Genomic DNA, 72,089 nt, shown 5'->3' with positions numbered 1-72,089 from the left:
CGGATCACACTCCGATACTTATTGATTCGGGGATAAAAGCTCATTTGGGGAATAAGCCGAAATTTTCTTTTGAGTTATTTTGGCTGAAACAGGAAGATTTTTATGATATGATAGCAAAAGAATGGAATTTGGTGTTGCATGGAGCAAATCCCATGGAGGATTGGTTGAATAAATTGAGACATATTAGAAGATTTCTAAAAGGGTGGGCGAAGAACCAAAGTGGAAAATATAAAAAAGATAAAGCAACATTGTTGTCTATTATTGATTTATTGGATGTGAAAGCGGAAACAACTCCTTTGAATTCAAACGAAAGGAAAGAGCTTAAAAAAGCAAATGATAGTTTGAATAAATTGAGAAGAGATGAGGAGTCTAAATGGACTCAACGAGCGAAGGTTAAACATATCCAAGAGGGAGGGAATAATACGAAGTACTTTCACTTAATAGCAAATGGCAAACATAGGAAAAAGAAAATCTTCCAGTTAGAACAGCAAGAGGGAACTATAGTTGGAGAAGATAATTTAAAGGTTTATATTACAGAGTTTTATAAGAAATTATTTGGGGCAGTGACACCAAGTAATTTTTCACTAGTGGAGGATATGATTCAAGATATTTCGCAAATTTCATCGGCTGAAAATGAAATCTTGACAGCTCCTTTTTCAGAAGAGGAGCTGTTCGAGGCAATCTCACAGATGGAACTTAATAAAGCTCCGGGCCTAGATGGTTTTCCAGCGGATTTTTATCAAAAAATTTGGGAAGTAATAAAGATGGACTTGATGGCGCTATTCAGTCAGTTTAGTAAAGGGGATTTGCCTCTTTACAAACTTAATTTTGGCGTAATCACATTGCTTCCCAAGAAAGAGGATGCGGTATAAATAAAACAATATAGACCTATTTGCTTGCTAAATGTATGCTTTAAAATCTTTACTAAAGTTGGCATCGAATAACGGGGATTGCCCCAAGAATTATTAAACCAACACAATCAGCTTTTATGCCCGGAAGAAATATTTTGGAGGGTGATGCGTGTAGTTGACACGTCCGTTGGGAACCCCAAGAGGAAGGTGTGATGCGCACAGCCCGGCAAGTTTCCCTCAGTAAGAAACCAAGGTTTAATCGAACCAGTAGGAGTCAAGAAGCACGTTGAAGGTTGATGGCGGCGGGATGTAGTGCGGCGCAACACCAGAGATTCCGGCGCCAACGTGGAACCTGCACAACACAACCAAAGTACTTTGCCCCAACGAAACAGTGAGGTTGTCAATCTCACCGGCTTGCTGTAACAAAGGGTTAACCGTATTGTGTGGAAGATGATTGTTTGCGAGAGAAAACAGTAAAAACAAGTATTGCAAGCAGATTTGTATTTCAGTATTAAAAGAATGGACCGGGGTCCACAGTTCACTAGAGGTGTCTCTCCCATAAGATAAAAGCATGTTGGGTGAACAAATTACAGTCGGGCAATTGACAAATAGAGAGGGCATAACAATGCACATACATGACATGATAAGTATAGTGAGATTTAATTGGGCATTACGACAAAGTACATAGACCGCCATCCAACTGCATCTATGCCTAAAAAGTCCACCTTCAGAGTTATCGTCCGAACCCCTTCCGAGTATTAAGTTGCAAAGCAACGGACAATTGCATTAAGTATGGTGCGTAATGTAATCAACAACTACATCCTCGGACATAGCGCCAATGTTTTATCCCTAGTGGCAACAACACAACACAACCTTAGAACTTTCATCACCTGTCCCGAGTGTCAATGCAGGCATGAACCCACTATCGAGCATAAATACTCCCTCTTGGAGTTAAAAGCAAAAACTTGGCCGAGCCTCTACTAGTAACGGAGAGCATGCAAGATCATAAACAACACATATGTAATAACTTGATAATTAACATAACATGGTATTCTCTATCCATCGGATCCCGACAAACACAACATAGAGTATTACGGATAGATGATCTTGATCATGTTAGGCAGCTCACAAGATCCAACAATGAAGCACAATGAGGAGAAGACAACCATCTAGCTACTGCTATGGACCCATAGTCCAGGGGTGAACTACTCACTCATCACTCCGGAGGCGACCATGGCGGTGTAGAGTCCTCCGGGAGATGAATCCCCTCTCCGGCAGGGTGCCGGAGGAGATCTCCGAGAATCCCCCGAGATGGGATCGGCGGCGGCGGCGTCTCGGTAAGGTTTTCCGTATCGTGGTTTTTTCACCTCGGGGGTTTCGCGACGGAGGCTTTAAGTAGGCGGAAGGGCAGAGTCGGGGGCCGACGAGGGCCCACACCACAGGGCGGCGCGGCCCCCCTTGGCCGCGCCGCCATGTGGTTTGGCCACCTCGTGGCCCCACTTCGTATGCTCTTCGTACTTCTGGAAGGTTCGTGGCGAAATAGGCCCCTGGGTCTTTGTTTCGTCCAATTCCGAGAATATTTTGTTACTAGGATTTATGAAACCAAAAACAGCAGAAAACAGGAACTGGCACTTCGGCATCTTGTTAATAGGTTAGTTCCAGAAAATGCACGAATATGACATAAAGTGTGCATAAAACATGTAGGTATCATCAATAATATGGCATAGAACATAAGAAATTATCGATACGTCGGAGACGTATCAAGCATCCCCAAGCTTAGTTCTGCTCGTCCCGAGCAGGTAAAACGATAACAAAGATAATTTCTGAAGTGATATGCCATCATAACCTTGATCATACTATTTGTAAACATATGTAGTGGATGCAGCGATCAAAACAATGGTGATGACATGAGTAAACAAGTGAATCATAAAGCAAAGACTTTTCATGAATAGTACTTCAAGACAAGTATTAATAAGTCTTGCATAAGAGTTAACTCATAAAGCAATAAATCAAAGTAAAGGCATTGAAGCAACACAAAGGAAGATTAAGTTTCAGCGGTTGCTTTCAACTTGTAACATGTATATCTCATGGATAATTATCAACATAGAGTAATATAACCAGTGCAATATGCAAGTATGTAGGAATCAATGCACAGTTCACACAAGTGTTTGCTTCTTGAGGTGGAGAGAGATAGGTGAACTGACTCAACATAAAAGTAAAAAGAATGGTCCTTCAAAGAGGAAAGCATCGATTGCTATATTTGTGCTAGAGCTTTTATTTTGAAAACATGAAACAATTTTGTCAACGGTAGTAATAAAGCATATGAGTTATGTACATTATATCTTACAAGTTGCAAGTCTCATGAATAGTATACTAATAGTGCCCGCACCTTGTCCTAATTAGCTTGGACTACCGGATCTTTGCAATGCACATGTTTTAACCAAGTGTCACAATGGGGTACCTCCATGCCGCCTGTACAAAGGTCTAAGGAGAAAGCTCGCATTTTGGATTTCTCGCTTTTGATTATTCTCAACTTAGACATCCATACCGGGACAATATGGACAACAGATAATGGACTCCTCTTTAATGCATAAGCATGTGGCAACAATTATTATTCTCATATGAGATTGAGGATATATGTCCAAGACTGAAACTTCCACCATGAATCATGGCTTTAGTTAGCGGCCCAAAGTTCTTCTCTAACAATATGCATGCTCCAACCATGAAGGTGGTAGATCTCTATTACTTCAGACAAGACGGACATGCATAGCAACTCACATGATATTCAACAAAGTATAGTTGATGGCGTCCCCAGAAACATGGTTATCGCACAACAAGCAACTTAATAAGAGATAAAGTGCATAAGTACATATTCAATACCACAATAGTTTTTAAACTATTTGTCCCATGAGCTATATATTGCAAAGGTGAATGATGGAATTTTAAAGGTAGCACTCAAGCAATTTACTTTGGAATGGCGGATAAATACCATGTAGTAGGTAGGTATGGTGGACACAAATGGCATAGTGGTTGGCTCAAGTATTTTGGATGCATGAGAAGTATTCCCTCTCGATACAAGGTTTAGGCTAGCAAGGTTATTTCAAACAAACACAAGGATGAACGGTACAACAAAACTCACATAAAAGACATATTGTAAACATTATAAGACTCCATACCGTCTTCCTTGTTGTTCAAAACTCAATACTAGATGTTATCTAGACTCTAGAGAAACCAAATATGCAAACCAAATTAGCAAGCTCTAAGTATTTCTTCATTAATGGGTGCAAAGTATATGATGCAAGAGCTTAAACATGAGCACAACAATTGCCAAGTATCAAATTATCCAAGACATTTTAGAATTACTACATGTAGTATTTTCCAATTCCAACCATATAACAATTTAACGAAGAAGAAACTTCGCCATGAATACTATGAGTAGAGCCTAAGGACATATTTGTCCATATGCTACAGAGGACCGTGTCTCTCTCCCATAAAGTGAATGCTAGGATCCATTTTATTCAAACAAAACAAAAAACAAAAACAAACCGACGCTCCAAGCAAAGTGCATAAGATGTGACGGAATAAAAATATAGTTTCGGGGGAGGAACTCGATAATGTTGTCGATGAAGAAGGGGATGCCTTGGGCATCCCCAAGCTTAGACGCTTGAGTCTTCTTAAAATATGCGAGGGTGAACCACCGGGGCATCCCCAAGCTTAGAGCTTTCACTCTCCTTGATCATATTGCATCATACTCCTCTCTTGATCCTTGAAAACTTCCTCCACACCAAACTCGAAACAACTCATTAGAGGGTTAGTGCATAATAAAAATTCACATGTTCAGAGGTGACACAATCATTATTAACACTTCTGGACATTGTATAAAGCTACTGTACATTAATGGATCAAAGAAATTCATCCAACATAGCAAAAGAGGCAATGCGAAATAAAAGACAGAATCTGTCAAAACAGAACAGTCCGTAAAGATGGATTTTATTAGGCCACCAGACTTGCTCAAATGAAAATTCTCAAATTGAATGAAAGTTGCGTACATATCTGAGGATAATGCTCGTAGAATTGGCTTAATTTTCTGAGCTACCTACAGGGAGGTAGACCCAGATTCGTGACAGCAAAGAAATCTGTAACTCGCGCAGTAATCCAAATCTAGTACTTACTTTACTATCAAAGACTTTACTTGGCACAACAAAATATAAAACTAAGATAAGGAGAGGTTGCTACAGTAGTAAACAACTTCCAAGACACAAATATAAAACAAAAATACTGGAGTAAAAACATGGGTTGTCTCCCATAAGCGCTTTCTTTAACGCCTTTCGGCTAGGCGCGAAAGTGTAAATCAAGTAACATCAAAAGATGAGGCATCAACATCATAATTTGTTCTAATAATAGAATCATAAGGTACCTTCATTCTCTTTCTAGGGAAGTGTTCCATACCTTTCTTGAGAGGAAATTGATATTTAATATTACCTTCCTTCATATCAATAGTAGCACCAACGGTTCGAAGAAAAGGTCTTCCCAATATAATGGGGCAAGATGCATTGCATTCAATATCCAAGACAACAAAATCAACGGGGACAAGGTTATTGTTAACCATAATATGAACATTATCAACTCTCCCCAAAGGTTTCTTTTTAGCATTATCAGCGAGATTAACATCCAGATAACAGTTTTTCAATGGTGGCAAGTCAAGCATATCATAGACTTTCTTAGGCATAACAGAAATACTTGCACCAAAATCACATAAAGCATTACAATCAAAATCTTTGACTCTCATTTTAATGATGGGCTCCCAACCATCCTCTAGCTTTCTAGGAATAGAAGTTTCAAGTTTTAGTTTCTCTTCTCTAGCTTTTATGAGAGCATTTGTAATATGTTTTGTGAAAGCCAAGTTTACAGCGCTAGCATTGGGACTCTTAGCAAGTTTTTGTAAGAACTTTATAACTTCAGAGATGTGGCAATCATCAAAATCTAAATCATTACAATCTAAAGCAATGGGATTATCATCCCCAAGGTTGGAAAAAATTTCAGCAGTTTTATCACAAGCAGTTTCAGTAGTTTTAGCAGTTTCAGGTAATTTTGCGCGCTTTGCACTAGGAGTAGAAGCATTGCCAACACCAATTATTTTACCATTGATAGTAGGAGGTGCAGCAACATATGAATCATTAGCATTGCTAGTGGTGGTAATAGTCCAAACTTTAGCTACATTTTCCTTTTTAGCTAGTTTTTCATTTTCTTATATTCTCATTAATTCTAACTTGGATGGCATTTGCTGTAGTAACAATTTTATTTTCAATATCCCTATTAGGCATAACTTTCGATTTCAAAAGATCAACATCAGAGGCAAGACTATCAACTCTAGAAACAAGAATATCAATTTTATTGAGCTTTTCCTCAACAGATTTGTTAAAGGAAGTTTGTGTACTAATAAATTCTTTAAGCATGGCTTCAAGTCCAGGGGGTGTATTCCTATTATTGTTGTAAGAATTCCCATAAGAATTAGCATAACCGTTACCATTATTATAAGGATATGGCCTATAGTTATTACTAGAATTGTTCGATAAGCATTGTTGTTGAAATTATTATTTTTAATGAAGTTTACATCAACATGTTCTTCTTGGGCAACCAATGAAGCTAATGGAACATTATTAGGATCAGCATTAGTCCTATCATTCGCAAGCATAGACATAATAGCATCAACCTTATCATTCAAGGAAGAGGATTCTTCAACAGAATTTACCTTCTTACCTTGTGGAGCTCTTTCCGTGTGCCATTCAGAGTAATTAACCATCATATTATCAAGAAGCTTTGTTGCTTCACCAAGAGTGATGGACATAAAGGTACCTCCAGCAAGCTGAATCCAATAAATTCCGCGAAGAAAAATTTAGTCCCGCATAGAAGGTTTGGATGATCATCCAAGTAGTCGATCCATGGGTTGGGCAATTTTTAACCAGAGATTTCATTCTTTCCCAAGCTTGAGCAACATGTTCATTATCTAATTGTTTAAAATTCATTATGCTACTCCTCAAAGATATAATTTTAGCAGGGGGATAATATCTACCAATAAAAGCATCCTTGCATTTAGTCCAGGAATCAATACTATTCTTAGGCAGAGATAGCAACCAATCTTTAGCTCTTCCTCTTAATGAGAAAGGGAACAATTTTAATTTTATAATGTCACCATCTACATCTTTATATTTTTGCATTTCACATAGTTCAACAAAATTATTGAGATGGGCAGCAGCATCATCGGAACTAACACCGTGAAAATTGCTCTCTCATAACAAGATTAAGTAAAGCGAGGTTTAATTTCAAAGAATTCTGCTGTAGTAGCAGGTGGAGCAATAGGTGTGCATAAGAAATCATTATTATTTGTGCTAGTGAAGTCACACAACTTAGTATTTTCAGGGTTGGCCATTTTAGCAGTAGCAAACTAGATAAAGTAAATGCAAGTAAACTAATTTTTTTTGTGTTTTTGATATAGCAAACAAGACAGTAAATAAAGTAAAGCTAGCAACTAATTTTTTTGTGTTTGGATATAAGTGCAGCAAACAAAGTAGTAAATAAAATAAAGCAAGACAAAAACAAAGTAAAGAGATTGGGAAGTGGAGACTCCCCTTGCAGCGTGTCTTGATCTCCCCGCAACGGCGCCGGAAATTTGCTTGATGCGTGTAGTTGACACGTCCGTTGGGAACCCCAAGAGGAAGGTGTGATGCGCACAGCGGCAAGTTTCCCTCGTAAGAAACCAAGGTTTAATCGAACCAGTAGGAGTCAAGAAGCACGTTGAAGGTTGATGGCGGCGGGATGTAGTGCGGCGCAACACCGGAGATTCCGGCGCCAACGTGGAACCCGCACAACACAACCAAAGTACTTTGCCCCAACGAAACACAGTGAGGTTGTCAATCTCACCGGCTTGCTGTAACAAAGGGTTAACCGTATTGTGTGGAAGATGATTGTTTGCAGAGAAAACAGTAAAAACAAGTATTGCAGCAGATTTGTATTTCAGTATTAAAAGAATGGACCGGGGTCCACAGTTCACTAGAGGTGTCTCTCCCATAAGATAAAAGCATGTTGGGTGAACAAATTACAGTCGGGCAATTGACAAATAGAGAGGGCATAACAATGCACATACATGACATGATAAGTATAGTGAGATTTAATTGGGCATTACGACAAAGTACATAGACCGCCATCCAACTCGCATCTATGCCTAAAAAGTCCACCTTCGAGGTTATCGTCCGAACCCCTTCTAGTATTAAGTTGCAAAGCAACGGACAATTGCATTAAGTATGGTGCGTAATGTAATCAACAACTACATCCTCGGACATAGCGCCAATGTTTTATCCCTAGTGGCAACAACACAACACAACCTTAGAACTTTCGTCACTTGTCCCGAGTGTCAATGCGGGCATGAACCCACTATCGAGCATAAATACTCCCTCTTGGAGTTAAAAGCAAAAACTTGGCCAGAGCCTCTACTAGTAACGGAGAGCATGCAAGATCATAAACAACACATATGTAATAACTTGATAATTAACATAACATGGTATTCTCTATCCATCGGATCCCGACAAACACAACATAGAGTATTACGGATAGATGATCTTGATCATGTTAGGCAGCTCACAAGATCCAACAATGAAGCACAATGAGGAGAAGACAACCATCTAGCTACTGCTATGGACCCATAGTCCAGGGGTGAACTACTCACTCATCACTCCGGAGGCGACCATGGCGGTGTAGAGTCCTCCTGGAGATGAATCCCTCTCCGGCGAGGGTGCCGGAGGAGATCTCCAGAATCCCCCGAGATGGGATCGGCGGCGGCGGCGTCTCAGTAAGGTTTTCCGTATCGTGGTTTTTTCACCTCAGGGGTTTCGCGATGGAGGCTTTAAGTAGGCGGAAGGGCAGAGTCGGGGGGCTGACGAGGGGCCCACACCACAGGGCGTCGCGGGCCCCCCCTTGGTCGCGCCGCCATGTGGTTTGGCCACCTCGTGGCCCCACTTCGTATGCTCTTCGGTCTTCTGGAAGGTTCGTGGCGAAATAGGCCCCTGGGTCTTTGTTTCGTCCAATTCCGAGAATATTTTGTTACTAGGATTTCGAAACCAAAAACAGCGAGAAAACAGAGACCGGCACTTCGGCATCTTGTTAATAGGTTAGTTCCGGAAAATGCACGAATATGACATAAAGTGTGCATAAAACATGTAGGTATCATCAATAATATGGCATAGAACATAAGAAATTATCGATACGTCGGAGATGTATCAAGCATCCCCAAGCTAAGTTCTGCTCGTCCCGAGCAGGTAAAACGATAACAAAGATAATTTCGAAGTGATATGCCATCATAACCTTGATCATACTATTTGTAAACATATGTAGTGGATGCAGCGATCAAAACAATGGTGATGACATGAGTAAACAAGTGAATCATAAAGCAAAGACTTTTCATGAATAGTACTTCAAGACAAGTATTAATAAGTCTTGCATAAGAGTTAACTCATAAAGCAATAAATCAAAGTAAAGGCATTGAAGCAACACAAAGGAAGATTAAGTTTCAGCGGTTGCTTTCAACTTGTAACATGTATATCTAGACCAAAAAAGGGTTGCGACAGGGGGATCCTCTATCTCCAATGCTCTTTAATATTGTAGTAGATATGCTTGCCATCCTAATTGAACGCCCTAAAGAAGATGGTCAAGTAGGAAGACTTATCCCTCATCTTTTTGAGGGCGGTATCTCCATATTACAATATGCTGATGATACGATCCCTTTTCTAGAACATGATTTACAAAAGGCGGTCAATATGAAATTAATTTTATGCCTGTTTGAGGAGCTTTCAGGACTTAAAATTAATTTTCATAAAAGTGAGATTTTTTGTTTTGGAAAAACCAATGATGAGGAGGACCAGTACAGACAGATCTTTGGATGTGATGCTGGTTCACTCCCGTTTAGATACTTGGGTATTCCAATTCATTATAGAAAGCTCAGGAATTCCGATTGGTATCCGGTGGAAACCCAATTTGAGAGCAAGTTGGGTTGTTGGAAAGGGAAATTACTATCCTATGGTGATAGGTTAGTCCTTATTAATTTAGTTCTCACTAGCTTACCAATGTTTATGCTGTCCTTCCTTCAGATACATGTTGGGGTAAGGAAACATTTGGACTTCTATAGATCAAGGTTTTTTTGGCAATCTGATGAACAAAAAAAGAAATATAGACTCACAAAATGAAACATTGTATGTAGAACTAAAGATCAAGGGGGCTTAGGTATTGAGGTTCTCGAAATCAAGAACAGATGTTTATTAAGTAAATGATTTTTTAAACTTCTTAATGATGACGGGGTGTGCCAAGAACTACTACAAGTCAAATATCTAAGACATAAGACCCTATCTGAGGTCCAAGTTAAGCCTACCGACTCTCCCTTCTGGAAGGGATTGATGGGGGTTAAAGATGATTTCATTTCTAGAGGTTTCTTTAAAGTGGGAAACGGTAAAGGCACCCAGTTTTGGAAAGATATATGGCTAGGAAAGGTTCCTTTAGCACAGCAATATCCCTCTTTATATAATATTGTGCATCACAAAAATGTAACAGTAGCTCATGTGTTAGCTCAAACCCCTCTGAATATTAGTTTTCGGCGGGTATTGAATGGTAACAAATGGACTTCTTGGCTACAATTGTGTCGCAAATTAATGGCCATAAATTTGAATGAAGAAAAAGATATTTTTTTTTGGAATCTCTCACCAAATGGCTTGTTTATGATCAACTCTATATACGAAGATCTTATGAGTGACCACACCCTTTTTTTGCGAAAGTATCTCTGGAAGGATAAAATCCCTCTTAAGATAAAGATTTTCATGTGGTTTCTGAGTAATAAAGTACTGTTAACTAAGGATAATTTAGACAAAAGACAATGGAATGGGTGCACGAAATGTGTTTTTTGTGGAGATGAGGAAACTATTCAACACCTGTTCATTCAGTGCCCTCTAGTTAAGCTTCTTTGGCGCATAGTTAATTTCACATATGATCTTCCTCCTCCAACCAATATTACTAATATGTTTGGTAATTGGCTGAATGGAGTAGATAGACAATCGAAGGCTTTTATTTGTACTGGGGTTTCTGCCTTGTGTTGGTCTATATGGAGGATCAAAAATGATATCATCTTTAACAAAAAACAATCCTTTCACTTTTTGCAGGTTATCCATTTGGTGTCTCACTGGGTCCAGCTTTGGGCTCTCCTATCGCCGAAGAAACAGTGGGATGCTATGATTTCTGGATGCACTCGGCTCCAGATGACCGCTCAGGATATTTGGTGCCAGGCTCGCTGGTGTCACACTAGGAGACTACTTTGAGTTGTCAGGGTAGTTTTATACTTTTTTTTTGTTTTCGCTTGATGATTTTTGTATCATTCTTTGGCGATGCTTGAGTTTGTAACACATTACTGAATTTGAATATTTTTAATAAATAATCGTGTGCATCATCATGATGCAGAAGCCGGGTTACTATCCCATTTCGAAAAAAAAACGCAAGACAACAAGCGGAAGAAAATCTCTTCATATAAAAGCTTAGAAAACACCGGCGCCCATCACCATCACGCCGTCGTCTCCGGCCACCACCCGCCAATCCGAGACCACCTGCAGCTTCACAGTGAGACGCTGAAGCTGGTCGACACACGCGCGCATCCAATCGGCCACGAAATCGACGTCCATATCGTCGTTCTCCTCTCCGGCCGCCACATACCGGTGAGATTTTCGACCGCCTCCGACCTCTTCCACCCCAGCCAAGGTGTTCATCAACTTCCTGGTGAGATGGCGCCCCTTTACCCTCTCTTCTCTGTTCTGTTTGCTCGCTGTTCGGCTTCGCCAAAATCTGACGAAACTGATGGCTGTTTCTGTCCGAGGTCACCTCCGCCATGAACGCCCTGCACGAGTTCGTTTACCCCTTATCCTCTTCGTCTTCGCCAAGGTCCTCGCGCCAGGATCTCCTTCAAGGTCAACTTCGTCTTCTCCCGCGCAGCACACGGAGCCAGAGCGCCGGGAACGTCGCCAACTTCCTTGGCCGCGACGCGCGCCCAGTACACGAACGCCCTGTGCTCTTCTTCCTCTTCCGGCGTTGTCTTCGTCCCAGAGCACGTATGGCTTCAACATCAAGCCTGTGGTGAGCACCACATCCGAACCCATTTTTTTCCCCGCTCGTTTCCTGTCACCACGTCGACGCCGTCGTCAAGTCCAGCTCGACCCTGCGCGCCGTTGTACTGCTGTTGCCGCCACACGCACACACGCACTTGCTCCACCACACGCGCACTCTAGTCCTTGGTCTTTGTCGCCGGCTCTATCCGCAAGATCGTTCTGAACCAGGTCGCGTGCCCGGCATACTTCAAGTGGCCGCGCGTCTGCACCTTATCACCGATCGATCTCAGCTCAGCTGGCTGGCTGCTCGCTGCACTTCATCAGGCCCATTCCCAAATCCCACGAGACGCACCCCTTTTTCCTTTTCTTTGTATCTGTTCAGTTTCAGTTAACACCTGCTCTTTTCGCCAGTTAAAAATTCAGATGACTAGGCTGTCACTTTACGCTGTCTGTTCTCTGTTCAGTTTCAAATAAACCAGCTTTAAGCTCACTTGGCTAGCCACTCGATCCACCCAGTTTCCAATCCGTTCAAACAAATAACCTGTTTTGTTGACAAATACGTTCCAGCACCATCTAGCGCGACACAGGCTATCCCACCATTCCAGTCAAGATCTCTTCTGTCTATTTCTTTCCTTATTGTAGTATACAAATCTGTTACTCCTAATTGAATACCAACTCAAATGCAAATGTTCTGTATATGAACTTTGATCAGAAAAATACAAGGGATTTGAATATGACATCCATATCCATATGCTTGTTTGCATTTCGCATCATGTCGTGCCATTGTAGTTTGCATCGCACCTAATAGTTAAACGCGGAGTATTTGAAAAATTACCGGCTACGGTTCCTTGATCCGATTAATATTGAAGTACCTCGCCCATGCCATATCAATGCTATGCTAATCAATATTTAATATTGTCGGTAGAAAAATAACTTGAATCTAATAATGTGTCGGGATTCCGATTCCGCTTAATTTGGATAAATTGTATTGCATCATCTTTGCTATGTCATGCATATCATCTTGATCATGCTGGTTCTTCTTCCGTAGTTATAAGCTTTGCATCCGATGTTTGTTATAGCATTTGCTTCTTCCCAGATAGGATCGCGAAGTGGTGCTGTGAGATACGACAAGTCCTCCGGATGTTCCTCGGCAAGCTTTAACAGACAAACATTTCCTATACTCCTGTCTATGCAGGAGTCGCTCACCTATTTTATTTTGTCTTCTCTCTTATGCTAGCCTTGAGTTGCGTTCTTGTCACGTGTCCTATCCACTTGTTACCTCAAGCAGCCATATTGCCTCCACCACCCTCCTATAGCTGTTGTTTAGTTATCGAGTCTGCCCTGCAAGTCGTAGTGCATGCCAGTGCTGTTTATATCGTGTTACCGTTATCGATATCTTATCGGGTTATCTGTTGGGAATCATGACAAATGGTTTATGGGTATATCTGTTGAGAGTATCATGGTTACTTATTAATAGTTGTTAGCGGAGGCATCGGTGGGTCAGCTGATCATTTTGTGACGGCTCACTTGTGTTTCCTAAATATCTTAGGACCTCGAGTTCTTGTTATCTGTTCCGAGACTGAGCGCTCTAAACACACGTGGGTATGTCTATGGGTCTCCCCTCGACCACTGCTGAAATCTACAGCTTTGTCCGGTGGCTACAACTAGTTTATATGTTTTCCTTTGGTTATTGCGTGCATGCCAGCTTGTTACTTATTTACTTTGGGAAGCCCCTGGGTGCCTTGTATCCCTTGTTTATGGCATGCACGTATAGGTTTGCGGCCTGCGCGTTTATCGCATGCTGAAGCGGGTCATTCGCCCTAGTGTGTGTTTTGACCCTCGGAAGCCATTCTCGCAAATAGCTAGGTCCGTCTCGGAGATTCGGCTGGACTTCGATACGGGTTCAACTTAGTTAGGTGGCTTCCTGAACATTGGTGTCGAGAAGGAGAGTGCGAGTCGAGATATCCACCTGTCGCAAGTGGGTTGATCGTGCGTGTGGGCACATTTGGGCACCCCTGCAGGGTTACATCTTATCGATAAGACGTGTCCACAGTTATGGACGACTTGGAGCTGTATGACTCGACCATAAACAACTTACACATGTTGTTTCAATACTAATAACTTGCATAGTAAGATAGAACAACTTAAATAATAACTGGTTAAAACTTGTCAACCATGTGAGTACCCTTGTAAGTACTTCCTTGCGAGGGGGAAACACATCGGCTGTGTTATGGTTGCAGAGTATAGGACTGTTAGTTTACGTGCTCTCTCATCTTCTCTGATAGACGACTGTTATAGAGTATATCTATAGATTTTTAGTGCTTGCGCACTGTCGCTTAACCCCACCATATTGCCTATGTCGTTCCTCTTGCGTCCTCTAAGTCCCCTGCGTGCCTCAAGTACAAAGGACGACTGGTTGACGAATGCTTATACGTCTTGAAGTCTTGCTAAGTACGAACCCGTACTTATTGCTGCTTCTTTGGGACATAACCGGGCAGGTATGAAGATATGTGCGATGAAGAACGATGCGCAAGGTTACCCTTCCGTCTTGGCCTGGGAAGAGTTATGGACGTCATTGTTTATCTTCAGAACTCTTAGTCCAAATTTGTATCTTGTCCGTATTCGGACGTATTCGATCTTCTGTATGATTTGGATCTTTGCATTGTATATTTGTATCTTGACTCGTTCAAGTCGTCGTTGTAATATATGTTTCTTGTGGGCTCTATTGTAATCCTGTTGTAATGTTACCGCTCGTGTTAATTTCTCTGGCATCACGTGTGTGATTCGTCGCGCACGTTGTGTTGGAGGGCGTCTCTGAATCGATATCGTGCGGATTTTGGCGGGTTCGTTCGGATCCTCATGGTACCGATTTCGGGGCGTCACATGCATCCTAGCTATGCAGAGGTCGGGTCCATTACGTTAAGTAATAAAGAGCCCATTTTCGAAAAATATGTTGATGCATCAAGATCATGTGCACGACACTCACAAGATATGTGCTTTTTCATATGTGAATCTTCAGAATTTATAGACAGTACATGCAACAGTTTAAAAAGACGGCATCCAGCTCTACTTGAGGATTTGACACTCTTGCTTGGAATCGAACCCCAAACTGACGAGCCCCCATCTCTTTGGCCTCCCACCTCCGTTATCCGGCGCTCTGTAGCGTGAGGTTGACGGTGTTGCTGTATCCAACGATCCGTGGCAGGAGCTGCAGTGGGCCATGGTCGAATATAGTGGTATGTCCAATTCCATGAGAATGAGGGTCCATCGGTAGTACTGGATGTCGAAGACGCCCATCGATGCAAGCGCCATGCATCTCCGCGATGAGTGCCTCCCCATAGCTCGATGGCACTAAGCAAGCGCAGCCAGCATGCCGAGGATCATGCGACGGAGCCTCTGGATGCATGGTGGCGACGGTGGTCTGCCGAGATGCAGGCACTGTGTGTTTGAAAAAATTCTTCCCGTGGCGACGCACGGGTATCTTTCCTAGTCAACTATTACAACAGGAAGATATGACATAAACAATCAAATGGGAAAACTCAGTACACGACAACAAAAATTGGGGGTAAATCTTTACTGGACTGATTGGAGAGTAGGCTGGATCGCCGACGCCAGCAGTGGCTCGAGATTAGTTCCTTCTAGCACGCCCATACCACACGGAGAGTGGAAATCAGACGAGAGGGGTGGGGGGGCTGCCCCTTAGGCTACGATAGAGACGACGTGCATCGCATGTGCAAAGCTTTAAGGGGAGAGAAGGTGGTCTGATTGCATCCGTTACTGCAGTTTGGAGGAGCTGAAAAGAAACGGTTGAATACACCAATGCAATGCATGAGTATTTGAAGATGAAACGTAGAGGATATGGATACAAATTTCTTAATGGAGGAGACAAACAAATAGATATTTAGATGGAGTTGGATCGGGAAAGGAGGCATGCCTGCGGAGAAGACGAAGAAGAAAAGCACAACGCAATCTGCTGCGAAACCGCTCGAAAAATAGGTAGTGGTGGCTGTTATAAAGGATGAGTGGTTTATCCTTTAATTAGAGGTGTTTTATTAAAATAAAAGTTAAGATTAAATTTAAGGATTTGGTGAGGTGGCAGGTTAGCATGCTTGCATGTTGAGAGAAATTATGTAGTGGGGTGTTCCTATCTAGATATAGAAGATTAGGTATAGTTATGACGGTCATGAATAGGAGCAAATATGAAATCTACGTTTGAAAATTTGTTTCTCTCGATGCAACGAACCTAATTTTGTTAGAATACCTTTTTTTAGGCTAGTATGGAACTTCTTTTTTACTGTAGGAGGATGATAAGGAGCTGATGAAACCGAAAGCCACTGCAGATAGGCCAAATTTACACGTTCAGGTTTGATCCGTCTCAGCGGCCGAAAGAGGTTAAGCTCATTAACGCAAGAAAGGGTCGTTCGCTTTAAAGCCTTATGCAGCCCACTTTGTTGGAGCATTTTGGGCCCATGAGTAACAAAGCCCATTCGCGAGGGAAACGAAACCATTGCCTTTTCGTCTGAAGTCCCCTGTGTGTGAGCTCGCGGGCGGCGCATGGCGATGTGGTGACCGCCGGCGAGAGAGAGAGAGGGAGAAGAGGGGTCCCAAGGTCGGCTAGATTGCCGGGAGGCGCGGCGTATCCTCCTACGCCTCGCTCTATCCGATACAAGAACCGGCGGTGCCGGCGTCCTGGGCGGTTGCCTTTACTCTCCCATCTCTCGCACCGTCGTCGTCGGGTCACAGCCGTATGCTCTGCGCCGCGAGCGTCTACGTGCCCTACTGTTGGTTAAATCTTTTAGTCCGCGTATACTTTGATTGTTGCTTATTAGCGAATTTGATGCTAGTATGTGGCCTTTTCCAGATTCCGATGCTAGCTATTCGATTATTGGAAAGAAAATCTGGCCTCCATACCCATATATAGGTTTTGATTTGAAGGGCATTGCCTTCTGGGATCTCTTCCTTCGGGGATTTTCCGGGCGGGGTTCAGATATCTGAATCAACCTGCCCCTTTTTGTGTATCGAATCGTGCATTGTAATGCACGATTCGATTTTTTTTTTTTTTTCGTTTGGAAAAAATCGAATCGTGCATTGTAATGTGAACCAGTGAGAACCGGGAACTATGAATTAGCCAAGTGCGTTTGTAAATCAGCAGATTGGCAGTTTGTTCATGCACTTCCAGTTTTCTTCCACCATGCCATAGCATATCTATAGGGAAGCCATTCAGCATGCATCGCTACACTCCAATTTGATTACAGTTTTCTAATTCAGTGATTTACAGATGGGCTGTAAACTTGCAAACTCAAAAGCTGGCTTTGTAAACAATTATTATTCGCTTAAATGGACCATGAAACCTTGTAATGATTTTTTTTCACATGCTGTAACGGGGAGAACTCCTGTCAGTAGCATACGACCTGTTATGTGGCCCTGTAAACATGTTTTTGCACTCTGTTTATTGGCCTTTGAAGCATCTCAGATACTATATATATATATATATGTATAAAATTTAAAAATAAACAATAAACAATATTTTACCTTCTCTAACTTCTGGACGAAGTTCAAACTTTTTTTTATGTGAAACTAACATAAAAGGCTGCGGGCTGTATGCTCTCAACTACTTGGTAGTGGGCATTAAGCGGAGATGTAGGTCACTCACTATGTTTTGTGATTTCGGTACTGATTCAAACTTTGGCTACAACCTTTATTGAACAAATAAATAACCTTTTAGTTTTTTTTCCTTTGGCATCCTCATGAGATCAATATCTTAGTTACCCACTGACATATTAATAATTGGTAAACATAGTGAGATTTTAGTTCCAAAAATTCTCCAACATGCCAGGTGGATAGTATTAGTATTGTACTGGTCAGAAGATGAAGACACGCATATTTGCAAGCAATAAAAATATATTCCTTGGTCTTTTGTGTCGTAAAAACCTGAGATATATCTATTCGTTCAACCATGGCGAGAAACAAGGATAATTCATGTTTACTGCGTACCTTTTTTTTGTTGACATTACATACAATACAACAACTATGGGTGGTAAGGTTGTATCATATCCCTGGTATGTGCATAATGCATGCCACTGAGAGGGAACGCTTCCATGTGTCATTTGACTTACGTTACACTGCATATATATGCAGTAATAACCTAATAGTTCAATATTTTCATCGATGTGAAAATAGTATTTTTTTGTATGTTAGTTTTATATAGAGAGAAATTAAGGAGAAGTTTATCATGAATTTATCATTGAAGTACACACATGTGTTTAAAATATTCTCAGTTCCAGGAAAACATATGCTAGTTCAGAAGAGAGATATGCTAATTAATTCCATCAAAAACACATATGCACCACACTGGCCATGGCATATATCATTCTGGATAAGGGTGGAGATAAGCCCGGGAACCCAGGGTGGCCGCCCGAGGAGTTGAGATTTTTTCTCAGAGTTTTAGTAGTTTTAAGCTTGGCCCTGGGTTTTTCTTCCCCAGTTTCACACTCCCAATCCTAGACTGCAATGACCCCAAGCTTAAATCATTGCTCAGCAACTGTTTCTGGAAGTGATCAATAATTAATAGCATGTGTATATCTTCCTTTTCAAGTAATTAGTATTATTCCTTTTTATCGAAACAATAGCATGTTACATTAGTTTTCTTGGTACATTTTCGTGAGGATATATCCATATATAGATATTTGATGCCTAAAATACGAGCAGATATGGTGATGCAATTGGGGCTAGAGTGAGTGGCTGTTGCAATATTAAAATGGTGATGCCATTGCGGCGAGCGCAAGTGTTTCTTGTCTGTTGTCATATTATTTGTACAAGGTGACAATTAGTGCGCTTGCATGCATGTATGAGTGAAAGTTTGCAAGATTGCCAGCCATGTGTCATGTACTATCGTAAGCTCAAATTCACAATCGTGCATTGATTATGTGAGATATCCCCATGACACCTGTGCACAGAATGACTCCTAGTACCAGATTTCTTGTTATGCATGACAGCATGCTGCAAACCTATAAAACTGTTGCAGGTTATAAGTGATGTAGCTGGCCAAGGATTGCCTTATTTACCTTTCAGACTTTTGCCTGAGGAATTATCTTAAAACAGCACATTGTTTCACTGATACCATTGGCATGTTTTGACATTCCATAGTTGAGACCCTCTAGGAGTAGGGAGTTCTAATGGTTGTAAGTTGTAACTAAAGTATCAATACGTTTGCCAATTAGTAGGCTAATGGCATGTTTGCTTTGTTTAGGTATCATTATGTTCGCCTGTGTGGCAAAGGAGAACTATGGTTGGTCTTAGTCTGTATTGAATGATGGATTTGTTAGTGGGCCTTTTTTTGCCTATGGTATTGGAGCCCAAAAGCATATCATAACTTTTTTCATAACTATTTTAAGTGGAAGCTATTTCAGTACGACAAGTATCCGAATCAGGTACGGAATCCGATACCGACACAGCAACACGCGAAAGTATCGAGGACCTTGGAAAACTTAGGTTAGCATACTACTCTTTTGCTAAATGTCAGTGCACATTAAAATGGTTATTACTGGAGTGTTAACCCATTTGGGTTAGCCATAGGGTGTATATTGCCTGTGAAAGTTTTTTTTTTTTGGCATAGACTGTTTGAAATGCAGGTCGAGTCACAACAAAGGGTGTGCAAAAAGCCAGTATGGTCAGAGAGAGGTTCACGTCCTTACATGTTCTTCACACCGAAACTGAAGCACAATAGGACAAAATAATGATGAGGTTCACATGTACTGCCAAAAAAGTATATCTTGTTCAACTTCCACTTTCAACTTCGAAATACAGGTCAACTTTGAATAAGGATGGACACTACTCATTAAATTCTTGTCTTTTTATAACTTTATTTGTTATACAACGCTCTATGTTTTGCCCTCGGTGAAGGTCTCACTCCAGAAGAAGGTATTAGATCCATTGTAGCCTCCTCTGCTTACCATAGGGTCACACTGACCTGCAATGGAAAATGGTTCAGTTTTAGTTCTTGATCATGATCCGGTATCTCTGTTGGCCATCTCCGACACACTTGCGAAATTCAACCTCAAAGGTGCGCATTTCAATTCCTAAGCATCTCCATTCTGTATTCTTTCCCCCTTCCATGTAAAAAAGGTGTTTTTAAAGGGAGAATGAAAGATAATAGGTACATCATTTTGGATCTAATACAAAGACAAGCAAAAGCTTTCGTGTATTTTAGAAAAATATCATTTGGATCTGGTATGGTTGGTGAATGATTACAACCAATATATACCATGCCAATCATTCAATATGAAAATATATAGGTAAGATCAACTCATACCTAAGATGTCACTACCTCAGGTTTTATGTACCACTTTCTTAACTATGCACAATTGGATCTTTGTTCTGGTTGATAGCCAATATTCAAGGTATACTCATAATGAGAAATATAACAAGCACATGTTCGAAAAGAGGCCTTTGGCGCGATGTGCTTCAGTGCCGTGTCGGATTGCTGTGGGCACACGCCTGGTGGTCTGGGGCGTGAGGCAGCTGATGTCACAGACGCATGAGATTCGATCATGCGCGATATGCCTCATGCTGTAGCGCAGCGGTACTCTCAATCCCATGGTTTTGTGAGCAATTTTCTATTTCTGGACAAATCTCTGTTGTAAATTGAGCACTCTTTTGCTTAGAACAGTGTACTTCTTAATTTACACGGTTTTTTTTTTCGTATTATCCACGAATGTGAGTGGTCAAAATCCAACTTAGGGACTAAATTGCTATTGTCTCAAGATATTCAAATTCTTTTTCAGAATTGGAGGAATTTATACACTCTATTAGTCGCTGCTACTTAATTGTTTCATTTTTTGTGTGCTTAACTTGGCTGGTTAAGTTGGCACACATTTCTCTATATTAAGTTAAAAATATATTCATGAAACTATTTAAAGGCTTTAAGCTTTGTTTCATCCCGTAAGAGGGGGAACTGTGATCCTTTCTACCTTCCAATCAATGGACACCTGATACGTGCTATTCATAGGGTACAATAAAAGACATAATTTGATGACCGTTGGCGTCTTCTATCCGCACATGCACATCTGATTTAATTTTGGACATTTCATATTTTCGTACTTCCTGTGTACGGCTGTTTGATGGGAAGTTAGGGTGTACGGCTGTTTGGCGGTAGGTTGGGGTGTACGGTCACCCAGTGGGAACTCTATGTCGGTCCATCTTGATCTCGACCAGTAACTAGTTGTTGTATGGCTTGCATGCAATGGATATAGAGCGTTTCTCATCACGCAGGGCTCAGCGAGCTATGGCCCACATGGTAGCAAATCTGTCCTCTAAATCACATATGGATCATGTACAACCATCATCATATGTGGAGCATTTCCGTTGGTATATGACATTTTTAAACAGAAAGGAAGCAGATGCAGTTCCATATAGGATATAGTGTTACTGTGTTACCCTTGGAAACTCCATTAGATTATCTTACATGTATGTGCAGAATATATTGAATGAACTTTATATGGTTTAAACAGAATGGCAGCATATAACTGCTAGAGTGGTAAACTGATCGCCCGTCCAAGTGTTGGAGTATGAGGTGAAATGAGAAAAGCATATGCCGAGATATCAAGTAGCTATATTAGGCCTTAGAACTCACTTACTGTAATAGTACAAGTGGAGGTTAGGATAGTAATGTAGCAATATTTGATCATGCTAGCATGGTTTTTTACTTTTTTACTCTCCGAAGATTTGAGTCTAACTCCACTATTCCATAGTTCTGTGCTTCCAAACAGCAGAAGAAGCCCTCGGTTCCCTCGAAAGGGGGGTTATTAAAGGTGAGGAGCTTGATTTGGTGGTAGCGGACGTTCGTACTGCCAATACAGAGAATGAAACTTTGGCGGTGTTTCACCACATCCTGGATGCACTCGGAGTGCTTTTCGTCAGTAAGTATTTAAATTCAGAGCTGCATTGTTTTAAGAAAATTTCTGCCATCTAAATTCATTAATCTAAGGGTATTGTTCCTTGGCTGCAGCAATGTGTGGTTATGATGATGTAGAGGCAGTCTCTGAACGTATGACCCTACGATCATGCTTCAATGTGCTTAAACCATTTGGCACTGAAACCCTCAACATTCTGATGCGCAAAGCACTGCAACACAAATCTAGAAGGGTGCTACCTGAGGGATCAAGCATTCCAAAGAAAACCCAAGGTAGAATGGACTCATCATCTGCTAAAAATCACGGGTCTAAAACTGATGATAAAGAATCATATGTGCTCAAAGCACATAGCTCAAAGAAGCTGTGTCGGTTCACATGGAGCAGTCAGCTCCATGAGAAGTTCCTGCGGGCAGTTGAAGTGCTTGGGGAGTGTAAGGCTATCTGCACTTGGCATAAATCAGTAATTTGTTATGTTTAACAGCTAAACATGACCTTTTTGTGTTTTTTTTTGGCTAACAGTTGCTACGCCTACAAATATTCGTCGGCACATGAATGTCGAGAATTTGAATTTGACCTTGGAGCACATAGCAAGCCATCTCCAGGTGGGTGTTTGATTTACTATATTTACAGCTGCGGTATGCAGTACTTCAGTACTTATATTTTTGTTAAGTTTGGTTTGTTAATTAGACGATCATGAGTAGTAGAAGGTGATAATCTGTGCACTTGCGCTGTTGCGCATGCTAGTTAGTTTATGCTGGTTGAACTTTTGGTATTTGATCCTTCATTTTTTCTTTCATCATATGCAGTTTCCCTAAGGAAGCTGTAACTTTTGGAAGTAACTAATATGATATGGTCATTCTGCTATTGCAATGTTGACCATTTCTGTGAGTATATGCTAGGTCAAAGCTTTTCGACTGCCTGTGAAGTGTTAGTTTCTTCCCAATAGCATCCATATACTCGCTGCCCACTGCATATGTAAGTACTTGTTGCTGCCATAGCCTTGAAGTTTGGTGGCATTGCCATTTGTCTCCCCCTTCCGTGGCCAATGAGCATAGATTGCCAATGCTAACCTGATGCCCCCTGCATGAATATTTGGTTTAGATGGAAGCTACTACCTACTTAAATTTATCGATACATATACATTTGATTAACCAACATAATGGTTGTGTCTTGGGTAACTAATCTAGCAGACCAGCTATTTTCAAGAGATTTGCTCCTGGCAGTCATCATTACACGACTCACGAAGTTGCAGCTATATGCTACCGCTCGCGCACCTTGTCACTGGTCTATATTTTACACGTTAAGTACCAGCAGCAGTCCTGCTCGGACAAACACACGGTCTCAGAATCTGGCTCGGATTCAGGTTTCTGATCCGACAAGATTTTTTGGCCATGGTAAATGACATACAGAGGCCGATACGGATGCGGACTGACCGAATAAATTGATGTTACTGCAGAATAGTCCTTTTACCAATCATGCTCTCATTAATAGACAATGATTGGGCAAAAGAAATAAGGAAAGAAAGAAAGGCACCTAATGGAATAGCGACAAAACATAGTAGTCAATTTTCTATTATTGGTTCGATCTTAGTGGGAAAATAGAACATTTTCCTTCTCTGTTGTTTATTTTGTGTTACTATATATGCTGCGTTGGTTAATCAATATGCCATTCTCTGTGGCAGCAGGTTTCCTAATCTATACTACTAAGAGCTGATACACATAAAACTGTATATAATATTGGACCTTCTAATTCACAGCCCAGTGAAAGTTCAAACAGTTGCCGACAAACTTGCACACTAAAGACAATGGTCAAGCTTTCATTTTAACTGGACAAACTTGGAAGGAAATAATGTTTACACACTGATGCTCTGCCGTGTCTCCCTTGTTGTTCTGTTAGTTTCCATATTAAACACATGTACATGGATGTCTCATGAGCGCGTCAGTACTCAGTGCTCTCCACCTCTGCATGCCATGGAGATTAAGTTTGTATGTTTTCCTAGATCAAGTTTCCAGTTTCTAACACATGCAGCTTCAGGAGTAGAGTTTCTTACAGAAATAATCACAATGGAAACCATATGTCTTTGCTTGTTAACTAGTTGTCTTAATTCCTAAATAATCAGACTATCCAAACACTATTGTAGCCTGGTTTACCGATTCGGGGGACTAATATATTCATGTTTCTGGGAATTTCTTGAACAATGTACCACTTTATTCGACTTTTCTGCTTCGCTGGTTAAATTGGGGCTTATTATTGTGACTGTAATATTAAACTGGGGTCCTATGTAATGTCATAGCAATACATATGTAGTCAACAAGTATTAAGTTTCATTTAAGTTACAACATCGTTATTGCTGAAGTGGTATTCATAATTTCTGCTTTAGTTTCACATTTCTATACTGTGATGTGTGATCCGGTCTTGATTTCTCTGTTCTGTATTGTGGTAGAAACATCGGCTGAAAGAGCAGAAGGCGAAGCAAAAAAAGGAGGAATCTAAAAAACATGCCAGCATGAAAAAATTATCTGACCTGATTATATCATCTCACAAGGAAGCCACTCCTGAACCCATTGATCATCTGACGAGCACACAGAGGCAGATCACACATGAGGTTGCCTCTGCTACCTGTGATAAGTACACTGGAAATCCGTGGGCACAAGGGGAGGAACGTTCACCCGATGAAGAAGTTTTAGAGACTAACGTGCACACAGCTGCAGTTTCTGAACGCCCTTCCATATCCGTGTGGGATAAATACGAGGAGAGCCTGCAGTGCTTTGGTGAAAGCCGGCCGAAAAGGATTTCATTGACGTACCAACCGATGTTGCTGCCTGTGAAGAGTAAAGCTGTTGACGGATATGGAGGCATTGCATATGTATCACCAACTATTGCTGGTGAAACAGGTTATGGTGCACCAGCAAGCGTACCCCTGGAGAGCTCTGGCCCGTACAGCATGATAACAAGCCTGTTTCAGCAACCGAAAGACACCAGCAATACTGACGCTGCAGGCAACAATGTCAACCTGGTGGGCGTTAACCTGCAGGGTTGTTGTTATACCATGAACCAGGTTCACACCGCGGCTAATCTGCAGAAAGATACCATTAACCAGGTGTGCCCTGCAGTTGCTCCTCTCGGAAATACCATGAATGGTCCGTACGCTGCAGCCATGGTCATTGATGGTCCGGTGGATCTAGGGATCAATGGCCTGCTTGATGGTACAGGCAGTTCCCGCTCCACTGCAGAGAAGATGGCGTGGGATTCATTCTGCAGCTGGAAAGAAGCGGAGGCATTTCTGATGAACCAGCTGGAAGGAGAGGAGCTGGAAGGCATTGGACCAGACGTTCAGCTCCAGGTAGACGATGCTTCGAAGCAGATGCTTCAGCCGATGAACATAGACGACAATGCTCCCGTGGCTCAAACAAATGATGTGCCTGCTGTTCAAGAACCTGCCACTGGTGGTGCTCTGGCGTATGATCCTGAGTTTAGCATTGATGATGTGCAGCCCTGGAGCCCTTTTAGCATTGATGATGTGCAGCCCTGGAGCCCTCAGTTTGCAGGTGACGACTATGGCATGCCGTTCTAGGGCAGGACAGGTGACAGAATACCTGAAAGTTGTATAAGAACTAATGAATACTAGTAATAATGGTCACTGGTGAGAAAACCCCGGATGAAATAAGAGAGAGCTGCAGATAACTGAGCTCAGGCAAAACATATGTTGTTGTATGCAGACATATCCAGTGCTTCGTGACACTGGTTAAACATATTTACTTGGCTGTTTTGTTTCCAATGTTTATTCTTATGCATTATGACCCGTAATTATGTATGTATGTCACTTCCTTCTAGAAGGTGTTGCTTATAGTTCTTTTTCCTAATAATGAAGGAGCGGTAACCTCCCCAGTTCATCACTACAGCGCCCATTCTACATCCCTTTATGTTTAAATAAAGGGTTAAATAAAATAATGTATCTAGAGTTTGTAGATGAAATATAGAAATTTTATGATATTTTTCTTTTTGTTGGGTTGGGATTACTTATCAAGCCTGACGTGTGACAGTTGTGGGGCTTCTTTGGTTCAAAATAATTACATTGATTTTTTGGGAGGATTATATTCCTTAGAATTTTACCTCAAATCTTCTTCACTTGACAGCATTTTCAAAAAGAATAATTCATCGAGTCTAATGTGATGAATATTTTCCTTTTGTAACAATATAACCATGATGTTCCGGAAAGGCCTAATTTGTGTGGGGCACAACCTACGATTTGATTTGTTTTACAAGAATCATGCTGACCAAAGAAAAACTTCTACGTATTTGGCAGCACTTTAGACAAAATTCCATATTGTCTTTTTTTTGCAGGGTGAATTTTCCATCGCGTCTAATGTAATGAATATTTTTCTTTGTTACAATCATAACCAACGACGTTCCAAAAAGGTCCAATGTATTAGAAAAATCCCCAATCTCTTGTGCGGCAGAACCAAACATCTGCTTTTTGCGTTGAAATGGTCATGCTGACCAAAGGGCCAACCACAAATAGAGGCCAAGCTCTTATTTCGAAAATTCAACCACATTTAAATATTTTATATTTTATGAAGAAAACCTGGAAGTACTCAACGAATGTATTCATGTATGTTACAAGCGCGTAAAATCTTGAATGTGGGAGGAATCCGTTAAGAGAGACCTGAAGGTTTGGAATATCGACAAATATTTAGCCATGGATAGGGGTGCGTGGAAGTTAGCTATCCACGTTCCGAAACCATGACTTGGCTTCGAGATCTTATGGGTTTCAACTCTAGCCTACTCCAACTTATTTGAGACCGAAAGGCTTGGTTGTTGTTGTTGTACAAGCGCGTAAAATCTTAATGAAAAATACGTTCCATTTTGGACTAGACAAAAATGACAAAAGTAGATCTGAGTATAGTGCAAATTTCAAAACAATATATATTGTCAGATTTTGTCATTTTCGTGTAACCTAAAATACAAAAAAATCTTGTACTCAGATTTTGTATGATTGTAGGATACCTCATTGATTACATTCAAAATATTTTAAAATTTTATTGAAATCTATAAATTTATGTGACAAAAAATGTATTATTGGAAACGTCTTTCGAATATGAACCCAATGAAAAACTTATATATTTTTTTGACTGAATTTATAGTGAAAACATTTTTCTTGAACTACATATTACCCTAATAAACTGCAAATCGGGGTAAATTTGTGTCTCGAAGTTTAGCGTGTGTGATCGGTGGGCTGCATGCACAGACGTCTCACTTTCTCATCCTTGTCACAGGCTCTGAAAAAATAAACAGTCTCCTGCAAAAACAGTATTCTAATCTCCCGTGTCCGCGCCCCGGCGAGACCTTACCACTAGCGCCCACCGTGTCCGCGCCGTCGCCGCCGTGCACTGATTTCCGTTCGCCGTTCTCCCGTGCGACTGCGAACCGCCAAACCAGAACCGCGACCGCCAGTTTCTGACCTGCGGCCGACGCTGATAAGTTTGCCGCGCGCATCGTGATCCCGAGAACCCAATCGCTTCCCACTCTTCCTCACCTCGTACGATCGACACCCAGTGCCAATGGCGGCGATGAGAGAGCTCGTCGGCGCCGTCGGGAGGAGGCCGAGCCCGGGCTGGTCGGACCTACCGAGCGACCTCCTCGAGTCCGTTCTGGTCCGCCTCCCCGTGACAGACCGCCTCCGTTTCCCCGCCGTCTGCACCGCGTGGCGGTCGGCCGCCGCCGCCAGCGCGGCACGCGTCCAGGCCGTGGATGTGCCGTCCCCGTGGCTGATGCTCCCCTTCAACCAGACTGTACGTTGGCAGAGGCGCGGCGCCGGCGACACGTTCTCGAAGGCGCGGTTCCTGAGCCTGTCCGAGGGCAGGACGTACGACATCCCGCAGCCGGCGCCGGCCGTCTCCGACCGCCTCTGCATCGGCTCGTCGCCCGACGGGTGGCTCGTCACGGCCGACGCCGCCTCCGAGCTCTGCCTCCTCAACCCGCTCACCGGCGCGCAGGTCCAGCTCCCTCCGCCCGACACGCTCCCATTCGTCCACGCCAGCCGCGACGCGGTTGGCAGGGTCGTGAGCTACTCAATACGGTGCTGCTTTGACGAGGATGAAAACGGAGACGACGACGACGACGCACCCGTGGTCGTCCCGCCGGAGTCCTTTGCGCCGGATAGGCTCCGGTTCGAGCTATACGAGAAGGCCATACTCGTGTCCGCACCGTGGAAGGGGCAGACCGGCTCTTGGGGCGGCTACGCCGTGATGCTCATCTGCCAGCCTCTGTCCCACCTCGCCGTCTCCCGAGCCGGGGACACGAGGTGGACTCTGCTCGACACGCCCTCGCGCCGCTGGGTGGACGCCGTGCGCGCCTCCTCCGCGCCCAGCGCCGGCGGGCGGCAACTGGTGTACGCGATGGACTCTGCGGGGCGCGTCGATGCATGGGACGTGGACGCCACGACGCCGACACGGGTGGCGGTCGCGCCGGCAGCGTGCTGCTGCTGCTCGGGGCGCGCGTGCTCCATGTCGGGGGCGTGCAGCAGGTACCTCGTGGAGCTCTCGCCGGGGCGCCTGCTCCAGGTGCACCGGCTCAGGGCGGCTGCGCACGCGCGGTACAGGTGCGAGCCCCGTCCGGAGCGCGTCGAGTACACGACCGTCGACGCCGATCTCTTCGAGTGGACGACAGACGATGGCCGGTGGACTCCGGTGGACGGCAAGGACGGAGGCGTCCTGGCCGGGCGCGCGCTGTTCCTGGGGAAGAACGCGTCGCTGTGCGTCGCGGTGGACGGATGCTGCCGGTCCGAGCTAAAGGGCAACTGCGTGTACTTCACCGACGACGGTCCGTGGTCGCACGACAGGTGCCGCGAGGTGGCGCCGGACGTCGGCGTGCTCGACCTCGCGGACGGCAGCTACAGGCCGCCGCGATGGGCGGCGCGCGACCTGCTCTGGAAATGGCCGCCGCCGGTCTGGGTCTTCCCGTCGTGCGTGCGCCGACTGGATTAATCCGTCTGAAGAATGTTGGCAGAGGATGGCCGCGCGTAGCAGCGTAGATAATTTGAAATAAAATGCTTGCCTATAGTACCTCCCTCCCAAAGCTAGGATTTCTATTTGGAAAAAAAGTTAAACTAAGTAAAATTTGATCAAACTTTTAAGAAAAATGTATCAATAAATATGATATTTTATAGATACCATACGAAAAATATATTTATTGTCTATCTAATAATAGAGAACTAAATCATTTCTCATTGATAAGACTAGCGAGTGCACAACCAGCCCACTCGGGTTTAAATCCTCATCTCGCGGCCATTTCGCAAGGAGAGGTTGACTTTAAACCGGGTTATCAACCTAGCATCTATCCGCGGGAAGAGTCTCATCCTACCAAACAGCGTAGCAAGGGGAGGGATCTTCCCCCGTCGGCCAACGTTTTTTATCTAATAATACTTGCCACTAAAATGGATGTATCTACAACTAAAATTTGTCTAGATACATCTATATTAATATCAAGTAATATGAATCGGAGGAGTATTGAATTTGTATGTTGCATGAAAATTATTTTCGGTAAAATGTCAAAATTGGCATAGTTTGATTTTCTGAAAATAATATAAACCTTAAGATTTTGGGATGGAGGTAGTAGGATTTAGCGGGATTCCACCTCTTCTACATACTACCCGAGGCTCACATACATGATATACTGACAACACAAGGGGGAATAAAAGATCATGTTTGCAGGAAACAATACAAATGGAAAGTACAACATTTTTTTGGGAGAGTCTATTTGGCACATGGACATGGTACAACTTTTTAAATTTGTCATAAGTCGATTTTTCTTCTAATCATAATATGACAAATGTACATTCAATTGTTTGCTATTTCATCAAAAGTTCAATCTTTTACTTGCCAATGACAAATGTACATTCATAATATGACAAATGTACATTCAATTGAATATACATATTCACTATTAGGGTCTGAGGGGGTAGAATAATTATTCCACACTCACCCTATTTCTTCGCAACCGTACGTTTTATTTGTATGTCACATATATTTGTTCTCACCTCGTAATTCGAGTAGAACATAATGAAATATAGACATGGCGTAAAAAGTTCAGTTCATGTGGCGTACTAAAATATGTCATAAAATACATAATTTTGTGACTTTTACGTTAGTCTGGCTCATATATTTGATTATTATGTCAAACTTTTTTTTGTGAGTTAATATGAACATAAGTCTTTATATACAAAAACTCTAAATGTAATAACGTAAAAATGTTTTGAGGGGATAGGATAATTTTTCGCCGCCCTGGATGTTGCTGAATAACATGTATAGTTTATATTTTTTAAAGATTATAGTTTATAATTTACATATACATGCTTGTTAACAATGTGTATACATGTAGTTTACATTGTTAATAGGCTAATAATTTACTAATTTACATGTAATTACTGGTGTGAATAAGTTGTAATCTGTGTCACATTAGTGATCTAGCAAGTATACCATGGACAAAAAGAATGAGTGTTGATGATTTGGAAAAAAACACACACTACTGTCAAATCGAGAATGCGTTTTCTTTACTATTATATTGCAGTCCGTACGTCATAAAAAATGTTTGATGTCAAACATTCAACATATCCAGATCATCTAATCATATAAAAAGTCTTCCGCTTGCCATCCAGCCATCCGTGCCCATAACATCTTCACTTCTCAAAAATATGACATAGTCATGGAATTGCATAGTCAAAGGAGAAATCATGGGATTGCCATATTTAGGTGATTGCATACTCAATATATGTAAACCAATCAAGTGATAAAGCAATGAGGAAGGTAAATCAATTAGGAAATTAAAGCAATCAGACACAGGATCCTGGAAGGGAGGTACATGGAAAAGAATCAGTCACATGGTCGCATGCACATATTTTCGGACGCGGCTTTGCATGTGCCCGTCGAATATATAATTTCATCTATGATTCCTTACCTTCGCCTTCCACTTTTGCCGCTACACCGCAAGGCCGAGGCGCCGGGTGATGGAGCGACGGGGACAACTCGAGGCATTTATTTGTTTGTAGTTTCTGTGCATAAACCTAGGTCAAAAAAATATAGTGAAGTGACATGTCATTCAATTTTCCCTCATGGCAGTAAAAGTCTCGCCACATTTTTAATTTATGCTTTACTCAAGTTAACATCATATTTTCTTATTCAACTATGTGCTAGTCAACCACAAAAATAGGTCATCTTATTTTGACAATGTAACATCATATTTGCTTGTTCAAGTTAGCATCATATTTGAAATGACGAGATGTCGCCTAGAGGGGGGGTGAATAGGCGTTTTAAAAACTCTTACGGATTTGGCTTGTAAGAATGCGGAATTAAACTAACGTTTATTTTACAAGCACAAATCCTAAATATTCTAGGCTCAACTAAGTGCAACAACAACAACTAGAGCTAAGAAAGATAGGCACAAGATATATGTAGCACGAGTGATAGCAAGATATATGCACTTCAAACACGATGTCTATCACAAGGAAAGTAAGCTCGGGTATAGAAATAACCGATGCACGCGGAGATGAAGATGTATTCCCGTGTTCCCTTCCTTTGCAAGAAGGTACGTCACATTTGGAGAGGTGGGGGTCCCATGAAGGATTTCACAACACCTCAAAGGCTCACTTTCTTCTGTTGAGCATATCCCACGAAGGAATAGCTCTTTCCTTATGGCTAGCTTTTCCTCCACTCCGGAGATGGCAAACTCAAAAACCACTTCACAAGCTCCACGAATGAGAAGCCCGGGCCTCTTCGCAATCTTCCTTGAAGAGATCACCGGAGCACCAACCGCCAAGCCAACTAGGAGGTCTCCATCCAAGAGTAACAAGCTTTCGATCTCTCACTCAAACTAATCGTGGTGGAGAGCTCAACACTATGCAATGATGCAAAGCAAGAACACTAGAGGTGTTCAAATCATTCACACTCAAATCTCACCAAACAAACAGATGCTAGGATGAGATTAGAGAGGAAGAACAAGGAGGAGATCAACAAATGACTCTGAGATCTAGATCCAAAGGGTTCCCCTCACTTAGAGGAGAAATGGATAAGTGGGGATTGTAGATCTAGATCTTCTCTCTTAGATCTCTGAACAATGAGCAAGAATCATGGGGGGATCAGGAGATATGGCAAGTTCTTCAAAATCAACAATGGAGGAGAGAGAGTGTAAGCACTTTTTCAGCCCAAGGTGGAAGAAGGCCTATTTATAGCCCAAGGAAAAATAGAGACGTTGGGGAATAAAACTGACAGAAAAACGACCCAGCCGGCTAGCCGGCCGGTCCACCGGGCTGGGCACCGGACGGGCCGGCGCACAGGCCGGTAGCGCCAGCTGACAGGCTGGGCGGGGCAAGCAGGCCAAAAGGGTCCAACCGGCGGGAGGGCCGATCGACCGAGCGTTGGGCCGGCCGGTCTGGCCGGTCCGGCGGCCACCGAGCATGGTGCCGGACATGGGCCAGGTGATAAGGGGTGGCCCGATCTTCTCAGTAAGCAACGATGGTGATGATGATCATGGATGAACACATCGGAGATAACACGATGATGAAGTGGATGATAACTTGTATGACGCAACGAAGTCTCTCGATTGGTCCATGCCGCCCAATGCAACAGCTCTCAACCCTGCAAGATATTCGCAACTCCACACACTTGCGCAAGTAGCCGCCGACCACGAAGCGGTAAGTTGCAACCGTCTAATTCCCAATGGAACAACAGATCACACAAGACTTTCAGGGGATTAACAACAAATCAATGCAAAATATGGTGTATAAATTCGATAGAGTTGCAAAGCAATCAACTATGAACTAGGGTTTATCTTAAACGTGGTCTAAACCTAATTTGGGGGCGTCCTGGGCACTTATATAGGGGTTCAGGACGACCAGGAGTCGAAAAGATACATAGAAAAGATTGGATTTGGTCGAGACAGACTCAGACACGGCCGGCTCAGGAGCTGGTCGACCGGGCCTGGGACCGGGCAGGCCGGTCGGAACCGGGCTTCACACCGGGTGGTGACCGGGCGTGGGACGGGTGGCTCAGTACACCCGCCTGGATGCCACAAGCGTAGAAGCCGGATGGAACCGGGCTCGCCCTGCGTGGGAGCCGGTTGGATCGGGCCTGTGACCGGGTCGGCCGGCGTAGTGGCTGGACGGACCGGGCCTGGCACCGGCCTGGACAACTTCTTCTTCCTCCCTCACGCATGCTCCCGCACCTCCCTTGCGCGTCCATGGGATGTCTTCATGGCCAGCTCCATGTCCAGCTTTACGTCCAGCTTCACGTCCAGCTGCTCCTCTCCTCCTCGTGCGATGCTTGCTCCTTCTTCATACCTGATCATACATAGTAATAGGACTTAGGTAGTATAAAGTTCTCATCAATCAAAGTATCACTTAGGAACAAGTTCACCTGTTGTTTAAGTAGCTTCGCACGAGCTCGTGTCATTGGTCCAATCCTGACTTCATTGGACTTGAGCTTCACAGCAGCATCGTCTTCATCTTGCAATGACGGAGGTAGTAGCTTAGTAGGGATGTCCTCATCATCTCCCCACCTTCAAAAGGCATCGACCTTGACGCTCCAAGGTCTTCTCCGTCATATGGTGTCAAATCATTAAAGAATTACTGACACCAAACTCATCAATTGGAAGATCTATCGAGTATGCATTATCATTGATCTTGGCAAGAAATTTGTAAGGACCAGCACCACGAGGAAGCAACTTGGACTTCCGTAGCTTCGGGAACCTATCCTTGCGAAAATGTACCCAGACCATATCACCAGGCTTGAGCAATATCTCCTTGCGCTTCTTGTTCATCCTTGCAGCATTGCTCTTTCCTTTCTTCTCTATCAACTCTTTAGTCTTCACATGAATCTTTCGCACAAAATCTGCCCTCTTTGATGCCTCCATATTGACTCTCTCATGTATGGGCAAAGGCAACAAATCAAGTGGAGTAATGGGTTGAAACCATACACCGCCTCAAAGGGACACAGCTCTGTGGTAGAATGTACCGCCCTGTTATAAGCAAACTTCACATGCGGCAAACAATCTTCCCACTCCTTCAGGTTCTTCTTGATCATGGATCTCAACAGTTGTGACAATGTTCTATTCACCACTTCAGTTTGACCATCGGTTTGGGGATGATAAGTAGTACTGAAAAGTAGCTTCGTCCCCAGCTTTCTCCAAAGCGTCTTCCAGAAGTAGCTCATAAACTTCACATCATGATCAGAAACAATAGTCTTCGGGACTCCATGTAGACGTACAATCTCCCTGAAAAACAGGTTAGCAATATGCGACACATCGTCGCTCTTGTGGCAGGCAATAAAATGTGACATCTTAGAGAATCTATCCACTACCACAAATATAGAATCATGGCCTCTCTTAGTACGTGGCAAACCCAAAACAAAATCCATACTAATATCTTCCCAAGGTGTAGTAGGTGCCGGTAAAGGAGTATACAAACCGTGAGGCTTCAGCTTGGACTTGGACTTGTTGCAAGTAATGCACCTCTTCACATATCTGTCCACATCCCGCCTCATCTTTGGCCAATAAAAGTGGCCAGCTAGCATGAGTAGCGTCTTCTCACGCCCAAAGTGACCCATCAAACCTCCAGCATGAGATTCCTGCAATAAGAGCAAACGCACAGACGATTCTGGAACACATAGTTTGTTAGCTCTAAACAAGAACCCATCATGTATGTGATATTTTTCCCCTGCTTTACCAATAGCACACAAGCGATATGGTTCAGCAAAATCATGATCAGTGGCATACAAATCACATAGTACTTCTAATCCAGGAAGTTTAACATCAAGTTGAGTTAACAACATATTCTTCCTAGATAGAGCATCAACAACAATATTATCTTTTCCCTTCTTATGGTTAATAATGTATGGAAAAGACTCAATGAACTCAACCCACTTAATAAGACGCTTATGCAAAGTAGATTGAGCTTTCAGACATTTTAAAGCTTCATGATCAGAATGTATGACAAATTCTTTTGGCCACAAGTAATGTTGCCAAACCTCAAGAACTCTAATTGAAGCATACAATTCTTTATCATATATAGGATAGTTCAACTTAGCACCAGAAAGTTTCTCAAAAAAATATGCAATTGGGCGACCCTCTTGCATCAACACACCACCAATTCCAATAACACTAGCATCACATTCAATCTCAAATTGCTTATTGAAATGAGGAAGTGCAAGCAACGGTGCAGAAGTTAACAATCTCTTCAATTCATCAAAAGCATGATCTTGGGCTGCGCCCCACTCAAATACAACACCCTTTTTAGTCAATTCATTCAAAGGTGCATCAATAGTACTAACATTGGGCACAAATCTTCTATAAAACCCAGCAAGACCATGAAAACTTCTTACTTGACTCACATTCATGGGAGTAGGCCAACTTTGAATAGATTCAATTTTAGACACATCTACTTCTACTCCATGCTTAGAGACAACATAACCCAGAAATATGACCTTATCTTTCCAAAATGTGCACTTCTCAAGATTACCATAGAGTTTATTATCACGCAACACTTGCAAAACATGTCGAATATGTATAGTATGATCAGATTCATTGCGGCTGTAGATTAATATGTCATAAAAGTACACAACCACAAACTTGCCAATAAAATCACGCAAAACATGGTTCATCAGTCTCATGAAAGTGTGATGCGTGCAGTTGACACACGTCCGTTGGGAACCCCAAGAGGAAGGTGTGATGCGTACAGTTGACACACGTCCGTTGGGAACCCCAAGAGGAAGGTGTGATGCGTACAGTAGCAAGTTTTCCCTCGCAAGAAACCAAGGTTTATCGAACCAAGTAGGAGCCAAGAAGCACGTTGAAGGTTGATGGCGGCGGAGTGTAGTGCGGCGCAACACCGTGGATTCCGGCGCCAACGTGGAACCTGCACAACACAATCAAAGTACTTTGCCCCAACGTAACAGTGAGGTTGTCAATCTCACCGGCTTGCTGTATACAAAGGATTAAACGTATTGTGTGGAAGATGATGATTGTTTGCGAAGAACAGTAAAGAATAATTGCAGTAGATTGTACTTCAGATGTAAAGAATTGGACCGGGGTCCATAGTTCACTAGTGGTGTCTCTCCCATAAGATAAACAGATGTTGGGTGAACAAATTACAGTTGGGCAATTGACAAATAAAGAAGGCATAACAATGCACATACATATATCATGATGAGTACTATGAGATTTAATCGTGGCATTACGACAAAGTACATAGACCGCTATCCAACATGCATCTATGCCTAAAAAGTCCACCTTCAGTGTTATCATCCGAACCCCTTCCAGTATTAAGTTGCAAACAACAGACAATTGCATTAAGTATGGTGTGTAATGTAATCAACACAAATATCCTTAGACAAAGCATCGATGTTTTATCCCTAGTGGCAACATCACATCCACAACCTTAGAACTTTCGTCACAAGTCCCGCATTTAATGGAGGCATGAACCCACTATCGAGCATAAATACTCCCTCTTGGAGTCACAAGTATCAACTTGGCCAGAGCCTCTACTAGCAACGGAGAGCATGCAAGAACATAAACAACATATATGATAGATTGATAATCAACTTGACATAGTATTCAATATTCATCGGATCCCAACAGACACAACATGTAGCATTACAGATAGATGATCTTGATCATGATAGGCAGCTCACAAGATCTAACATGATAGCACAATGAGGAGAAGAAAACCATCAAGCTACTGCTATGGACCCATAGTCCAGGGGTGAACTACTCACACATCGATCCGGAGGCGATCATGGCGATGAAGAGACCCTCCGGGAGATGATTCCCTCTCCGGCAGGTGCCGGAGGCGATCTCCTGAATCCCCCGAGATGGGATTGGCGGCGGCGGCGTCTCTGGAAGGTTTTCCGTATCGTGGCTCCCGGTACTAGGGGTTTCGCGACGAAGGCTTTAAGTAGGCGGAAGGGCAGGTAAGGAGGCGTCACGGGGGCCCCACACGCTAGGGCCGCGCGGGCCCCCTCTAGACCGCGCCGCCCTAGTGTGGCGGCGCCCCGTGGCCCCACTTCGTGACTCCTTCGGTCTTCCGGGAAGCTTCGTGTAAAAATAGGCCCCTGGGCGTTGATTTCGTCCAATTCCGAGAATATTTCCTTACTAGGATTTCTGAAACCAAAAACAGCAGAAAACAACAACTGGCTCTTCGGCATCTCATCAATAGGTTAGTGCCGGAAAATGCATAATAATGACATATAATGTGTATAAAACATGTGAGTATCATCATAAAAGTAGCATGGAACATAAGAAATTATAGATACGTTTGGGACGTATCAAGCATCCCCAAGCTTAGTTCCTACTCGCCCTCGAGTAGGTAAACGATAACAAAGATAATTTCTGAAGTGAGATGCTATCATAATCTTGATCATACTATTGTAAAGCATATGAGATGAATGCAGTGATTCGAAGCAATGATGAAGATAATGAGTAAACAAATGAATCATATAGCAAAGACTTTTCATGAATAATACTTTCAAGACAAGCATCAATAAGACTTGCATAAGAGTTACTCATAAAGCAATAGATTCAAAGTAAAGGCATTGAAGCAACACAAAGGAAGATATAAGTTTCAGCGGTTGCTTTCAACTTGTAACATGTATATCTCATGGATAATTGTCAACACAAAGTAATATAATAAGTGCAATAGGTAAACATGTAAGAATCAATGCACACAGTTGACACAAGTGTTTGCTTCTAAGATAGAAAGAATAGGTAAACTGACTCAACAATAAAGTAGAAGAATGACCCTTCGCAGAGGGAAGCATGGATTACTATTTTTGTGCTAGAGCTTTTCATTTTGAAAACAAGAAACAATTTTGTCAACGGTAGTAATAAAGCATATGTGTTATGTATAAGATATCCTATAAGTTGCAAGCCTCATGCATAGTATACCAATAGTGCTCGCACCTTGTCCTAATTAGCTTGGATTAACATGGATTATCATAGCATAGCATATGTTTCAACCAAGTGTCACAAAGGGATTTCTCGCTTTTGGTTATTCTCAACTTAGACATCCATACCGGGACAACATAGACAACAGATAATGGACTCATCTTTAATGCATAAGCATTCAACAACAGTTAAAATTCTCATAAGAGATTGAGGATTGATTGTCCAAACTGAAACTTCCACCATGAATCATAGCTTTAGTTAGCGGCCCAATGTTCGTCTATAACAATATGCATACTCAAACCATTTGATCATGAAAATCACCCTTACTTCAGACAAGACGAACATGCATAGCAACTCACATGATATTCAACAAAGGTAAAAGTTGATGGCGTCCCCGTAAACATGGTTACCGCTCAACAAGCAACTTATTAAGAAATAAGACACATAAGTACATATTCTTCACCACAATAGTTTTTAGGCTATTTTCCCATGAGCTATATATTGCAAAGACAAAGGATAGAAATTTTAAAGGTAGCACTCAAGTAATTTACTTTGGAATGGCGGAGAAATACCATGTGGTAGGTAGGTATGGTGGACACAAATGGCATGGTTATTGGCTCAAGGATTTGGATGCACGAGAAGAATTCCTCTCAATACAAGGCTAGGCTAGCAAGGTTGTTTGAAGCAAACTCAAGTATAAAAGGTGCAAGCAAAGCTCACATATGAACATATTGTAAGTATTATAAGACTTTATATCGTCTCCTTGTTGTTCAAACAGCTTAACCAGAAAATATCTAGACTCTAGAGATCAATCATGCAAACCAAATTTTAACAAGCTCTATGTAGTTCTTCATTAATGGGTGCAAAGTACATGATGCAAGAGCTTAAACATGATCTATATGAGCACAACAATTGCCAAGTATCAAATTATTCAAGACATTATACCATTTACCACATGCGGCATTTTCCGTTTCCAACCATATAACAATGAATGAAGTAGTTCAACTTTCGCAATGAACATTAAGAATAAAGCTAAGAACATATGTGTTCATACGAAACAGCGGAGCGTGTCTCTCTCCCAAACAAAGAATGTTAGGATCCAAATTTATTCAAACAAAAACAAAAACAAACAGACTCTCCAAGTAAAGCACATAAGATGTGACGGAATAAAAATATAGTTTCACTAGAGGTGACCTGATAAGTTGTCGATGAAGAAGGGATGCCTTGGGCATCCCCAAGCTTAGATGCTTGAGTCTTCTTAAAATATGCAGGGATGAACCACGGGGGCATCCCCAAGCTTAGACTTTTCACTCTTCTTGATCATATTGTATCATCCTCCTCTCTTGACCCTTGAAAACTTCCTCCACACCAAACTCAAAACAAACTCATTAGAGGGTCAATGCATAATTCATATATTCAGAGGTGACATAATCATTCTTAACACTTCTGGACATTGCACAAAGCTACCGAAAGTTAATGGAACAAAGAAATCCATCAAACATAGCAAAACAGGCAATGCGAAATAAAAGGCAGAATCTGTCAAAACAGAACAGTCCGTAAAGACGAATTTTTTAGAGGCACCAGACTTGCTCAGATGAAAATTCCCAAATTGAATGAAAGTTGCGTACAGATTTTTATAAATTTTCTACAGAGACTACTGCTCAAATTCGTGACAGCAAGAAATCTGTTCCTGCGCAGTAATCCAAATCTAGTATTGACTTTACTATCAAAGACTTTACTTGCACAACAATGCAATAAAATAAAGATAAGGAGAGGTTGCTACAGTAATAACAACTTCCAAGACTCAAATATAAAATAAAGTGCAGAAGTAATATAATGGGTTGTCTCCCATAAGCGCTTTTCTTTAACGCCTTTCAGCTAGGCGCAGAAAGTGTATATCAAGTATTGTCGAGAGATGAAGCATCAACATCATAGTTTGTTCTAATAATAGAATCATAAGGTAACTTCATTCTCTTTCTAGGGAAGTGTTCCATACCTTTCTTGAGAGGAAATTGATATTTAATATTACCTTCCTTCATATCAACGGTAGCGCTAACAGTTCGAAGAAAAGGTCTTCCCAATATAATGGGACAAGATGCATTGCATTCAATATCCAAGACAACAAAATCAACGGGGACAAGGTTATTGTTAACCATAATACGAACATTATCAATCCTCCCCAAAGGTTTCTTTATAGCATTATCAACAAGATTAACATCCAGATAACAATTTTTCAATGGTGGCAAGTCAAGCATATCATAAATTTTCTTAGGCATAACAGTAAATACTTGCACCAAGATCACATAAAGCATTACAATCAAAATCATTGACCCTCATCTTAATTATGGGCTCCCAACCATCTTCTAACTTCCTAGGAATAGAGGTTTCAAGTTTTAGTTTCTCCTCTCTAGCTTTTATGAGAGCATTTGTAATATGTTTTGTAAAGGCCAAATTTATAGCACTAGCATTGGGACTTTTAGCAAGTTTTTGTAAGAACTTTATAACTTTAGAGATATGACAACCATCAAAATCTAAACCATTATGATCTACAGCAATGGGATCATTGTCCCCAATATTTTGAAAAATTTCAGCAGTTTTATCAGTTTCAGGCAATTTTGCATGCTTTGCACTAGGAGTAGAAACATTGCCAACACCAATTATTTTACCATTGATAGTAGGAGGTGTAGCAAAATGTGAAGCATTATCATTACTAGTGGTGGTAATAGTCCAAACTTTAGCTACATTATTCTCTTTAGCTAGTTTTTCGTTTTCTTCTCTTTCCCACCTAGGATGCAATTCAGCCATCAATCTAATATTCTCATTAATTCGAACTTGGATGGCATTTTCTGTAGTAACAATTTTATTATCAATATCCTTATCAGGCATAACTTTGAATTTTAAAAGATCAACATCAGAGGCAAGACTATCAACCTTAGAAGCAAGAATATCAATTTTATCAAGCTTTTCTTCAACAGATTTGTTAAAAGCAGTTTGTGTACTAATAAATTCTTTAAGCATGGCTTCAAGACCAGGGGGTACACTCCTATTATTGTTGTAAGAATTCCCATAAGAATTACCATAACCATTACCATTAGCAGAAGGACATGGTCTATAGTTGTTACCAGAATTATTCCTATAAGCATTGTTGTTGAAATTATTACTTTTAATGAAGTTCACATCAACATGTTCTTCTTGGGAAACCAATGAAGCTAAAGGAACATTATTAGGATCAACATAAGATCTACCATTCACAATCATAGACATAATAGCATCAATCTTATCACTCAAGGAGGAGGTTTCTTCAACAGAATTTACCTTCTTACCTTGCGGAGCTCTTTCAGTGTGCCATTCAGAGTAATTTATCATCATATCATCAAGAAGCTTTGTTGCCGCCCCAAAGTAATGGACATAAAGGTACCTCCAGCAGACTGAATCCAATAGGTTCCGCGAAGAAAAATTCAATCTTGCATAAAAGGTTTGGATGATCATCCAAGTAGTTAGTCCATGGGTAGGGCAATTCTTCACCAAAGATTTCATTCTCTCCCATGCTTGAGCAACATGTTCATTATCTAATTGCTTAAAATTCATTATGCTACTTCTCAAAGATATAATTTTAGCGGGAGGATAATATCTACCAATAAAAGCATCCTTACATTTAGTCCATGAATCAATACTATTTCTAGGCAGAGATAGCAACCAATCTTTAGCTCTTCCTCTCAAGGAGAAAGGAAACAATTTTAATTTTATAATGTCACCATCTACATCCTTATACTTTTGCATTTCACATAGTTCAACAAAATTATTAAGATGGGCAGCAACATCATCGTAACTAACACCGTAAAATTGCTCTCTCATAACAAGATTCAGTAAAGCAGGTTTAATTTCAAAGAATTCTGCCGTAGTAGCAGGTGGAGCAATAGGTGTGCATAAGAAATCATTATTATTTGTGCTAGTGAAGTCACACAACTTAGTATTCTCAACAGTACCCATTTTAGCAGTAGTAAATAAAGCAAACTGAATAAAGTAAATGCAAGTAACTAATTTTTTTGTGTTTTTAATATAGAGAACAAGACAGTAAATAAAGTAAAACTAGCAACTATTTTTTTTGTGTTTTTGATATAAGAGCAAACAAAACAGTAAATAAAATAAAGTAAAGCAAGACAAAAACAAAGTAAAGAGATTGGATGTGGGAGACTCCCCTTGCAGCGTGTCTTTATCTCCCCGGCAACGGCGCCAGAAAAAGAGCTTGATGCGTGCAGTTGACACACGTCCGTTGGGAACCCCAAGAGGAAGGTGTGATGCGTACAGTTGACACACGTCCGTTGGGAACCCCAAGAGGAAGGTGTGATGCGTACAGTAGCAAGTTTTCCCTCAGTAAGAAACCAAGGTTTATCGAACCAGTAGGAGCCAAGAAGCACGTTGAAGGTTGATGGCGGCAGGGTGTAGTGCGACGCAACACCAGGGATTCCGGCGCCAACGTGGAACCTGCACAACACAATCAAAGTACTTTGCCCCAACGTAACAGTGAGGTTTTCAATCTCACCGGCTTGCTGTAAACAAAGGATTAAACGTATTGTGTGGAAGATGATAATTGTTTGCGAAGAACAGTAAAGAACAATTGCGATAGATTGTACTTCAGTATGTAAAGAATTGGACCGGGGTCCACAGCTCACTAGTGGTGTCTCTCCCATAAGATAAACAGATGTTGGGTGAACAAATTACAGCTTGGGCAATTGACAAATAAAGAAGGCATAACAATGCACATACATATATCATGATGAGTACTATGAGATTTAATCGGGGCATTACGACAAAGTACATAGACCGCTATCCAAGCATGCATCTATGCCTAAAAAGTCCACCTTCAGAGTTATCATCCGAACCCCTTCCAAGCATTAAGTTGCAAACAACGGACAATTGCATTAAGTATGGTGCGTAATGTAATCAACACAAATATCCTTAGACAAAGCATCGATGTTTTATCCCTAGTGGCAACAAGCACATCCACAACCTTAGAACTTTCCGTCACAGTCCCGCATTTAATGGAGGCATGAACCCACTATCGAGCATAAATACTCCCTCTTGGAGTCACAAGTATCAACTTGGCCGCAGCCTCTACTAGCAACGGAGAGCATGCAAGAACATAAACAACATATATGATAGATTGATAATCAACTTGACATAGTATTCAATATTCATCGGATCCCAACAAACACAACATGTAGCATTACAGATAGATGATCTTGATCATGATAGGCAGCTCACAAGATCTAACATGATAGCACAATGAGGAGAAGAAAACCATCAAGCTACTGCTATGGACCCATAGTCCAGGGGTGAACTACTCACACATCGATCCGGAGGCGATCATGGCGATGAAGAGCCCTCCGGGAGATGATTCCCCTCTCCGGCAGGGTGCCGGAGGCGATCTCCTGAATCCCCCGAGATGGGATTGGCGGCGGCGGCGTCTCCGGAAGGTTTTCCGTATCGTGGCTCTCGGCATCGGGGGTTTCGCGACGAAGGCTTTAAGTAGGCGGAAGGGCAGGTCAGGAGGCGTCACGGGGGCCCCACACGCTAGGGCCGCGCGGGCCCCCTTTAGGCCGCGCCGCCCTAGTGTGGCGGCGCCCCGTGGCCCCACTTTGTGACTCCTTCGGTCTTCTGGAAGCTTCGTGTAAAAATAGGCCCCTGGGCGTTGATTTCGTCCAATTCCGAGAATATTTCCTTACTAGGATTTCTGAAACCAAAAACAGCGAAAAACAGCAATGGTCGTTCGGCATCTCGTCAATAGGTTAGTGCCGGAAAATGCATAATAATGACATATAATGTGTATAAAACATGTGAGTATCATCATAAAAGTAGCATGGAACATAAGAAATTATAGATACGTTTGGGACGTATCAAAGTGCTAGGTGCATTAGTCAAACCAAAAGGAATTACTAACCACTCATATAAACCAAATTTCGTTTTAAAGGCTGTTTTCCATTCATCCCCTTCTTTCATCCTAATTTGATGATAACCACTACGCAAATCAATTTTAGAGAAAACACCAGCACCACTCAATTCATCTAGCATATCCTCTAAACGGGGAATAGGATGACGATATCGAATAGTAATGTTGTTTATCGCTCTACAATCTACACACATGCACCATGTACCATCTTTCTTAGGAACTAGAATAACAGGAACATCACAAGGACTAAGGCTTATGCGGATATAACCTTTGTCGAGTAGCGCTTGTACTTGCTTCTGTATCTCTTTCGTCTCTTCGGGATTTGTCCTGTATGGCGCCCTATTGGGCAGCGAAGCTCCGGGGATCAAGTCAATTTGATGCTCAATACCACACAATGGTGGTAGTCCTGCAGGCACCTCCTCCGGAAACACATCCCTGAATTCCTGCAATACATTAGAAACACCAAGAGGAATAGGGGTCATGTCGTTAGAAACCAAAACCGTACCCCTGTACATGAGCACAAGAGGTATGGCTGTAGGATCCTCACTAAATTCTCTCATATCTTCTTTGGTGGCTAATAAAACTAAGGAATTCACTCTCTCACTTTTCGTTATATCACTCACGGCATTACAATTCTCTCGCCTATCTATAGGTGCATCCTCCAAGTTTACTTCAACTTTTTGACGAGATTCATTGACAATTTGCTGTGGTGACATAGGCTGCAAGTTAATTTTATTGCCCTTGAACTCCAAGTGATATGTATTGGCACGGCGATTGTGTTGCACAAAACGGTCATAGAGCCAAGGCCGACCCAATAGTAGGTGACACACCGTCATAGGAACCACATCAAAATCAATGGAATCCTTATACGGTCCAATCTCAAACTCAACACGCACCACGTGGTTCACCTTCATGTCACCATTCTCGCTCAACCACTGAATATAGTATGGATGCGGGTGCGGTAGATACTTTAACTTTAGCTTGGTACAAAACTTCTTGCTTGCTAAATTGCGGAAACTCCCGCCATCATTAATGACCTTGCAAGCCTTGTCAGGACCAACTAAAGCCTTTGTTTGGAACAAATTGTAGCGCTGAGTAGATGCACTTGGCAACACATTAATAGCACGCTGAGACACAACAATAGTGCGAGCTTCTGACGAATAAGCATCTACACCATCACTGTCATAGTCATCACCTTCTGGAGCATATGGATCAACATCATCTCCAGTCTCATACTCATTGTCCTCATTGATAATCATAACTTTGCGGCTAGGACAATCTCTCTTGAAGTGACCCTTGCCACCACATGTATGACAATTCATATCACGGTTGCTCGCAGTAGACATGCTAGAACCACTCGTACTTGCAGCAGGTTCGGGCTTCTTTGTGTTGGACACATTGGAGACCGGCTTGCTAGACGTAGTAGAATAAGGTGCGGAGCGCGAAGATGGCGTCGGCGCCGTAGATGGAGGCGCCCTAGGCGTGTAGCGCCCAGCTCCCGTAGCACGGCCTTTAACTTGTGCTTCTTCAGCCAAATGTGCTTCAGCTTCTCTTGCATAATGTAGCAACTCATTCATAGTGGTGTAACTGTGATGACGAACAATGCCTTTAATATCAAACTTCAAACCATGGAGAAAATGATTCATTGTCATCTCAACTGACTCACGGACACGGCCACGCTGCATAAGCATCTCCATCTCCATGAAATAAGTATCGACAGTCTTCACACCTTGTCTCAATAGGGTCAACTTATCATATATAGATCGCAAATAATTAGTGGGCACGAAACAAGCTTGCATAAGAGCCTTCATCTCTCGCCATGTACGAACTGGCAGCTCGTGATCTTCTTGACGAGTGCGTGTCACTTCATCCCACCAACGCAATGCATAACCATCAAATTCTGAGGAAGCAAGATTCACCTTCCTATCTCCAGTATAAGTATGTAAGCGCCATAACTTCTCAATCTTCAGCTCCCAAGTGAGGTATTCTTCAACATCAGCACCTGCTTCAAATTTGGGTATCGAGAACTTTGGCTTACCCAATCTGTCTTCTTCCTCAAACCCATGACCTTGGCGTCCGAGTTCAACAAAGCCACGACCTCGGTTACCACGCCCAGCACCACGACCAACACCAGGTGCTTCATCTTGAAGCTCAGCATCTTCATCCTCATGGTGTTGTTGTTGTTGGGTCAAATTATCAACAGCGAGTGTCAACACTTGAATATTGCGCTGAATATCCATCATTTGATCTTGCATAGCATTGACGGTCACATTCGTAGTATCCAGCTTTTTGGAAACCCCGTCAATGGTCTCCTTAATTTAGTTCTTCGTCTTGAACGCGGAATTCACGTTGCATCTCATTACAAAGAGCTTCATACTCCCTCCATGTCATCACATCAGCATCATCCTTGTTTTTTTGGTTAACAATTTTCTCATCACTAGAAGACATCGTTAGTAGGTTAGTGCACTAAAACAAATATATATGGTGGTACTCTCACAACTCACTCAAAACTGATAGGAAAAGGAGATCTTACCGCTCCAAAGTGAATTAGTATTGCTTACCACTTGTAGTGATGACTAGTGCATGGATGTAGCGAAGCGAATATCAAGAGTATAAGAACAATCACACGACAAAGCAGGGTATATGTGGGGCTGTAGGTGGGCTACCTATTTGCACCAATAACAAGCTCTAGCGCTGACCGTAGACAACCAATGATACTCACACAAGGCGATAAATGTGGCAATGCAACTATATGGATGAAAGGTTGCAATGCACTCGAGAGACGCTAGCAAAGCTCAACTGGACAGGCACAAGATTGCTCAATTACGGGTGCAGTTAAAGAAAACTTAGGCCTTCACTTGATTCTACTAGCACTTCACTTTTCTTTTATTTTTGGATTTACTTTTGTATAACACGCAGCTATGTTGCTCTTTTTTCCTTCTTTTCAATTTTTTTGAGTTTATGACTCAACTCCTTGATAACACGGCTAACAGATAATGCAAAGCACCAAAACCCTAATGAGCAGCCTATCGAGCGGTAAAACTAGTCTCTTCTGGGGAAGTTCCTAGTCACTTATATCGAAAGGCTGTGGCTATGGTTTGGACAAAACACACTATATGCTATGTGGACTCGGAGCAACAAAAACTGACTCTAGATGAAAGCGGAAACACAAACCCTAACAATACTAGATGGAAGAAAAAGATACGCAAAAACAACTACGAAAAGCAACTAAAAATTGAAATTAGTGCAATGTAAGGCTATGCCAAACCCTAACCCTAATATTTATGGCTTTTTCTGGATAGGAAAACACTCACAACTCAACTATGGGGTGGATTGTTGATGGCTTACCGAGGAAACACTGAAATCTGATACCAAGATGATAAGGGGTGGCTCGAACTTCTCAGTAAGCAACGGTGGTGATGATGATCACGGGATGAACACAGCGGAGATAACTTGATGATGAAGTGGATGATAACTTGTATGACGCAACGAGATCTCTCGATTGGTCCCGGTTGCCAATGCAACATCTCTCAACCCTGCAAGATATTCGCAACTCCACACACTTGCGCACGTAGCCACCGACCACGAAGCGGTAAGTTGCAACCTTCTAATTCCCAATGGAACAGCAGATCACACAAGACTTTCAGAATTACACCAAATCAAGGCAATATGGTGTAGGGATTCAATAGAGTTGCAAAGCAATCAACTATGAACTAGGGTTTATCTTAAACGTGGTCTAAACCTAATTTGGGGGCGTCCTGGGCACTTATATAGGGGTTCAGGACGACCTCAGGTCGAAAAGATACATAGAAAACCGACCCAGATCGGATCTGGTCGAGACAGACTCGGAGTCGGCCGGTCATACGGCCGGTCGACCGGGCCTGGGACCGGTCCATCCGGTTGAAACCGGGTCTGGCGCCGGGTGGGAACCGGCCTAGGCGTCCAGGCTTACTGGATAGTGCCCGGCTGGCACAAGCGTGGCGCCCGGTCGGCAGCGGGCTGGGCCGGTCTGGCGCCCGGTTGGACCGGGCCTAGGACTGGGCACGCCGGCGTGGCGGCCGGTCTAACCGGGCCTGGCGCCGGCCTGGACTTCTTCTTCTCCCCTCGCGCATACCTCCCTCTCCTCCCTCGCGCTTCCATAGGATGTCTTCTTGTCCAGCTTCATGGCCAGCTCCATGTCCAGCTTCACGTCCAGCTCCTTGTCCAGCTGCTCCTCTCCTCCTCGTGCGATGCTTGCTCCTTCTTCATACCTGATCATACAGAAGTAATAGGACTTAGGCAGTATAAAGTTCTCATCGATCAAAGTATCACTTAGGAACAAGTTCACCTGTTGTTTAAGTAGCTTCGCATGAGCTCGTGTCATTGGTCCAATCCTGACTTCATCGGACTCGAGCTTCACAGCAGCATTGTCTTCATCTTGCAATGACGGAGGTAGTAGCATAGTAGGGATGTCCTCATCAGTGTCACTTATGTATCTTAGTTCTTATAAGTTGCTTGTTAAGCGGTAACCATGTTATCTGGGGACGCCATCAACCTGTCACACCTTTGTTGAATATCATGTGAGTTGCTATGCATGTTCGTCTTGTCTGAAGTAAGGGATATTTGCCATGAGTTGAAATGGTTCGAGTATGCATATTGTTAGAGAAGAACATTGGGCCGCCAACCAAAGTCATGTATCATGGTGGAAGTTTCAGCTTGGACACTCAAATCCTCAAAATCTCTTATGAGAATATTATTATTGTTGAATGCTTAAAGCATTAAAAAGAGGAGTCCATTATCTATTTTCTATGTTGTCCCGGTATGGATGTTCTTAAGTTTAGATCTATCAAAATCAAGAAATCAAATGAGATTTATCTCCTTGGACCTTTGTACAGGTAGCATAGAGGTACCCCTTTGTGACACTTGGTTGAAACATATGGAATGCAATGATAATCCATGGAAATCAGAGCTAATTAGGACAAGGTGCGGGCACTATTAGTATTCGATGCATGAGGCTTGCAAATTATAGGAAGTTTTATACATAACCCATATGAATTATTACTACCGTTGACACAATTGTTTCCATGCTTTCAAAATAAAAAGCTCTAGCACATGAGTAATCCCTGCTTCCCTCTGCGAAGGGCCTTTCTTTTACTTTTATGTTGAGTCTTCACTTTCTAAGTTCATGCACCATTAAGAGAGCATAGTTTTCATTCTTAGTTTTATGTGCATGGTCCCAAAATTATTATTGATTGAATCATGAATGTGTTATTACTTGTTCTTAAATTATTTGTATTTAGTCATTATTTGAACTTTGAAGGTGCATGTCACCTCAAAAATTATTTGTTTGTTATCACTTACCTACTCGAGGACGAGCATGAGTTAAGCTTGGGGATGTTGATATGTCCCAAACGTATCTATAATTTTTGATGCTCCATGCTTGTTTTGTTACAATTCCTCTATGTTTTATGTGCACTTTGCATCATTTTATCACATTTATTGGACTAACCTATTAACAAGTGCCACAGTGTCAGTTTCTGTTTATTATGTCTGTTTATTGCAGAAAATGTCCAAAATTGAAAGTTCTCGGAAAATTCTAGAAAAATCACAGAAATTCTAATATACCAGAAAACTCCGGGAGCCAGAATGGGAGATGTAGATGTGCCACGGGGCAGCCATACCAGGCCCAGGCGCGGGCCCAGGCCTGGTCGCGCCTAGGGGTGGTATGGGCACCCCGTGCATCCCCTCGCATCGCCTCTTCGCCTATAAGACCCCTCTGACCTAAAAACTCCAAAATATATCACCCTCCACCCACTAAAAGTTCCGTAGCCGCCGTCATCGCCGAAACCAAGTTTCGGGGGACAGAAGTCTCTGTTCCGGCACCCTGCCGAGACGGGGAATTGCCCCCGGAGCCATCGCCATCGACTCCACCGCCTCCACTCAGACTCCATGATGGTTTGTGAGTAGTTACCGCATGGACTATGGGTTCTTGGCTGTAGCTAGATGGTACTCTCTCTCCCATGTGCTTCAATACAATGATCTCATGAGCTGCCTTACATGATTGAGATCCATACGATGTAATCGGTGTTGTGTTTGTTGGGATCCAATGGATTGATCATTATGTTCAGTATATCTTATAAGTTTGTGAAGTATTTGTTGATGCTATATTGTTATGTTTAATGCTTGTCACTAGTGCACGAGTGGCATGATCTTAGATCTAGGCTCTATAATTGTTGCTTAGATTGTATCTACAAATTGTATGCACATGTCTTTGTCCGGAACCCAAGGCCCCAAAGTGATCTCGAATTGGGATAACCGGAGGGGGTGGCTTTGATATGAGGATCACATGTTTTCACCAAGTGTTAATGCTTTGCTCCGGTACTCTATTAAAAGGAGTACCTTAATTACCAGTAGTTTCCCTTGAGGCCCCTGATACGTCTCCAACGTACCTAGAATTTCTGATGTTCCATGCTTGTTTTATGACAATACTTACATGTTTTGCTTGCACTTTATAATGTTTTTATGCATTTTCCGGAACTAACCTATTAACGAGATGCCGAAGTGCCAGTTCCTGTTTTCTGCTGTTTTTGGTTCCAGAAAGGCTGTTCGGGCAATATTCTCGGAATTCGACGAAACGAAGACCCAACATCTTATTTTTCCCGGAGCATCCAGAACACCGAAGGAGAGTCGGAGAGGGGCCAGGGGGCCACCACACAACATGGCGGCGCGGCCCCAGGCCTGGCCGCGCCGGCCTACTGTGAGGGGGGCCCAGGCACCCTCCGACTCCGTCTCTTCGCCTATATAAGCCCTTTCGGCCTAAAAACGCGATACCAATTGACGAAACTCCAGAAAGACTCCAGGGGAACCGCCACCATCACGAAACTCCGTTTCGGGGGACAGAAGTCTCTGTTCCGGCACCCTGCCGGGACGGGGAAGTGCCCCCGGAAGCCATCTCCATCAACGCCATCGCCTCCATTATGCTCCGTGAGTAGTTCCCCCATGGACTACGGGTTCTAGCTGTAGCTAGTTGGTATTCTCTCCCCCATGTACTTCAGTACAATGATCTCATGAGCTGCCTTACATGATTGAGATTCATCTGATGTAATAGGTGTTGTGTTTGTCGGGATCTGATGGATTGTTACATTATGATTGTCTATCTACAAAGTTTATGAAGTTATTGTTGCTACAATCTTGTTGTGTTTAATGCTTGTCACTAGGGCCCGAGTGGCATGATCTTAGATTTAAGCTCTATACTTATTGCTTAGATTGTATCTACAAGTTGTTTTCACATGTCTATGTCCGGAACCAAAGGCCTCAAAGTGACAGAAATTGGGATAACTGGAGGGAAAGGCTTAGATATGAGGATCACATGTTTTCACGGAGTGTTAATGCTTTGCTCCGGTGCTCTATTAAAAGGAGTACCTTAATTTCTAGTAGATTCCCTAGAGGCCCGGCTGCCACCGGCTGGTAGTACAAAAGATGTTGTACAAGTTTCTCATTGCGAGCACGTATGACTATATATGGAAAACATGCCTACATGATTAATGATCTTGATGTTCTGTCTTAATGCTATTTCAATCCTATCAATTGCCCGACTGTAATTTGTTCACCCAACACTTGTTATTGGAGAGTTACCACTAGTGTAGATAGCTGGGAACCCCGGTCCATCTTTCATCATCATATACTTGTTCTACATGTCATTGGAAGTAGTATCAACTATTTTCTGGTGCCATTGCTCTCATATTATCAAGTATCGCTGTCGTGTTACTATTAATACTGCTCTCATATTACCGTCGCTTTCACATCACCCCTATTACTAGTGCTTTTCCAGTGCAACTTGAATTGACAACTCGCTTGTTAAGGCTTATAAGTATTCTTTACCTCCCCTTGTGTCGAATCAATAAATTTGGGTTTTACTTCCCTCGAAGACTCGTTGCGATCCCCTATACTTGTGGGTTATCAAGACTATTTTCTCGGCGCCGTTGCTCGGGAGGCATAGCTCTACTCAGAAGTTCACCTGGGGAGTACACTCTACCTCTCTCTCTGTTTTTGTTTTATTTTATTTTGTTTCGCTTAGTTTACTTTTGTCTAGTTTATTTGTGCTTAGTTTATTTCTGTCTAGTATTATTTTGCTTAGTTTACTTTTGTCTAGTTTCTTTTTGTCTTGTTTTATTTTCCTCATATACCCGAAAATTCATAAAAATTTGAAAAACCGAAAAATTAAAAACTGCTATTATGGGAGAACCTACAACCTATTTGGAGCTTATTGAATTATATAATAATTATAGAGAATCAAGAACGGGAAAAGTTATGAGTGTTGTGATAGAAAAACTGAATACAATTGCTAAAATCTTGCTTAAACGCCATGATATAAACTCGTTGCTCTCAACAGGATACTAAACATCTTAAATTTCAATGTGGCTTTAGTGAGGAAGTTTTAATTAAGAGCTATAATTGGAATAGCTATATTCATTTTGGGTTCGTAGAGGTAGAACAATTTGTCTTATTTATGGGAGCCTCTGAGATTGAATCCTTCATTGCTAAAAATTAAGAAACTTGTGTTGTTTGTAAGGACCTTAAAGATTATGTCTCTTCTATTCTTAATTTTTGCATAGAAAGCTACAGTGATAATCCTTATATCATTGATTATAAAGAGAGACTCATCAATGCACAAGAATGCACTCACAATTTGCAGGAACCAGTGGAAGAAGAAATTGATGAACCTGAAAGCTCATTGGATGAAAAAGAGGAGGAAATTGATGAACCTGAAAGCTCATTGGATGAAAAAGAAGAGGAGAGTGATGAATGATACGTCCCCGACGTATCCATAATTTCTGTCGTTCCATGCTTGTTTTATGACAATACTTACATGTTTTGCTTGCACTTTATAATGTTTTCATGCGTTTTCCGGAACTAACCTATTAACAAGATGCCACAGTGCCAGCTCTCGTTTTCTCGCTGTTTTTGGTTCCGTAAAGGCTGTTCGGGCAATATTCTCGGAATTGGACGAAATCAACGCCAAACCTCCTATTTTCTCCGGAAGGCTCCGAACACCGAAGAAGAGCCTGAGAGGGGCCAGGGGGCCACCACACCACATGGCGGCGCGGGCCAGGCCTAGGCCGCGCCGGCCTAGGGTGTGGCGCCCCTGTGTGCCCCCCGCGCCGCCTCTTCGCCTATAAAAGCCCTTTCGACCTAAAAACGCAGTACCAATTGACGAAACTCCGTAAAGACTCCGTGGGCGCCGCCACCGTCGCGAAACTCCAATTCGGGGGACAGAACTCGTCCCGGCACCTCGCCGGGACGGGGAAGTGCCCCCGAAGCCATCTCCATCAACGCCATCGCCTCCATCATGCTCCGTGAGTAGTTCCCCCATGGACTACGGGTTCTAGCTGTAGCTAGTTGGTATTCTCTCCCCCATGTACTTCAATACAATGGTCTCATGAGCTGCCTTACATGATTGAGATTCATCTGATGTAATCGGTGTTGTGTTTGTTGGGATCCGATGGATGATACATTATGATTAGTCTATCTATAAAGTTTGTGAAGTTATTGTTGCCGCAATCTTGTTATGCTTAATGCTTGTCACTAGGGCCCGAGTGCCATGATCTTAGATTTGAGCTCTATATTGTTGCTTAGATTGTATCTACAAGTTGTATGCACATGTCACCGTCCGGAACCAATGGCCCCGAAGTGACGTAAATCGGGACAACCGGAGGGGATGGTAGTGATGTGAGGATCACATGTTTTCACGGTGTGTTAATGCTTTGCTCCGGTGCTCTATTAAAAGGAGTACCTTAATATCCAAGTAGTTTCCCTTGAGGCCCGGCCGCCACCGGCTGGTAGGACAAAAGATGTTGTGCAAGTTTCTCATTGCGAGCACGTACGACTATATATTGGAAAACATGCCTACATGATTAATGAATTGATGTTCTTTCTTAATGCTTTATCAATCCTATCAATTGCCCAACTGTAATTTGTTCACCCAACACTTGTTATTGGAGAGTTACCACTAGTGTAGATAGCTGGGAACCCCGGTCCATCTTTCATCATCATATACTCGTTCTACATGTCAACTGTTTTCCGGTGCCATTGCTCTCATATTACTATTACCGCTGCTGTGTTATCGTTACTATTGCTCTCATACCACTGCTACTTTCACATCACCCCCGTTGCTAGTGCTTTTCCAGTGCAACTGAATTGACAACTCAGCTTGTTAAGGCTTATAAGTATTCTTTACCTCCCCTTGTGTCGAATCAATAAATTTGGGTTTTACTTCCCTCGAAGACCGTTGCGATCCCCTATACTTGTGGGTCATCAAGACTATTTTCCGGCGCCGTTGCCGGGGAGGCATAGCTCTACTCATAAGTTCACCCGGGGATTACACTCTACATCTCTCTCTGTTTTATTTTGTTTTGTTTTGCTTAGTTTACTTTTGTCTAGTTTATTTGTGCTTAGTTTATTTCTGTCTAGTATTATTTTGCTTAGTTTACTTTTGCTTAGTTTATTTTTGTCTTGTTTTATTTGTCTCATATACCCAAAAATCCATAAAAATTTGAAAAATCGAAAAATTAAAAACTGTTGTTATGGGAGAACCTACAACCTACTTGGAGCTTATAGAATGTTATAATTGTTATAGAGAATCAAGAACTGGTAAAATAATGAGTGCTATGATAGAAAAATTGAATACAATTGCTAAAATCTTGCTTGAACGCCATGATATAAACTGTTGCTCTCAACAAGATACTAAACATCTTAAATTTCAATGTGGCTTTAGTGAGGAATTTTTAATTAAGAACTATAATCGGAATTGCTATATTCATTATGGGTTCGAAGAGGTAGAACAATTTGTCTTATTTATGGGAGCCTCCGAGATAGAATCCTTCATGGTTGAGAATTATGAAACTTGTGTTGTTTGTAAGGGCCTTAAAGATTATGTCTCTACTATCCTTAATTCTTGCATAGAATGCTACAGTAGGAATCCTTATATCCTTGATTATAAAGAGAGACACATTAATGCACAAGAATGCACTCACAATTTGCAGGAACCGGTGGAAGAAGAAATTGATGAACCCGAAAGCTCATTGGATGAAAAAGAGGAGGAAATTGATGAACCTGAAAGCTCATTGGATGAAAAAGAAGAGGAGAGCGACGAACAAAAGGAGGAAGAATGGATTAGCTACCCATGCCAACCTTCTAATGAGAGTAACTCTTTATCTCTTACATTATTTGATTGTCCTCCATGCTTACCGAAAGAGGTTGAATGTTATGTTCCCGTGGATTCTCTTGAAATAGTACCTATGAGTAATACTTGTGAGAATGATTATGCTACTGTTATATATGATAATCCATGCTACTTTGATAAATCTTATGATAATGCTTTGTTTGTGCCCGATGTCGAAATGCATGGTACTAAAGAATTTTGTTTGGCAAATGTTTATGATAAAGCTCTAGATGATGGTCCTATGTTACTTGATAATATTAATTGTACTACTAATGAAAATGGGATTGGAGAGTTCTTGACTTATTCTATGAGTCCCATATCTATTGAGATTGATCAACTACCTTGTTATATTATTAATAAAAGTAAGTTTGAAAGTTTTAATTCCACTATTCTTGAACTTGATAAAAATTATGTGTTTGGAAATCATGAAAAGTATGCTGCATGTGATAGTTATATTGTTGAGTTTGTTCATGAAGCTACTGAAAATTATTATGAGAGAGGAAAATATGGTTGTAGAAATTTGCATGGTACTAAAACACCTCTCTATGTGCTTAAAATTTTGAAGCTACACTTGTTTTATCTTCGTATGCTTGTCACTTTGATCTTCATGAATTTATTTGTGTACAAGATTCCTATGCATAGGAAGCATGTTAGACTTAAATGTGTTTTGGATTTGCCTCTTGATGCTCTCTTTTGCTTCAAATACTATTTCTTGCGAGTGCATCATTAAAACTCGCTGAGCCCATCTTAATGGCTATAAAGAAAGCAACTTCTTGGGAGATAACCCATGTGTTATTTTGCTACAGTACTTTGTTTTATATTTGTGTCTTGGAAGTTGTTTACTACTGTAGCAACCTCTCCTTATCTTAGTTTTGTGTTTTGTTGTGCCAAGTGAAGCCTCTAATCGAAGGTTGATACTAGATTTGGATTTCTGCGCAGAAACAGATTTCTTTGCTGTCACGAATCTGGGTCTAAATTCTCTGTAGGTAACTCAGAAAATTATGCCAATTTACGTGAGTGATCCTCAGATATGTACGCAACTTTCATTAGTTTTGAGTTTTCTGATTTGAGCAACGGAAGTATTTTATTAAAATTCGTCTTTACTCGGCTGTTCTGTTTTGGCAGATTCTGTCTCTCGTTTTTTGCATTGTCTCTTGTGGACTTTAAGCGAGGTTTTCTAGACGTAGAGGGCTGTAGCTAATGTTTTATTGAGTTCTTGCAATGTGCCAATACAGGACCAAGGTGGATTCAAATTTTTTGAGTACTAACCCCTCTAATGAAGTTTATGAGAAGTTTGTTGTGAAGGAAGTTTTCAAGGGTCAAGAGAGGAGGATGATATATGATCAAGAAGAGTGAAAAGTCTAAGCTTGGGGATGCCCCCGTGGTTCATCCCCGCATATTTCAAGAAGACTCAAGCGTCTAAGCTTGGGGATGCCCAAGGCATCCCCTTCTTCATCAACTTATCAGGTTCCTCCCCCGAAACTATATTTTTATTCGGTCACATCATATGTGCTTTACTTGGAGCGTCCGTGTGTTTATTTTCGTTTTGTTTGTGTTTGAATAAGATTCGGATCCTAGCTATCCTTGTTTGGGAGAGAGACACGCTCCGCTTTTTCATATGAACACATGTGTTCTTCGTTTTACTTTTAATGTTCAATGATAAAAGTTGGAAGCTACAATACTTATCTTTATTTGGTTGGAAAAGGAAAATGCCTCATATGTTGTGGATAATTTGACACTTGGCAATTGTTTTGAGCTCTCAAGTAGATCATAAGTTTTTGCATGTAGTTTAAACCTATTAGTGGAGAACTACCGTAAAGCTTGTTAAAATTGGTTTGCATAATTGATCTCTCTTAAGGTCTAGATATTTTCTAGTAAAAGTGTTTGAGCAACAAGGAAGACAAGTGTAGAGTATTATAATGCTTGCAATATGTTCTTATGTAAGTTTTGTTGTACCGGTTCATACTTGTGTTTGCTTCAAATAGCCTTGCTAGCCTAAGCCTTGTATCGAGAGGGAATACTTCTCATGCATCCAAAATACTTGAGCCAACCACTATGCCATTTGTGTCCACCATACCTACCTACTATGTGGTATTTCCTGCCATTCCAAAGTAAATTGCTTGAGTGCTACCTTTAAACAATTCAAAATTTATTACCTCTGATTTGTGTCAATGTTTTATAGCTCATGAGGAAGTATGTGGTGTTTATCTTTCAATCTTGTTGGGCAACTTTCACCAATGGACTAGTGGCTTCATCCGCTTATCCAATAATTTTGCAAAAAGAGCCGGCAATGGGATTCCCAGTCCCAAATTAATTAACCAAAATAGACACTCCTCCATGGTATGTGATTGTTGGACGGCACCCGAAGGATTCGGTTAGCCATGGCTTGTGTAAGCAAAGGTTGGGAGGAGTGTCATCATAATAAAACTAAAATAAAAAGGCACTCCTTCATGGTATGAGATTGTTGGCAGTGCACCCGAGGATTCGGTTAGCCATGGTTTGTGAAAGAAAGGTTGGAAGGAGTGCCACCCAAAAATAAAAATAATTCATGGGAGCCGCTCTTTGAAGGTTTGTTTGGCAAGGGGGTTAGTGTACCCATTACCATTCGTTGACAACAACAAACACCTCTCAAAATTTTACTTTTCATGCTCTCTTTATGTTTTCAAAACCAAAGCTCTAGCACAAATATAGCAATCAATGCTTTCCTCTTTGAAGGACCATTCTTTTACTTTTATGTTGAGTCAGTTACCTACTTCCTCCCACCTTAGAAGCAAACACTTGTGTTAACTATGCATTGATTCTTACATACTTGCATATTTGCATTCATCATATTACTTTGTGTTGACAATATCCATGAGATATACATGTTGAAAGTTGAAAGCATCCGCTGAAACTTATATCTTCCTTTGTGTTGCTTCGATGCCTTTACTTTGAATCTATTGCTTTATGAGTTAACTCTTATGCAAGAATTTTGATGCTTGTCTTGAAAGTACTCTTCATGAAAAGTTTTGCTATATGTTATCTACTTTTTAGCAACTATAGATCATTGCCTTGAGTCACTTCATTCATTTCATATGCTTTGTAATAGTATGATCAAGGTTATGTAAGTAGCATGTCACTACAGTAATTATTCTTTTTATCGTTTACCTGCTCGGGACGAGCAGGAACTAAGCTTGGGGATGCTGATACGTCCCCGACGTATCCATAATTTCTGTCGTTCCATGCTTGTTTTATGACAATACTTACATGTTTTGCTTGCACTTTATAATGTTTTTATGCGTTTTCCGAACTAACCTATTAACAAGATGCCACAGTGCCGCTCTCGTTTTCTCGCCGTTTTTGGTTCCGTAAAGGCTGTTCGGGCAATATTCTCGAATTGGACGAAATCAACGCCAAACCTCCTATTTTCTCCGGAAGGCTCCGAACACCGAAGAAGAGTCGGAGAGGGGCCAGGGGGCCACCACACCACATGGCGGCGCGGGCCAGGCCTAGGCCGCGCCGGCCTAGGGTGTGGCGCCCCTGTGTGCCCCCTCGCGCCGCCTCTTCGCCTATAAAAGCCCTTTCGACCTAAAAACGCAGTACCAATTGACGAAACTCCGTAAAGACTCCGTGGGCGCCGCCACCGTCGCGAAACTCCAATTCGGGGACAGAACTCGTCCCGGCACTCCCGCCGGACGGGGAAGTGCCCCCGGAAGCCATCTCCATCAACGCCACCGCCTCCATCATGCTCCGTGAGTAGTTCCCCCATGGACTACGGGTTCTAGCAGTAGCTATGTTGGTATTCTCTCCCCCATGTACTTCAATACAATGGTCTCATGAGCTGCCTTACATGATTGAGATTCATCTGATGTAATCGGTGTTGTGTTTGTTGGGATCCGATGGATGATACATTATGATTAGTCTATCTATAAAGTTTGTGAAGTTATTGTTGCTGCAATCTTGTTATGCTTAATGCTTGTCACTAGGGCCCGAGTGCCATGATCTTAGATTTGAGCTCTATATTGTTGCTTAGATTGTATCTACAAGTTGTATGCACATGTCACTGTCCGGAACCAATGGCCCCGAAGTGACGAAATCGGGACAACCGGAGGGGATGGTAGTGATGTGAGGATCACATGTTTTCACGGTGTGTTAATGCTTTGCTCCGGTGCTCTATTAAAAGGAGTACCTTAATATCCAGTAGTTTCCCTTGAGGCCCGGCTGCCACCGGCTGGTAGGACAAAAGATGTTGTGCAAGTTTCTCATTGCGAGCACGTACGACTATATATTGGAAAACATGCCTACATGATTAATGAATTGATGTTCTTTCTTAATGCTTTATCAATCCTATCAATTGCCCAACTGTAATTTGTTCACCCAACACTTGTTATTGGAGAGTTACCACTAGTGTAGATAGCTGGGAACCCCGGTCCATCTTTCATCATCATATACTCGTTCTACATGTCAACTGTTTTCTCGTGCCATCGCTCTCATATTGCTATTACTGCTGCTGTGTTACTGTTACTATTGCTCTCATACCACCGCTACTTTCACATCACCCCCGTTGCTAGTGCTTTTCCAGGTGCAGCTGAATTGACAACTCAGTTGTTAAGGCTTATAAGTATTCTTTACCTCCCCTTGTGTCGAATCAATAAATTTGGGTTATACTACCCTCGAAGACTGTTGCGATCCCCTATACTTGTGGGTCATCAATGAACAAAAGGAGGAAGAATGGATTAGCTACCCATACCAACCTTCTAATGAGAGTAACTCTTTATCTCTTACACTATTTGATTATCCTCCATGCTTACCAAAGGAGGATGAATGTTATGTTCCTGTGGATTCTCTTGAAATATTCCCTGTGAGTAAAACTTGCGAGAATAATTATGCTACTGTTATTCATGATAATCCATGCTACTTTGATAAATCTTATGATAATGCTTTGTTTGTGCCTGATGTCGAAATGCATGGTACTGAAGAGTTTTGTTTGGCAAATGTTTATGATAAATCTCTAGATAATGGTCCTATGTTACTTGATAATATTAATTGTACTACTAATGAAAATGGGATTGGAGAGTTCTTGACTTTATCTATGAGTCCCATATCTTTTGAGATTGATCAATCATCTTGTTACATTATTGATAAAAGTGGGTTTGAAAGTTTTAATCCTACTATTTTTGAGCTTGATAAAAATTATATGTTTATGGATCATGAGAAACATGCTTTATGTGATAGTTATATTGTTGAGTTTGTTCATGAAGCTACTGAAAATTATTATGAGAGAGGAAAATATGGTTGTAGAAATTTGCATGGTACTAAAACACCTCTCTATATGTTGAAAATTTTGAAGTTACTCTTGTTTTATCTTCTTATGCTTGTCACTTTGTTCTTCATGAATTTATTTGTGTACAAGATTCCTATGCATAGGAAGTGGGTTAGACTTAAATGTGTTTTGAACTTGCTTTTTGATGCTCTCTTTTGCTTCAACTCTTATTTCTTGCGAGTGCATCATTAAAAACTGCTGAGCCCATCTTAATGGCTATAAAGAAAGCACTTCTTGGGAGATAACCCATGTATTTATTTTGCTACTGTTTTGTTGTGTTTTGGAAGTTGTTACTACTGTAGCAACCTCTCCTTATCTTTATTTTATTGCAATGTTGTGCCAAGTGAAGTCTCTAATAGAAGGGTGATGCTAGATTTGGATTTCTGCGCGAAACAGATTTCTTGCTGTCACGAATCTGGGTATGATTCTCTGTAGGTAACTCAGAAAAATCTGCCAATTTACGTGAGTGATCCTCAGATATGTACGCAACTTTAATTAGTTTTGAGTTTTCTGATTTGAGCAACGGAAGTACCTCTTAAAAATTCGTGTTTACTGGCTGTTCTGTTTTGACAGATTCTGTCTCTGTTTTTGCATTGTCTCTTGTGGACTTTAAGTAAGGCTTTCTAGACGTGGAGAGCTGTAGCTAATGTTTTATTGAGTTCTTGCAATGTCTCACTACAGGGCCAAGGTGGATTAAAGTTTTTTTTGAGTACTAACCCCTGTAATGAAGTTTATGAGAAGTTTGGTGTGAAGGAAGTTTTCAAGGGTCAAGAGAGGAGGATGATATATGATCAAGAAGAGTGAAAAGTCTAAGCTTGGGGATGCCCCCGTGGTTCATCCCTGCATATTTCAAGAAGACTAAAGCGTCTAAGCTTGGGGATGCCCAAGGCATCTCCTTCTTCATCAACTTATCAGGTTTCTTCTATTGAAACTATATTTTTATTCGGTCACATCTTATGTGCTTTACTTGGAGCGTCTGTGTGTTTTTATTTTTGTTTATGTTTGAATAAATTCGGATCCTAGCAATCCTTGTGTGGGAGAGATACACGCTCCGCTTTTTCATATGAACACTTGTGTTCTTCGTTTTACTTTTAATGTTCAATGATAAAAGTTGGAAGCTATTGCATTTATTGCTATTTGGTTGGAAAAAGAAAATGCCTCATATTGTCTTGAATAATTTGATACTTGGCAATTGTTTTGAGCTCTCAAGTAGATCATGATTAAGCTCTTGCATCATGTAGTTTAAACCTATTAGTGGAGAAATATCGTAGAGCTTGTTGAAATTGGTTTGCATGATTGGTCTCTCTAAGGTCTAGATATTTTCTGGTAATTGTGTTTGAGCAACAAGGAAGACAGTGTAGAGTTTTATAATGCTTGCAATATGTTCTTATGTAAGTTTTGTCTGTACCGGTTCATACTTGTGTTTGCTTCAAACAACCTTGCTGGCCAAAGCCTTGTACTGAGAGGAAATGCTTCTCGTGCATCCAAAACCTTGAGCCAAAACCTATGCCATTTGTGTCCACCATACCTACCTACTATGAGGTATTTTCTGCCATTCCAAGTAAATACTTCATGTGCTACCTTTAAACAATTCAAAACTTTATTACTCCTTATTTGTGTCAATGTTTTATAGCTCATGAGGAAGTATGTGGTGTTTTATCTTTCAATCTTGTTGGGCAGCTTTCACCAATGGACTAGTGGCTTCATCCGCTTATCCAATAATTTTGCAAAAAGAGCTGGCGCGGGGTTCCCAGCCCCCAATTAATTAACTTTCATTAATAATTCTCTTCACATGTTTTTCCCTGATTCATCAGTAAGCAACTTAATTTTGCAAATAGACACTCCTTCATGGTATGTGAATGTTGGAAGGCACCCGAGGATTCGGTTAGCCATGGCTTGTGTAAGCAAAAGGTTGGGAGGAGTGTCAACCATAAATAAAACTAAAATACATGTGTAAATAAAAGAGAAGAGGGATGATCTACCTTGCTGGTAGAGATAACGTCTTTCATGGGAGCCGCTCTTTGAAAGTCTGTTTGGCGAGGGGGTTAGAGTGCCCACTACCATTCGTTGACAACAACAAACACCTCTCAAAACTTTACTTTTATGCTCTCTATGTGATTTCAAAACTTAAAAAGCTCTAGCACATGATTTAATCCCTGCTTCCCTCTGCGAAGGGCCATTCTTTTACTTTATGTTGAGTCAGTTCACCTACTTCCTTCCATCTTAGAAGCAAACACTTGTGTCAACTGTGCATTGATTCTTACATACTTGCTTATTTGCATTCATCATATTACTCTGTGTTGACCATTATCCATGAGATATACATGTTGAAAGTTGAAAGCAACTGCTGAAACTTAAATCTTCCTCTGTGTTGCTTCAATGCCTTTACTTTGAACTTATTGCTTTATGAGTTAACTCTTGTGCAAGACTTTTGATGCTTGTCTTGAAAGTACTATTCATGAAAAGTTTTGCTATATGTTATCTATTTGTTAGCAACTATAGATCATTGCCTTGAGTCACTTAATTCATCTCATATGCTTTATAATAGTATGATCAAGGTTATGTAAGTAGCATGTCACTACAGAAATTATTCTTTTCATCGTTTACCTACTCGAGGGCGAGCAGGAACTAAGCTTGGGGATGCTGATACGTCTCCAACGTACCTATAATTTCTGATGTTCCATGCTTGTTTTATGACAATACTTACATGTTTTGCTTGCACTTTATAATGTTTTTATGCATTTTCCGGAACGAACCTATTAACGAGATGCCGAAGTGCCAGTTCCTGTTTTCTGCTGTTTTTGGTTCCAGAAAGGCTGTTCGGGCAATATTCTCGGAATTCGACGAAACGAAGACCCAACATATTATTTTTCCCGGAAGCATCCAGAACACCGAAGGAGAGTCGGAGAGGGGCCAGGGGGCCACCACACAACATGGCGGCGCGGCCCCAGGCCTGGCCGCGCCGGCCTACTGTGAGGGGGGCCCATGCACCCTCCGACTCCGTCTCTTTGCCTATATAAGCCCTTTCGACCTAAAAACGCGATACCAATTGACGAAACTCCAGAAAGACTCCAGGGGTGCCGCCACCATCGCGAAACTCCATTTCGGGGAACAAAAGTCTCTGTTCCGGCACCCTGCCGGGACGGGGAAGTGCCCCCGGAAGCCATCTCCATCAACGACATCGCCTCCATTATGCTCCGTGAGTAGTTCCCCCATGGACTACGGGTTCTAGCTGTAGCTAGTTGGTATTCTCTCCCCCATGTACTTCAATACAATGATCTCATGAGCTGCCTTACATGATTGAGATTCATCCGATGTAATCGGTGTTGTGTTTGTCGGGATCCGATGGATTGTTACATTATGATTGTCTATCTACAAAGTTTATGAAGTTATTGTTGCTGCAATCTTGTTGTGTTTAATGCTTGTTACTAGGGCCCGAGTGGCATGATCTTAGATTTAAGCTCTATACTTATTGCTTAGATTGTATCTACAAGTTGTTTGCACATGTCTATGTCCGGAACCAAAGGCCCCAAAGTGACGAAATTGGGACAAGCTGGAGGGAAAGGCTTAGATATGAGGATCACATGTTTTCACGGAGTGTTAATGCTTTGCTCCGGTGCTCTATTAAAAGGAGTACCTTAATTTCCAGTAGATTCCCTAGAGGCCCGGCTGCCACCGGCTGGTAGGACAAAAGATGTTGTACAAGTTTCTCATTGCGAGCACGTATGACTATATATGGAAAACATGCCTACATGATTAATGATCTTGATGTTCCGTCTTAATGCTATTTCAATCCTATCAATTGCCCAACTGTAATTTGTTCACCCAACACTTGTTATTGGAGAGTTACCACTAGTGTAGATAGCTGGGAACCCCGGTCCATCTTTCATCATCATATACTTGTTATACATGTCATTGGAAGTAGTATCAACTATTTTCTGGTGCCATTGCTCTCATATTACTGTTGCTGCTGTTGTGTTACTATTACTACTGCTCTCATATTACTGCTGCTTTCACATCACCCCTGTTACTAGTGCTTTTCCAGGTGCAGCTGAATTGACAACTCAGTTGTTAAGGCTTATAAGTATTCTTTACCTCCCCTTGTGTCGAATCAATAAATTTGGGTTTTACTTCCCTCGAAGACTGTTGCGATCCCCTATACTTGTGGGTTATCAGCCCCGCTGCAAACGGGCTGGTACGACAAAAGATGTTATGCAAGTTTCTCATTGCGAGCACGTATGACTATATATGGAAAACATGCCTACGATATTAATAGACTGGATATTTTGTCTTAATGCTAAATTCAATTCTCGTCAATTGCCCGACTGTAATTTATTCACCCAACACTTGTTATCTGGAGAGTTACCACTAGTGTAGATCGTCGGGAACCCCGGTCCTTTATTTCATCATCATTGCTTTTCAATCAACTACGCGCTGGGATATTTTCCAGTGACATCTCCTCTGTGTTACTGCTCTGATGTGTTACTATTGTTCTCATATTACTGCCGCATCACATTTCCCTATCAACACGCCATCAAAGTAGTACCAACTATTTTCTGGCGCCGCATCATATTACCACTGCTTTCACATCACCCTGTTGCTAGTGCTTTTCCAGGTGCAGCTGAATTGACAACTCCGCTGTCAAGGCTTATAAGTATTCTTTGGCTCCCCTTGTGTTGAATCAACAAATTTGGGTTTTACTTCCCTCGAAGACTGTTGCGATCCCCTATACTTGTGGGTCATCAGCAGCCTGTCGAGCGGTAAAACTAGTCTCTTGTAGGAAAGTTCCTAGTCACTTATATCGAAAGGCTGTGTCTATGTTTGGGAACACGCAAACTGTATGCTATGCGGACTCAGAGCAACAAAGAATGACACTAGATGAGAGCGAAAACACAAACCCTAGCAATACTAGATGGAAGAAAGGAAACGCAAAAACAACTACGAAAAGCAACTAAAACTCGAAATTAGTGCAATCTAAGGCTATGGCAAACCCTAACCCTAATATTTTTGGCTTTTCTGGATAGGAAACTGATGGCGTGTATTTCACACGTTCGTTGGGCAACCCCAAGAGGAAGGTATGATGCGCACAGCAGCAAGTTTCCCTCAGAAAGAAACCAAGGTTTATCGAACCAGGAGGAGCCAAGAAGCACGTTGAAGGTTGATGGCGGCGGGATGTAGTGCGGCGCAACACCAGGGATTCCGGCGCCAACGTGGAACCTGCACAACACAACCAAAGTACTTTGCCCCAACGAAACAGATGAGGTTGTCAATCTCACCGGCTTGCTGTAACAAAGGATTAACCGTATTGTGTGGAAGATGATTGTTTGCAGAGAAAACAGTAAAAACAAGTATTGCAGCAGATTTGTATTTCAGTATTAAAAGAATGGACCGGGGTCCACAGTTCACTAGAGGTGTCTCTCCCATAAGATAAAAACATGTTGGGTGAACAAATTACAGTCGGGCAATTGACAAATAGAGAGGGCATAACAATGCACATACATGTCATGATAAGTATAGTGAGATTTAATTGGGCATTACGACAAAGTACATAGACCGCCATCCAACCGCATCTATGCCTAAAAAGTCCACCTTCGGGTTATCGTCCGAACCCCTTCCGGTATTAAGTTGCAAAGCAACGGACAATTGCATTAAGTATGGTGCGTAATGTAATCAACAACTACATCCTCGGACATAGCGCCAATGTTTTATCCCTAGTGGCAACAGACACAGCACAACCTTAGAACTTTCTGTCCATCGTCCCGGTGTCAATGCGGGCATGAACCCACTATCGAGCATAAATACTCCCTCTTGGAGTTAAAAGCAAAAACTTGGCCAGAGCCTCTACTAGTAACGGAGAGCATGCAAGATCATAAACAACACATATGTAATAACTTGATAATTAACATAACATGGTATTCTCTATCCATCGGATCCCGACAAACACAACATAGAGTATTACAGATAGATGATCTTGATCATGTTAGGCAGCTCACGAGATCCAACAATGAAGCACAATGAGGAGAAGACAACCATCTAGCTACTGCTATGGACCCATAGTCCAGGGGTGAACTACTCACTCATCACTCCGGAGGCGACCATGGCGGCGTAGAGTCCTCCGGGAGATGAATCCCCTCTCCGGCAGGGTGCCGGAGGAGATCTCCGTAATCCCCCGAGATGGGATCGGCGGCGGCATCTCAGTAAGGTTTTCCGTATCGTGGTTTTTCGCATCAGGGGTTTCGCGACGGAGGCTTTAAGTAGGCGGAAGGGCACTGACGAGGGGCCCACACCACAGGGCGGCGCGAGCCCCCCCTTGGCCGCGCCGCCTTGTGGTTTGGCCACCTCGTGACCCCACTTCGTATGCTCTTCGGTCTTCTGGAAGGTTCGTGGCGAAATAGGCCCCTGGGTCTTCGTTTCGTCCAATTCCGAGAATATTTCGTTACTAGGATTTCTGAAACCAAAAACAGCATAAAACAGGAACTGGCACTTCGGCATCTTGTTAATAGGTTAGTTCCAGAAAATGCACGAATATGACATAAAGTGTGCATAAAACATGTAGGTATCATCAATAATATGGCATAGAACATAAGAAATTATCGATACGTCGGAGACGTATCAAGCATCCCCAAGCTTAGTTCTCGCTCGTCCCGAGCGAGGTAAAACGATAACAAAGATAATTTCTGAAGTGACATGCCATCATAACCTTGATCATACTATTTGTAAAAATATGTAGTGGATGCAGCGATCAAAACAATGGTAATGACATGAGTAAACAAGTGAATCATAAAGCAAAGACTTTTCATGAATAGTACTTCAAGACTAGTATTAATAAGTCTTGCATAAGAGTTAACTCATAAAGCAATAAATCAAAGTAAAGGTATTGAAGCAACACAAAGGAAGATTAAGTTTCAGCGGTTGCTTTCAACTTGTAACATGTATATCTCATGGATAATTGTCAACATAGAGTAATATAACAAGTACAATCTGCAAATATGTAGGAATCAATGCACAGTTCACACAAGTGTTTGCTTCTTGAGGTGGAGAGAGATAGGTGAACTGACTCAACATTAAAGTAAAAAGAATGGTCCTTCAAAGAGGAAAGCATCGATTGCTATATTTGTGCTAGAGCTTTTATTTTGAAAACATGAAATAATTTTGTCAACGGTAGTAATAAAGCATATGAATTATGAAAGTTATATCTTACAAGTTGCAAGTCTCATGCATAGTATACTAATAGTGCCCGCACCTTGTCCTAATTAGCTTGGACTACCGGATCTTTGCAATGCACATGTTTTAACCAAGTGTCACAATGGGGTACCTCCATGCCTCCTGTACAAAGGTCGGAGAAAGCTCGCATTTTGGATTTCTCGCTTTTGATTATTCTCAACTTAGACATCCATACCGGGATAACATGGACAACAGATAATGGACTCCTCTTTAATGCATAAGCATGTGGCAACAATTATTATTCTCATATGAGATTGAGGATATATGTCCAAAACTGAAACTTCCACCATGATTCATGGCTTTAGTTAGCGGCCCAATGTTCTTCTCTAACAATATGCATGCTCCAACCATTAAGGTGGTAGATCTCTCTTACTTCGGACAAGACGGACATGCATAGCAACTCACATGATATTCAACAAGGAATAGTTGATGGCTTCCCCGAAACATGGTTATCGCACAACAAGCAACTTAATAAGAGATAAAGTGCATAAGTACATATTCAATACCACAATAGTTTTTAAGCTATTTGTCCCATGAGCTATATATTGCAAAGGTGAATGATGGAATTTTAAAGGTAGCACTCAAGCAATTTACTTTGGAATGGCGGATAAATACCATGTAGTAGGTAGGTATGGTGGACACAAATGGCATAGTGGTTGGCTCAAGTATTTTGGATGCATGAGAAGTATTCCCTCTCGATACAAGGTTTAGGCTAGCAAGGTTATTTGAAACAAACACAAGGATGAACGGTGCAGTAAAACTCACATAAAAGACATATTGTAAACATCATAAGACTCTACACCGTCTTCCTTATTGTTCAAAACTCAATACTAGATGTTATCTAGACTCTAGAGAAACCAAATATGCAAACCAAATTAGCAAGCTCTAAGTGTTTTTTCATTAATGGGTGCAAAGTATATGATGCAAGAGCTTAAACATGAGCACAACAATTGCCAAGTATCAAATTATCCAAGACATTTTAGAGTTACTACATGTAGCATTTTCCAATTCCAACCATATAACAATTTAACGAAGAAGAAACTTCGCCATGAATACTATGAGTAGAGCCTAAGGACATACTTGTCCATATGCTACAGCGGAGCGTGTCTCTCTCCCACAAAGTGAATGCTAGGATCCATTTTATTCAAACAAAACAAAAACAAAAACAAACCGACGCTCCAAGCAAAGTGCATAAGATGTGACGGAATAAAAATATAGTTACCTGATAATGTTGTCGATGAAGAAGGGGATGCCTTGGGCATCCCCAAGCTTAGACGCTTGAGTCTTCTTAGAATATGCAGGGGTGAACCACCGGGGCATCCCCAAGCTTAGAGCTTTCACTCTCCTTCATCATATTGCATCATACTCCTCTCTTGATCCTTGAAAACTTCCTCCACACCAAACTCGAAACAACTCATTAGAGGGTTAGTGCATAATAAAAATTCACATGTTCAGAGGTGACACAATCATTCTTAACACTTCTGGACATTGCATAAAGCTACTGGACATTAATGGATCAAAGAAATTCATCCAACATAGCAAAAGAGGCAATGAGAAATAAAAGAAAGAATCTGTCAAAACAGAACAGTCCGTAAAGATGGATTTTATTAGGCCACCAGACTTGCTCAAATGAAAATGCTCAAATTTAATGAAAGTTGCGTACATATCTGAGGATCATGCACGTAAATTGGCTTAATTTTCTGAGCTACCTACAGGGAGGTAGACCCAGATTCGTGACAGCAAAGAAATCTGGAACTGCGCAGTAATCCAAATCTAGTACTTACTTTACTATCAAAGACTTTACTTGGCACAACAAAACATAAAACTAAGATAAGTAGAGGTTGCTACAGTAGTAAACAACTTCCAAGACACAAATATAAAACAAAAATACTGTAGTAAAAACATGGGTTGTCTCCCATAAGCGCTTTTCTTTAACGCCTTTCAGCTAGGCGCAGAAAGTGTATCTCAAGTAACATCAAGAGATGAAGCATCAACATCATAATTTGTTCTAATAATAGAATCATAAGGTAACTTCATTCTCTTTCTAGGGAAGTGTTCCATACCTTTCTTGAGAGGAAATTGATATTTAATATTACCTTCCTTCATATCAATAGTAGCACCAACGGTTCGAAGATCGAAAAGGTCTTCCCAATATAATGGGACAAGATGCATTGCATTCAATATCCAAGACAACAAAATCAACGGGGACAAGGTTATTGTTAACCATAATATGAACATTATCAACTCTCCCCAAAGGTTTCTTTTTAGCATTATCAGCGAGATTAACATCCGGATAACGAGTTTTTCAATGGTGGCAAGTCAAGCATATCATAGACTTTTTTAGGCATAACGTAAATACTTGCACCAAGATCACATAAAGCATTACAATCAAATTCTTTGACTCTCATTTTAATGATGGGCTCCCAACCATCCTCTAGCTTTCTAGGAATAGAAGTTTCAAGTTTTAGTTTATCTTCTCTAGCTTTTATGAGAGCATTTGTAATATGTTTTGTGAAAGCCAAGTTAATAGCACTAGCATTAGGACTTTTAGCAAGTTTTTGTAAGAACTTTATAACTTCAGAGATGTGGCAATCATCAAAATCTAGATCATTACAATCTAAAGCAATGGGATTATCATCCCCAAGGTTGGAAAAAATTTCAGCGAGTTTTATCACAAGCGGTTTCGAGCAGTTTTAGCAGTTTCGGGTAATTTTGCGCGCTTTGCACTAGGAGTAGAAGCATTGCCAACACCAATTATTTTACCATTGATAGTAGGAGGTGCAGCAACATGTGAATCATTAGCATTGCTAGTGGTGGTAATAGTCCAAACTTTAGCTACATTTTCCTTTTTAGCTAGTTTTTCATTTTCTTCTCTATCCCACCTAGCACACAGTTCAGCCATTAATCTTATATTCTCATTAATTCTAAATTGGATGGCATTTGCTGTAGTAACAATTTTATTTTCAATATCCCTATTAGGCATAACTTTCGATTTCAAAAGATCAACATCAGAGGCAAGATTATCAACTCTAGAAACAAGAATATCAATTTTATTGAGCTTTTCCTCAACAGATTTGTTAAAAGCAGTTTGTGTACTAATAAATTCTTTAAGAATGGCTTCAAGTCCAGGGGGTGTATTCCTATTATTGTTGTAAGAATTCCCATAAGAATTAGCATAACCGTTACCATTATTATAAGGATATGGCCTATAGTTATTACTAGAATTGTTCCGATAAGCATTGTTGTTGAAATTATTATTTTTAATGAAGTTTACATCAACATGTTCTTCTTGAGCAACCAATGAAGCTAATGGAACATTATTAGGATCAACATTAGTCCTATCATTCGCAAGCATAGACATAATAGCATCAATCTTATCATTCAAGGAAGAGGATTCTTCAACAGAATTTACCTTCTTACCTTATGGAGCTCTTTCCGTGTGCCATTCGGAGTAATTAACCATCATATTATCAAGAAGCTTTGTTGCTTCACCAAGAGTGATGGACATAAAGGTACCTCCAGCAGCTGAATCCAATAAATTCCGCGAAGAAAAATTTAGTCCTGCATAGAAGGTTTGGATGATCATCCAAGTAGTCAATCCATGGGTTGGGCAATTCTTAACCAGAGATTTCATTCTTTCCCAAGCTTGAGCAACATGTTCATTATCCAATTGTTTAAAATTAATTATGCTACTCCTCAAAGATATAATTTTAGCAGGGGGATAATATCTACCAATAAAAGCATCCTTGCATTTAGTCCAGGAATCAATACTATTCTTAGGCGGAGATAGCAACCAATCTTTAGCTCTTCCTCTTAATGAGAAAGGAAACAATTTTAATTTTATAATGTCACCATCTACATCTTTATACTTTTGCATTTCACATAGTTCAACAAACTTATTGAGATGGGCAGCAGCATCATCAGAACTAACACCAGAAAATTGCTCTCTCATAACAAGATTTAGTAAAGCAGGTTTAATTTCAAAGAATTCTGCTGTAGTAGCAGGTAGAGAAATAGGTGTGCATAGGAAATCATTATTATTTGTGCTAGTGAAGTCACACAACTTAGTATTTTCAGGGTTGGCCATTTTAGCAGTAGTAAATAAAGCAAACTAGATAAAGTAAATGCAAGTAAACTAATTTTTTTGTGTTTTTGATATAGCAAACAAGACAGTAAATATAGTAAAACTAGCAACTAATTTTTTTGTGTTTTGATATAATGCAGCAAACAAAGTAGTAAATAAAATAAAGCAAGACAAAAACAAAGTAAATAGATTGAGAAGTGGAGACTCCCCTTGCAGCGTGTCTTGATCTCCCCGGCAACGGCGCCAGAAAATATGCTTGATGGCGTGTATTTCACACGTTCGTTGGGCAACCCCAAGAGGAAGGTATGATGCGCACAGCAGCAAGTTTTCCCTCGGAAAGAAACCAAGGTTTATCGAACCGGGAGGAGCCAAGAAGCACGTTGAAGGTTGATGGCGGCGGGATGTAGTGCGGCGCAACACCGGGGATTCCGGCGCCAACGTGGAACCCGCACAACACAACCAAAGTACTTTGCCCCAACGAAACAGTGAGGTTGTCAATCTCACC

At 41.6% G+C, this 72,089-nt stretch overlaps 2 protein-coding genes across 2 annotated transcripts; both read left to right on the top strand.

Moving 5' to 3' along the window:
- Positions 1-19,922: 19,922 nt before the first annotated feature.
- On the top strand, positions 19,923-25,696 carry LOC124684076. The gene is made up of 5 exons (XM_047218478.1): positions 19,923-20,045; positions 21,733-21,900; positions 21,990-22,325; positions 22,414-22,496; positions 24,338-25,696. Exons 1-5 carry the CDS (start codon positions 19,958-19,960, stop codon positions 25,466-25,468), a joined length of 1,806 nt encoding a protein of 601 aa, XP_047074434.1. The 5' UTR covers positions 19,923-19,957; the 3' UTR covers positions 25,469-25,696.
- Positions 25,697-27,455: 1,759 nt separating this feature from the next.
- On the top strand, positions 27,456-28,880 carry LOC124661019. Its single transcript, XM_047198882.1, has one exon. The coding sequence runs from the start codon at positions 27,456-27,458 to the stop codon at positions 28,878-28,880; it is 1,425 nt and encodes a 474-aa protein (XP_047054838.1).
- The last annotated feature ends 43,209 nt before the right edge of the window (positions 28,881-72,089 follow it).

The sequence above is a fragment of the Lolium rigidum genome, chromosome 1 (assembly GCF_022539505.1).
Source record: "Lolium rigidum isolate FL_2022 chromosome 1, APGP_CSIRO_Lrig_0.1, whole genome shotgun sequence".
NCBI lineage: Eukaryota > Viridiplantae > Streptophyta > Magnoliopsida > Poales > Poaceae > Lolium > Lolium rigidum.
This window is presented reverse-complemented; position numbering and strand designations above follow the sequence as displayed.

Coding starts and splice junctions, on each gene's coding strand:
- LOC124684076 (XM_047218478.1), top strand. CDS start 19,958: ATGGAAAATGGTTCAGTTTTAGTTCTTGATCATGATCCGGTATCTCTG. Junction 20,046..21,732: donor TGCGAAATTCAACCTCAAAG/GTGCGCATTTCA, acceptor ACTATTCCATAG/TTCTGTGCTTCCAAACAGCA. Junction 21,901..21,989: donor ACTCGGAGTGCTTTTCGTCA/GTAAGTATTTAA, acceptor CCTTGGCTGCAG/CAATGTGTGGTTATGATGAT.
- LOC124661019 (XM_047198882.1), top strand. CDS start 27,456: ATGGCGGCGATGAGAGAGCTCGTCGGCGCCGTCGGGAGGAGGCCGAGC.